At 34.4% G+C, this 72089-nt stretch overlaps 5 protein-coding genes and 1 long non-coding RNA gene across 11 annotated transcripts; 1 reads left to right on the plus strand and 5 right to left on the minus strand.

Annotated features, from left to right (window-relative positions):
* Positions 1–6692: 6692 nt before the first annotated feature.
* LOC105788450 (hypothetical protein) lies at positions 6693–10505 on the minus strand. The gene is made up of 3 exons (XM_012615360.2): positions 10265–10505; positions 8778–8925; positions 6693–8317 (listed from the first exon to the last, which is right to left on the minus strand). Exons 2-3 carry the CDS (start codon positions 8917–8919, stop codon positions 7014–7016), a joined length of 1446 nt encoding a protein of 481 aa, XP_012470814.1. The 5' UTR covers positions 8920–8925; positions 10265–10505; the 3' UTR covers positions 6693–7013.
* A 682-nt stretch (positions 10506–11187) lies between these two features.
* LOC105788451 (40S ribosomal protein S19-3) lies at positions 11188–13154 on the minus strand. The gene is made up of 4 exons (XM_052627312.1): positions 13032–13154; positions 12533–12623; positions 12236–12419; positions 11188–11514 (listed from the first exon to the last, which is right to left on the minus strand). Exons 1-4 carry the CDS (start codon positions 13053–13055, stop codon positions 11442–11444), a joined length of 372 nt encoding a protein of 123 aa, XP_052483272.1. The 5' UTR covers positions 13056–13154; the 3' UTR covers positions 11188–11441.
* A 2505-nt stretch (positions 13155–15659) lies between these two features.
* On the minus strand, positions 15660–16765 carry LOC128034875 (uncharacterized). Its single transcript, XR_008190951.1, has 2 exons — positions 16677–16765; positions 15660–15883 (listed from the first exon to the last, which is right to left on the minus strand). It is a non-coding gene; the product is annotated as an uncharacterized LOC128034875 (long non-coding RNA).
* A 4078-nt stretch (positions 16766–20843) lies between these two features.
* LOC105788452 (hypothetical protein) lies at positions 20844–31583 on the minus strand. Of its 4 annotated transcripts, none has more exons than XR_001132036.2 (11): positions 31415–31579; positions 28780–28838; positions 28423–28672; positions 25823–28284; positions 25552–25664; positions 23335–25224; positions 23098–23146; positions 22760–23007; positions 22535–22633; positions 21193–21715; positions 20844–21114 (listed from the first exon to the last, which is right to left on the minus strand). XR_001132036.2 is itself a non-coding variant. In XM_012615362.2 (10 exons), exons 3-10 carry the CDS (start codon positions 28613–28615, stop codon positions 21484–21486), a joined length of 5286 nt encoding a protein of 1761 aa, XP_012470816.1. In that variant the 5' UTR covers positions 28616–28672; positions 28780–28838; positions 31415–31579; the 3' UTR covers positions 20844–21483. The 4 variants fall into 4 exon arrangements, 2 of the variants coding, with proteins under 2 accessions (XP_012470816.1, XP_052483274.1); XR_001132034.2 differs by having other exon boundaries at positions 20844–21118; XM_012615362.2 differs by having other exon boundaries at positions 20844–21715.
* A 10560-nt stretch (positions 31584–42143) lies between these two features.
* LOC105788454 (hypothetical protein) lies at positions 42144–45341 on the minus strand. Its single transcript, XM_012615363.2, has 3 exons — positions 45053–45341; positions 43998–44332; positions 42144–42602 (listed from the first exon to the last, which is right to left on the minus strand). Exons 1-3 carry the CDS (start codon positions 45239–45241, stop codon positions 42440–42442), a joined length of 687 nt encoding a protein of 228 aa, XP_012470817.1. The 5' UTR covers positions 45242–45341; the 3' UTR covers positions 42144–42439.
* Positions 45342–56470: 11129 nt separating this feature from the next.
* Positions 56471–60383, plus strand: LOC105788455 (chaperone protein ClpB1-like). 3 transcript variants are annotated; one of them, XM_052627320.1, is made up of 7 exons: positions 56486–56569; positions 56663–56747; positions 57010–58181; positions 58299–58480; positions 58567–59469; positions 59564–59761; positions 59858–60383. In XM_052627320.1, exons 3-7 carry the CDS (start codon positions 57032–57034, stop codon positions 60152–60154), a joined length of 2730 nt encoding a protein of 909 aa, XP_052483280.1. In that variant the 5' UTR covers positions 56486–56569; positions 56663–56747; positions 57010–57031; the 3' UTR covers positions 60155–60383. The 3 variants fall into 3 exon arrangements, with proteins under 3 accessions (XP_052483278.1, XP_052483280.1, XP_052483282.1); XM_052627322.1 differs by having other exon boundaries at positions 56496–56569; positions 56659–56747; XM_052627318.1 differs by having other exon boundaries at positions 56471–56747.
* Positions 60384–72089: the final 11706 nt, after the last annotated feature.

Here is a 72089-nt window from a genome sequence, read left to right on the forward strand (position 1 = left end):
CGAATTATGATGGACAGTTCAAAAAATCTAAAAAACTCGACGTACCAAACCGATATCACCCTTAAAAGAAAATTATTTGTGAATTAAATCATGTCTACACTCTCAACATCAATGATATTTGTATAGAGAAGAAAGATCAATCAACAATGTAAATTATGTTCTAAAATTTAAAATATTATGGGATAAATCTTAAAATTACACATTAACTTTGGTTTAATGTATAATTTTGATTTGAGCCAAAGCTCACAAACTATTAACACAATTCTTGATATAACATCATTTTATATTTATATATTGCATAAACAAACAATTATATTTATCCAATATAAAAATAAATTGATGTAGTTATTTGTTTAAATGTGTACAATTGAATTAAAATTAAATTTTATATATACATTTGAGCCACAATCAAAGTTTCATATTACACGAATCAAAATTCATGTATGATTTTGAGATTTGTCCCCAAATATTATTACAAGCCATTATATATATACTTCTCAAAATTAGAGTAAAATTTTGAATATGCATGATATATATTAGTTAAATGTTAGATAATTTTGTAAAACTGCAAAGGACAATATATGAAGATATTAATAATATTGATTAAATCAATTTGTTCGAAAAATTATGAGTAGATACGACAAAATCACTATGCTAAGGAGACTCTCATGCCTTTAGATGTTATATTTTGGCATATGTTTGGGAACTTTATTGATCTTCTGAGTAACTTGTATTGGACTTTGATGATGGATTCTTTATGGTTTATGGATGGAACACTTGTTACATCCTACTTAACTAGTGAAATCATGAAGTGATGTTGTATGCCATGTTTATAAGAGTTCTAGACTTGTTTCTACGTGCCAATTGCGTTTGAAATGGTTTGGTGTTATGTGACGCATGTTTGGTTGCATGTAAGGGATCCATTGCATGCTTGAAAATGTATTTTATTTTGCATTTTTGTACTTGTGCATGTCTAAGACCATACAAATATTTTTGAGCATTTCATGTATTTTTGGGTAGAAGTCTTGAAACATTACTAGCTTATCTTAAATACAGAGTGTCAAGTCTCGAGATATAAAGTATCGAAGTTGAATTAGTGATTTTGCAACCTATGGTCTCGAGACATGGTCCTATTGTCTTGAGACATTAAATTTGGAAGCAAAAATTGAAATTCGGAGAGGCATGTCTTGAGACATTGCCCTACATTTTTATTGTGTTGACTCAAGATTCGTAACTTGATCTCATTTTTTTACTGTAGTTGACCCTAGTTCTTGTTATAAGGGCATGTTTAAGTTTGATTTTCATGCATTACATGTCTTTAGTTGCCACGCTTTTGCATTGTAATTTTGATTGTTACTCTAATTATTTATTTGAGCTGTTTCGATAACGAATGTGACATCTTATATATGAATCTCTCTATCGGGTAGGGTATAAGGTGTTACATATAAAAGAATTAAAATCACCAATTCAACTACATGCCCATGCAATCATACAAAATTTTGAGAAATTTTTTTTAAAAAAAAATCTAAAAATAAAGAAAAACATACAAACATGCAAAATATGCAAAAATTCCTAAATTACCCCTTCCCTACTTAATTGAACATAGTCCCCAATATCTCAATAAAAGATATAAAAAGAAAAGAAAGAAAACTCCATCATTTAAGCTCTCAAGAAATTGATTGAAGTCTCCTCTTAAAAAAACACTTCCTCCTCAAGTAAATGCAGAGCCAAAAATCTATTAACTTTTTGTTAGTGTCAATTTTATCTTCTAGGTACAATGCTAGTAGGCATAGATGGAAAATTGGATAAAATTTGCTTCCTAGCACATATTTTATCCAACATTATGACCATTTGTGAAACTAAGACACTGGAATCAAATTAATCAAGCATCAAATCAAAGTCTTTCAATGCAACTCAAGTTTTCTTGTTTAAAAAATCTAATCATGATGTGTTGAATATTGAGGAGATCTCGGCCATTTTGAAAATAATTTTAGACCTTTCTATGTGGGTAGAAAAGTGGTCGTAACCTAACAAATCATATTTCATGTATATATGCACTTTATTTGTTCAAATAAGAACGGTCATTGTGAGTGTAATATTGTAAGTAAATTAAAGAGAGTCGCTTAGTTTACATCTAAGCTTTCGAGGACAAAGTCTTAAAGGGATAGTGATCTTGTTTAGAGTATAGGTGTGATGTTACTACTTGATGAGTGAATGAGACTTAAATCACAGCTTATACTTGTTGAGATATAGTGGATTAACTCTTTAAGTAAAACATCGTAAACATAAAAAGATCTCGAACTGCTTCTGTAATAGTTACTTGATCCAATTTTTGGATTATAAAATTTTACTTTCCTCAAAACAGAGAAAAGATATATCATCTACTTGAGATTTTTCATGATTACCCAAAGGAAAAACTTAGCATTGATGACATTGGGCTACCATTTTAAACTTTGGGAGGAAACAAGTTAATGTAGTTGATGATTCTTGTTTACCTCTCTAACCACTATTGATTCTAATTACAATTCCACACTTTTAAATTGCTTCATCCGGAACCAAATTGGAAAGCTTTTTCATTCTTCAAAATTATTCATATTTTTATAATCAAATAAAAAATAAACAGTAATCTCAGTTAGTTTGAGTTTTTATCTTAAATGTTTAAATATAGATATAATAGTTTTTAATATTTTAAACTTTTAAGATTCAGTCCCTCTACTGAAAAAATGGGTAAATTAGCTATTATACATTTGAAACATGCAAAATAGTCCCTTCATTAAAGTTTTTAGCGTGGAACGTTAATTTAAATGCTTAATTACTATTTTGGTCCCTAAACTATAGCTAAAATACCATTTTGATTTTTAAAAAATTCTTAACAATAATTCTAAAAATTAAAAATCTTTAAAATATTATTAAATTTATTTAAAATATATTAAAATTATGTTAAAATTTTCAACAAATTTAGCCTTCAATATTTACAAAATTTGTCATTGTAGTTCTAATTCTAAAAATTCAATACATTTGGCCCTCGATACTTACAAAATATATTAATTTAGTCCTAACTCTAAAAATTAAAAATAAAATAAAAATCATTTGTTACGCTTTATAACTCATCAATTAACCCATGTGAAATATTAAAATAAAAAAGAGTACACACTTTCAAGTCACTTGAAATGAACTCTAAAAAGTTGGGATAAAATACAAAACTTTAGGGTAAATTACACCAATTGCCCTAAACTTTATTTAAAATTACAAATCAATCACCAACTTTCAAAAGTTACATAATAGTTACTAACATAATCAATTGTTATATTTTGGTCACTAATCCATTAACTACCATTAAAAGGATGACATGACACGTTAATTTAAATAGTTAGTTACTAATTTAGCTCTTGAACTATAACTAAAAATTATTTTGATACTTTTAAAAAAATAAAAAATCTTAAAATTACAGTAAAAATATTTTTATTGATTTTTTTATCTTTTGTTATCTTTTTCTCTTAAGAAAACAAAATCAAACCAAGTTTTATTAAAGTTAAAACTTACACTCAAAGAAACTATTTTTCGTGAATCATGATGTTTTTTATTAAATTGAGCTCTCTTTCAATGGTGGAGAAATGTTTCCATTTTCAATAAAATTTTCAATTTTATGGAACTTTCTAAAGCAATGAGTCACTAACCTTACATGTTGAATACACTATTCAGTGCAATTTTAAAAACATTCATTTCAATAAAATCACGGTTTTATTATTGTTGAAATACAATCAAACTAAAGAAACAACATGTTTACCGTAAACAAAATCTTTAAATTTTGTTTCTCTTTGGCAACGAAGAAGAAGATGAAGACAAGGAGCTCATTTCACTGCTTTTCCACCTCGGAGACATGTTGACGGTTTTGGGGTTTTATTTTAAAATAAAATCCAAATTTTTATCTTTTATTTCTTCTCATAAACTTAAAAATATTATTTTCTAAAATTTCAAAACCCATCCTTGTTCAAAACTCAAAAATTGTTAAACCTAGTAACTTAAATATTAAAGCTTCTTATGATATTAAACAATAAGATCTTCAAATGGGAAAATTTATAATAGCTAAGGGGATGCAAAAGTGAGTGGTCGAATTTTTATAACGGTGGTTACACACCATCAGGAGATATAAAAGTACAGGAGAAGCAAAAAAATGAGCATTCACTAAAGTAGAATAAAATAAACATTAAATAAATTTTTATGTACCTTTCAACTGAAGCATAGGCGATGAAGATGAAACTAAACATTAATGAAAACATGAGAAATTTGGAAGCGAGTGTCAATTTTGTTTTTTGCTTCAATCAAGTTTTTTTTTTCTTCAATCAAGCATGAGAAACTTTTGTTTATTTTTTGGGTTTTGTAAAATAGGGAAGAAAATCTTGTAAAAAGATGATGATTTCTGGTTTCGTCTCGAAAGTTTGAACTTTTAGAAATTTTGTACCTATAACTTTTATTTTTAAAACATGTTAATATAATTTTAATATTTTTAAGAATTTATATTTATTTTAAAGATTTTTAATTTTTAGAATTACTGTTAAGAAATTTTTAAAAATTAAAATGATATTTTAGCTATAATTTAGGTATCAAATTAGTAATTAACCATTTAAATTAACATTCCACATCATCATTTAACAGAAAAAATTTAACGGGTTATTTTATCCATTTTTCTAATAGAGAAACCAAAATGCAATTTGCTCCTAAATACAGAGACTTCCCCAATACTTTTGCCAAACTCTACGAGTTGGATTTTGGAAAGGGTTTTTTTCTCGTGTAGTATGTATTCATTGTTATTCTAATTCTTTTTCTGCTTGTATAGCTACTCTATAGGGGTGTTCAAACTTCGGTTAAAACCGAATTAAACGACCGAGTCTATCTAATTCAGTTAATCAGTCGGTTAACTGATCTAGTTCATTCGGAGGTCGGTTAAAGGTTTTTTGAATTTCGGTTAACGATTAATTCAGTTCGAAATCGGGTAATTAATCGAACTTAATAAATAATAATATATATAATATATTATATATTATATGTACTAGGCTATTACTAATTTGGTTAATTTGGTCAAATGAACTTTATCAATTTATTTGTTTTATATGTTTTATACTTGTTTTAACAAAATTAAATAAAATATATAAATTCGGTTCGATTAAATTTTTTTTAAATTTCGATTTGATTAACGGTTAAAAATTAAAAATTCGATTAACCGTTTGAACACTCCCACCACCCTATATTATTTGGTCTATATACAAAATCATTAACCATTCATTCAATTTGTATATAAACAAATGTGTTAAAAATTAAATGTAATAGTTAAACCATTAAACACCCGTTTATTTACAAGTGTCAAACTAGAGAGAAAGAAGGGAAAACTATAAAGTTGTAGAAGATTATAGAAAGTTAGGTGAATGAAAGTATAGATATATGTGATTTATTAAGATGTTACATTAAAATGGCATATTGAAAATATTTCTTGCAAAATAAGATGATAGCTTAATTGCTTTTAAAACTATCAAATTATTTGGAAGTCAAAATCCCATAGTTGATATTGAAAGCAAAGTAAGAAACCTCACTTTGAAAAAGAAAGTTGGGTTTGGAATAGTCAACTTCTTTCATCATATCAACTACTATACCTTCAATTTAATCAAACAACTCAACCAACATTTTACTTTTGCATAACAAAGTTTACTTTTAAATAACATGCCTCTTATATGTACACACATTAAAGTGTAATGGAGTAACAACTTTAGTTACAAGTAAGAAAATAAGAAAGATTTAGATGAAGTGTGGAAAACTTTTTTTTAAGTTTGTTTCTAGAATACAATAAATTATAAACAACAAATGCATTGTTAAAAACTGATATTGTTTGGAAGCGCTCATCATGATACAACAGTGGTATTAGGCATGCAGTAGGATGGCTAATTGCTTAGCAAAAGCTACAGAAGGAATGATTATTGATTTTTACTCTTGGTCTCAACCTCTTGATTTTGCTTTGAATGTGTTGTATGAAAATATTACTAATTTATCTTTTTCTAGATTGATTGCTATGTAATAACTTTTACCCTCCTTAATCATAAAAAGAAAAGTAACGAAAATTGCATTATGTAGATATTCATCAAATTATGTGTCTCTTAGTCCATATCTTATGTTACAAATTATTTTTTTTCATAACAACTTTCTATTTCGAAATCGTTATGCAAATAAATAAATAAATTACTTTTATAATAATAATAATAATAAAAGAATTCCAAAGAATTGGTTATTTAAATTATTTATACTAGCAACCATTAATATGATATCTAAGATATTATATTATTGTGGGTGCAAAATATGTTGTAGTTTAAGAATAAAAGAAAAGATTATGAGGTTTAAATTGATATAGAAATAGATTATTCTGTTTAAAGGTAATTAAAAAAATGAAACAGTAAAGATAAAATAAGAGAATTGGTTTTCCAAATTTTGAATTCATTGATAGCTAATAACATTTTGACAAATTCTTCCACTACGTCTTGTGGTATTAGTACAACTACTACTATTAATCATCTTGTATTAAACTTAAGCAGTGGAGCAACATGTCACTCACTCAACCATCAATTTGTTTAATCTTTAAATTTTCGTTGTTTACCAAATCACATGTCAATATCATGTCAATATATAAGAGTTATTTTAAAATTATTAAAAATATAAAAATATTTTTATTATTTTTAAATTTTAAAAAAATTAATTAAATTAGCAGCCACCACATCTATATTTTCCCAAGTATAATGGGATAAAAATCAGTGGAAGTCTCATAAAAGATAATAGATAGCTTTACCTTAAAAGTACCCCCCCAAACCAAAAAGAATGAAACCCAACCACCTACAATTCTCTATGTTACAATGAAGGCATGTTTGTATTATATGTGAATGATTGATTGATGAGAATTCAATCAGCCAAGGGAAAAACTCCTATGATTTAATCCAAAATTGCTCTTTTATTTATTTTTCTCATCTCTAATATCATGAATCATCTCTGAAATTCGTTTGGCAAGTTGGATATCTGGTATCCCATCCTTTGGGATAACATGGTTCCAAGACATATCCACGGTTACCACCATTGAAGTTGTCAGCAGGGACATGGGTTTCTTGTGAAGCACCCCCTGTATCAGATGATGTGCATGAGTCATCTTGGACTTCTCTTTCTCCTTGGGCGACATCGTTCAAGGTGTTCCCATGCACCTGATCCATGAGATCAGAACCACAGTTTCTAAACAACTTTCCACCATATGTTTCTGAATCTTTGATAGCAAAATCTGAACTTTGGTTATCACAAATTTCGTCTGCAATATCCTCATCAAGAACACACAAGCCATTTTCCTTGCTATGATGATGAGCAAAATCCTCGTCACATACAGGTGATTCAACAACAGAGTCCTCATCTTCATCTGAGAACTCAGCTTCATTGTTGCCAGAATCATCGGTCCCTTGCCACTCATCGTTATCACTATCGATACTCATTGATTCACATCTATTCTGCTCAGATCTCTTCCGCAGCATAAACACATTGAAATAATAGCTGACAATATCTGCTTTGGTTCGATGAGGAAAGACAGAAGCAAGGCTGCCCCAGAAATTCCTCCCCAAGGATGCTGGATTATAGAATACAACTTTATGGAATAGCTGTTCCTCATGCTCACTCCATTTCTCTGCCACTACCTCACCCATGTCATAAAAACCAAGCTCCATAAATCTCTCGTGCCCAAGGGATTTTCGTAGTTCCTCTCTTGCTTCCAAAATGTGCTGTCTGACACACCTAACAGAATCCTTGTCCTCACAACTACAATTAGTTCTTCCATGTCCAACTTTTTCATCATAAGCAGAAGACTCTAAGGCAGGAATTGGTATTATGCAAGTTCCAACCATTTCTCTCTCATATCTGCTAGCGGTTTCAGATACCTCCTCACAATTAGAAGCATTCCTAGTGACCTGCGAGTCCCATTCAGGAATATCTGCTTGGTAATTAGGACCAACAAGAACTGGTTTCCTTGGAGGGTATTGCAAAAGTATAGAATAGATGTCTTCCAAACGAGCTACTGTCCTTACTGGACGTTCAGGGTTAAAACATTCTGCAAATGAAGGCATGTGAAGTGGTTCATCCGGCCACAAGTCTTCTTCATGAGTGCTAGAGGTGCCCAGGAAAGATATGGCAATGCAGCCAGGAATATTGGCTTCTAAATCCTCAGGATTTCCTTGGTGTTCAGTATCAATGGCATTTGCAAGCTTTTCATCGCACTTGGTGTTAACATTTGTGAATCTGCCCTCACCTTTACCCATTAGACATTATAATGCAGTAAGAAATAATTGAGAAGAGGGGGACAACAAATCGACATATTCGCTACTGAATCATCTGATAGTTTGTTGCTATTCAAAAAATCAGTGTTCTCAAATGGTAAAAACACAGAACACATGAAAATGGACTCAAGAGTGACTCAGACAGTGAACTTTGATCCAGGCACAAGAAATAAGCACCTGAAAATAACTAAAATACAAAGGGCTATGACTAAAGATTGAATAATCACCTGATTTTAGGTGCTAAAAAGGATTCATTCAAGAAGGTGGATCAGGATTCATAACATAGATACATGTTTAATATTGGTCCCAATTACTATTTACATCATCAGTTACAATATAGATACAATGCCAAAAATAAATGTCACATTAACATGCCCACATAGCAGCCTACATGAACCATGTGTAGTTTATTACACGCTAGAAATTCTGTACCTGAAGCATTAGAAAACGGGGCAGCGTCTTCAGGAAAAAGGGGTTCAGAAGATAAAACCCATTGATTACTATGTTCTGCTTGTCTTGGTTGCTTGCATGAAACCTCAAATACATCCTCGATAAAAGGCCGCTTATGTACCATGTTGAACTGCACCACAAAGTCGAATCGATCAAATAAAGCAAAAGAGTTTACTCAACTGTAACTCGAACCAGGAAGTAACAACATCAAAGACATATTGAACGATGACAAAAATGACAACAGCCACAAGAACAAGTCAACAAAATAAGCTATATAATAAAGGGAACTGAGCAATAAATGCAAATATCAGATTATGCTCATTAAAATAAGCTATTCTACAATGACAACAAAATGCACTAGGATAAATCCCTGCATCCTCGAAGTCAAATCCCAATAACTTACTTAAGACATAAATAAATGAGGACTCAAACCACATTAGAATTGGATACAGTAAACGAATGTCATGATTAACTATCAAATGATATATAGCAGGCATCCAACGATGACATTTCACACATGGAAAAACAAACACTAAGCTAAAATGGCCATAATTTATTTACTGTTGTATTGTAGATGACAGAACACTAAAGATTACGAAGTTCATTAAAAAGCTCACATGTTCATGTATCAATTCATGGAAAAAGTGAAGAAAAAAAGGTCGTTATTGTTATAATTCATTTATTAATATTATTATTTACTATCATGTGAGAGGTGTGTCAATCAGGGTATCATGTCCTGGTACTGACTTGGCTTATTAAAAGAATTACCATTTTCTAAAAAATTTTAAATTTACAAATAATATTTTTTATTTGGAAATTAGACGAAAAAGTTTTATTTTAATACCTCAGAAATATGTCCTTCCTCCAAATGATCGGTCGGGTAACAATTTGGAAATTATGTGTTAATTAGCGAACAATAAAGGGATTAAGATCATGATATCAGATGCGAATTAACTTTCCCTCAGTCAATTAAACGAAAAACAACAAAAGCCCCAATTCCCAATAGAACCTAACCCTAGATCTAGAAATTGTTAAGGAAATCTATAAATTTGAGGCTGATTCACAGACGAAACATCAATTCCCAACAAATTCAACCCAAAAGGTTAACAGATCTATAGATCAAACAACCTTTTAATGAACCGAAACCTAGAAATCGATTAACCTCAAAATTTTGTTTTTGAAAACTAATTTTAATCAAACCGGAATCCAGATCCAGAAAGCTCCAACCCCAGAAAAGACATAATCGAAATATACAGATCGATAAGGAAAAATTAACCTTATTAACGGATCTTAGAAACGAGAAGAAAAATAAAATAAAATCGGATAGGTCGGCAGAGAATGAAGAAAATTAATGGAAATCCTAAGTTGATTTTATAATTAAAAAGAGATATCAAATCAATTGAGAAACGATGGAGATCGAAATTGGGGATTTTGTTAATGACAAAAAAAGGGTAAAAAGATAGTGTTACCTTGTTTTTCCGTAACAGATCAGATATGTCGGAAAATTGAAATAGCCAAAAAAAGGACACGTATCTGGTGATAATTACGGGGAGGGCCACTCGAGCTAATGGAATAGAAAAAGGGCGTATATGTAGGATCCCCCTTTGTCTATTATGGGGTTCATATTTTATAAGCGTTTGGCGAATCGCAATTTGATCGGTTAGCTTATGCAAAACTAACACGTGGCATTTTATGGTGGGTGAGGTGGAAAATTTTATTTTCTCTTCTTATTTTTTGGTTTTTATTATGAGGATAGTTCTAGAATTTATGGAAATAAATAATATTAAGAATTGATTAAATTCTAATTAGATTATTTTAAGCATCTTAGAATTTTAAAATTTTAGTAAATAGTATTTATTAAATTCATTAAGTTCTCTTGCTTTTAAAATTTGACGTAAAAACATATGATGATAATGTAATGTCATATCGGTTTATTATCTTCACCTATTATTCTAAAAAATCAATTAATAGATTTAACTATTGTCAAAATTAAAATTTTGAAATTTGGAGAATATAGATTAAATCTACAACTTTATGCATAATATAATACTAATAGCAAAATAAAACTCCAAAAGGATTTAACTACTATCATTTGGCGAGACTAAAGTTCCAAATTTTGAAAATTACTAGAGCTAAATTTGCCCAATTCAAAGAATATATAAACTAAAACTGATCAAATTAAGTACAAAACTACTGGAAAAATATTTATAAAATTAAAAATATGTTATAAAAGCTTATCAAATTAAAATTATTGTTTAAAAATATGATTATAAATTTAAAAGAAATATTTTAGTAAACAATTTAACAAGGGAGAGAAATTTTACCTAAACTTTCCCAAATCCAACCTTAAAATTTTCAATGAAAAAATCAACCCAACCCATCCCTGAATTCGATTTTTTTTTAATCCTATAAAGTCAAAGCAAGCTTGAAATTAGTCAATTTCGAATACACCTATTTTAAGTCATAAGTCAAGAAACAAGCAGCACAATGGAGGTTAAGAGAAATAAAATAAAATAAAATAGAGAGAAGAGAATGAAAACATGACATACAGACCAACGAGATAACTGATTTAACACTACCTCCTGAAACCTTTTTCTTTCAAACAAAAACTAATTTCTAGCCATAGAAAATTATTTACTTAATTTTTCAAGGGGCAACCGCAATCCTTCCAACAACCTGATCAAGATCCCGTTGGCCGTTTGATGTGATTTTCCGACCACTGATACACAGGGATATGATTTTAGTTTATATGACATTTGAAAGAATGTTGATTATATGCAAATATAAACAAAACAGGATGACACATGATATAAATAAGCTTTTCCTACGTTACTCAGACCCGGGTGTGGCAGTCGAATGTGGAATGTCTCATAGATGAGTACATCAAATTATTTGGAGAGATTTGAAAAGGCTATATCCAATGTCCATGTCCATGTCCAAATATGTGTTGGATACAGGTTGTTGAAGAAAAATGGAAAATGGAAGCAACATAGAGGTGTTCTCCATACTAGTATCTGCTATACAGTAACTAAATCTTTTGAAAATATACATTTTATGATCTGAAGAGATTAATGAAAGGAAAATCTTGCCTGGTTAAATAAAATATCAATACTCAAATTTTTAAGAGCTAGTTCTGCTATAATCCTAAAGGTCATAAATTCGATTTTCAAAGATTTTCTAGCAACAGTCCTGAGAACATCACAAGTCACAAGCCATTTTCATGCACACATGCTTCGATGCAATAATGTCTCTTACACTAAAGTAGACAAGATAATTGCAGCATCCCAGCCTAGTAAACAGATTACAGTCAAAAGGATGTCTTTACCAATCCTTGCACTATTAATAGCATGAAGAATCAATCAGCTTGATACATTCAGAGGACTTGAGCTAATAGCAATGACAAACCCTAAACCCAAGAATCATACACTAAAAATACTCACCCCTTGGTATCAAGATCAATGATGTTCACGTTTTGCAATTGCTGGAGAATATGACGAGCAATAGAGCCACTGCTCTTGCAGAAATGACGTGGACGGCTGCCATTTCTCTTGGCACCTCCATATATCCTCCTGAAGGCACCAACACCAAGACCTCCTCTCAAGTAGATTTTCCTCGCCATCGAAGCTACAAAGTCATGGACAACAATGACATATGAGAATATAGTTGCACTGTATCCTTTAGTGCTTTTAACAGTATATCACACGGTAAAGGGATTATGGAGCGAGATATCTACATACCAGCTCTAATATAGTACCAATCAGGGTCGTATGGAGGAAGCTCCTTTAGTTTACCACCCTTGACAATATCAGTCCATGGAGGAAGCTCAATCTATCAAAAAACAAAGCAGAAAGGGAATATGAGGAATGAACTGCTATCAATGAAGTAAATCCTTATTCCTTCATGTTCTTTAAATTTCTCGAAAAATTACGTAAATGCTAAAAAGGAACACATTACAAATTATATATATATATGAGAGAGCAAGCTGTTCAAGCTTTACTTCAAATTTACTTGCTTTAGGCTCCTTTCTTGAAAATTTTATACAATGATCATCTTTTTAATAATACAAATTTCCCATAATCAGAAGACTCTTCCAATTAAATAAAAAAAAAAGAGGGAAATTTGAATTAAAGAAGAAAACACTAAAACAAGAAAGAAAGCAGCGAAATCTACAAACTCAAAGTAAAGATTAAAGAAAGAAAGGGATGAATTTGTAAAAAAAAAAAAAAAAACCCTTGCCGGAGCGCTTGAGATGGGCTGCATAGGCCTTCACGAACTCATGGGGAGAAACGTCCTTAACAGTTCTCGCTGCCTCCATTTTTATTTTTTTTTCTGGCTAAGGTTTTGCGCTTCAAACGTTACTCTATTATTTTAAACTCAGTCGGAACAACTCAATTAAAAACTCACTTCACAAAAATAATGGCTTTTTCTAAAATAATCCAAATTAATTCATTAATTACAAAAATAACCTAAGAAAAAAAAATTACATATGTAAGTGACCTAAAGTCCACAATGACCATCGGTGCCGCCTGACACACCAACAGCACCGCCCCTAATGATGGCTCAATCATCGACTTTTAAAAAATAATATTTTTTTTGAGTGTCACCATTGTGTCAGACAACATTAGTATGTATTTTTTGAAATACACGTGAAAAATATTGATATTCACAGTGAATAAAAAAAGAGGAAAAAAATATTTTTTTTAATAAGTATCGCAGGTGTGTCAGGCAACAACGATAATTTTTAAAATATATATATGATTTTTGGGTGCCTCCGATGAAACAGAAAAAAAAACTAAAAGAAACTATTGAAATAGAAAAAATGATACATGAGAGAAAAATAAAACATGGGAAAGGAAAAGAGATATGAAAGACAACTTAATATTTTAAAGGGTAAATTGTTAAAATAGTCACTTTTATTTCCATCAGGTTACATTTTAGTCACTTATGTTTGAAATGTTACGTTTTAGTCACTTACATTGACTTGTTGTAATATTTTAGTCACTGAGCCGTTAATTGTCATTAACAGTGTAATGGTAAGTTGATGTGGCACGTTCAATCATCATTTCAAACAAATATTTTAGGTTAAATTATATAATCGGCCCCCATTTTTTTTCGTTTTGAGTAATTTTTTTTCTTTTATGTTCTTTTAAATTTTTCTTTTTTTTCTTTGTTTTTTTTCCATTCTCTTCTACTTCTCCCTCTATTTTCCTCCCTTTGTAATACCCCAAAATTTTGAATGTTTAATTGCCGTATTATATTGTAATTAAATTTTTGTATTTGTGGCTATGTGCTGTGTATGTGTTTGAGGTTAGGGGTTCAAGCCAAGTTTTTAGGAAGTTTTGCTCTTTTGTTTAAAATTAACCTCTACTCTTGAGCCTTTGATTTAAGTTTATTTCCTTACTAATTTGTGTCAAGAATGAGCCTATTAGTTCACTAGTTAAGAACTTGTCTACTCTCTGGTGTTGTGTTTAAGTCTTGGCGTTGGTATTACAAAAATTTAGCTAAATGTTAGAAATCTGTTGGAAGTTAAATTAGATTCTAAAACGTTTTTTCTTTTTCTTTTTCCTCTCTTTTCTTTTCTTTTACATTTTTCTTCTTTCTTTTGATTTTTTCTTTTTGACTGTGTTTGGCGAGTGGTTGTCGGAAATAATTGAGGGCCCTAAGTTGTTCAATGCGTTGTTAGAAGATCTCTGTGTAAGTTCTATCGTTAAGTCTTGTGTTTCTGCGAAGTTCTGTTGGTTTCCGTTTGTGTATTTAAATTGAGATTTCTCTAACTGTTTCACTCGAATTCTCTGTTAACCTGTCGTTGATCTCTTCCCTTTAGGCATGAATATTGAAGAAAGTGGTCCTTCGCGTGTTGTTTCGTATTAGTTCTGTCAATTTTTTGGTAAGTGTTCGTTTGTTGGAAGTTTCGCGTCGAGGTTCTTGACATAATTGTTTGAGTATTAATGTTTGTGATTTTCATCAATTTAGTTGCTTGATTGGTTGTTGGATGGAAATTAGGTTTCGGGATTTCTCTACGCTGTTCCCATGTCAACACGTTATTAGGTGCATACTGAAAACCCGATTTTAGCGAATTTTGGACGCTAAAAAAACATGATTGTCGACGTCATACGGCCGTGTGCCAGGACGTGTATGTAACACCCCTTACCCGATACCGTTGTCGGAGTCGAGCACGAGGCATTATTTTGCTTATCTTACTAATTCGGAGCATAAAAACTTGTTTTGAAAATTAATTTCACTATTTACAACAAATCTGTTCAACCGCGTAGCAGTTACTAAATTGATTATAACTCGAGCTACGGGACTCGAAATTTAATTCCGTAAATTTTTCCTGAAACTATACTCATATATCTTCCTACCATAAAATTTTTAGAATTTTTGGTTCAGCCAATTAGTACATTTTATTAGTTAAAGTCTCCCCTGTTTCACCACTTAACTGTCCTGACCTCTTGCCACTAAAAATAAGTTTTCTCACTGTAGGATTTTCATATGAAGTTCTTACTTGTTTATAAAGAAAATAGACTCAATAAGGAATCTAGAAATATAAACTACAACTAATAACCATTTTTGTACATTTTTTAATGATTTTCTAAACTCAGAATAGGGGACTCCAAAAACAGATCTGACCCTGTCTCACTAAAATTCACATATCTCAAAATATAAAATTCCTTTTATTAAATCGTTAATTTTCCATGAAAATAGACTCAATAAGATTTCAATATATATATCATTCACCTTCTAAGTCATTATATACTATCCTAGGTGATTTTTCAAAGTCACGTCATTGTGCTGCCTAGTTCTGTTTCTTTGCAAAATTTTACCCCTTTCATGATTTCCATGCATAATTTATCACCTAGACTCTTATAACAACAAACACCTTCATACTTAACCATTTTAATAATCATTCATCATCAAATACTTACACACCATTCTTTAGCAAAATCATAATTACAAACATGCAAAATAACTAAATCCCTATACATGCCATAACTCAAACGTGTTTCATCATAAAATACCGAGCAGTTGTGGTTGATAGTGTGGACGATCTCCGACTTCTTTAGGATCCTTGAAGTAGCTTTGCAATACTATAAGAGAAAGAGAAATAAAATAAGTAAGCATAAAGCTTAGTAAGTTTACTAGCAAATAAATAACAACATTAAACACAAATAATTAAACTCAAGTGTCTATATCTCTAGTTTACTCTTTAGTTAATCTCATTCTAGTTCTCTTGCTTGTTTACTTAGTATACTTGTGTGAATTACTTACTCTTCTCTTGTTGCATCGTTGAATATCAATTATTAATTTAATAAATTCTTAACTCTTATAACTCATCTAAGCTTGTCATTTTTGCTTTTAACTGAACTTTCATGTATATGATTCGTTTACTAGCCCGTTGAGCCACATTGGAATAATAAGGATACTTGGGTCTCTTCTGATCATAACATGCCAAAGTCATGTCCCAAACATGGTCTTACATGGGATGTTCTCATATCGGTGCTCATGCCATGTCCCAGACATGGTCTTACGAGGGACCTCTCATCTCGGTGCCAACGCCATGTCCCAGACATGATCTTACATGGGACCTCTCATCTCGGTGCCAACGCCATGTCCCAAACATGGTCTTACATGGGACCTCTCATCTCGGTGCCAACATCATGTCCCAGACATGGTCTTACATGGGATCTCTCTACCCAAATGTCATGACATTTGTATCTGATACATTCCTCATGTTTCAACGAGACTTTTTAACACCGATTCTCCATCATCTCATACTTGAGTCAACATTAAATAAATTCATAAAATAAATGCATAATTGCTGGAAAATAAAAATATTAATAATAATTATTGAAATATTGTATTTATTTACCGTAAACTTACCTCGGTATCAAATATAGTCCAATTCACCAACTTAGTCTTCAACTTTATTCTTCCCTTTGTCTAACCTCGAGTTTCGTTCTTCTTGATCTAAAATATCAAATTTAACTTATTTAATACACACATTCATCAAAACAGCCCTCGACTCTAACTTTGTCAAAATTACGATTTTGCCCCTAAACCTTTACATAATTACATTTTTGCCCCAAGGCTTAGAAATTAAACTTCATCTCTTATTATTATGTTTTATAACATGATGAACATTTTTCCCTTCTATAGAAACATCAAATTCCCACTCTAACATGTATTTATGAACATTAGGTATTTTACCGATTTTGGGGTTTTACTCGTTTTCGCTTAAAATCGACTAGCAAAAGTTATTTAACATAATTTCTAGCTTCATATTCTATAATAAAACATCAAAATAAACACTTTTCACCTATGGATATTTTTCCAAATATAAACCCTAGGTTAAATTATTGCTAGAATAAGCTAAATTAAGCTACCGGGATCTCAAAAACGTAAAGAACATTAAAAACGGGGCTTAGAATCACTTACTATGAAGATTGGAACCTTTAAAAACCCTAAATATGGCTTCCCCCTTTCTGATTTCGTTCACTATGAAGAAGATGATATTTTTGGCCATCTTTTTCCCTTTACTAGATTACCAAATTGCCCCTAACTTAAAAATTTCCTATTTCACTTATCTTATGTTCATTTTTCTCTACCAAATTAACCAATGGTCTAATTACCATATAAGGACCTCCAATTTAAAGTTTAATAACAATTGGACACCTCTAACATGTAGAACTCAACTTTTGCACTTTTTACAATTTAGTCCTTTTGACTAAATTGAGTGCCCAAACGTCGAAATTTTCGAACGAAATTTTCACGAAATCATTTTGTAAAATCATAGACCATAAAAATATAAAAAAATAAAATTTTCCTCATCAGATTTGTGGTCCCGAAACAACTGTTCCGATAACCTTGAATTTAGGTCATTACAGTATAACTCACTGATTCACAATTTAGAGACACACGGGCATGTGCCTAGGTCGTGTAACTCACTGATTCACAACTTAGAGACATACGGTCCAGGGACACAAGCTTGTTCCCAAGCCATGTGACTCACTAAGTGCGCAAAAAGGACCACACGGCCAGAGGACACGAGCATGTACTAGGCCGTGTGAAACACACGGGCATGTTCTAGGGCGTGTGGATCCGTACAGGCCTTGTATAGTTTTCGTATGATCTGAATTGAACCGTATAAGTTGCTATCTAATGATCCAAGACTAAATAGTTGAGTATCTAAATGTATATTGAATGTTATAATTGTAATAGTATTGACCTGTACTATCTAAATATGAACTGTACCCGAGCACCATGTGTACATTCTTAATGTCTGACATCTGTAATTTACATCTGCATGGTATAGGAAATGTGTAAAGGAGGAAGTGATCTATTCTGGTTCAGTGGCCAAGCCACAGACTATATCTGAATCTAGTGTTTTATAACAACCTGACCTAGCAACTAGTCTGCAATCATGTCGAACATGTCGTACCGACACTACGTGGTGTGTAGAGCTGGATGAGTATTAAAACCCTTTAATGGTGTGTTGGATTGGTCGGAAATGGTGTGTAGCGGATGGGGTAGGAAAACTACATATGTATCTATTCTGTACTGATTCTAATCCTGAATTGTTTTGTCTTCATTTGATTTGCTAATACCATACTGAATATCCTTTGGTTCGGATTTTGAAAACAAGTTTGGGAAATCACTGTTATATTGATAATTCTATTTGACTTCATGTTTGTTTTGCACATGAAGTTATCAACTCATCCTTGTCTGTTGTCTGAATTTCAAGTAACTCACAATCTTGATCAAGTCGGCGTAACGAAAGCTCGGTCATTCAGCTATATCACCCTTTTTATATTATCAGTAATTTTAGTATTTTCTTCGTATTATGACATTCTAAGATTGTTGAATTATCGACTAGGTTTTTATGAATGCTTATAATATGTTAGATGGTCTTTAACTATGTTCATAAAAGTTGGTATTCCTAATAACGTTAATGTAACCCTTCAGACTCGATCTTAACGTCTAGGCCGAGTTTGAGGTGTTACACCCTTCTCTATCTCTTTTAACGTAAAAGAAAAAAAAATTAAATTGCTCAAAATGAAAAAAAAAATATAAGTACCAATTGTATAATTTAACCTAAATTTTCATTTGAAATGATGATTTAACGTGCCACGTCAGCTTACCGTTACGCCGTTAACGAAAATTAACACTCAGTAACTAAAATATTACAACACGATAACGTAAATGAATAAAACGTAACATTTCAAACATAAGTGGCTAAAATGTAATCCGAGGGAAACAAAAGTGACTATTTTAGTAATTTAACTTATTTTAAATTAAAATTTGAGAGATTCATATAATAATATTGTTTTTCTTTAAATACTTTTTTTAAAAATTCTCACCAACTTTAAAATAAATATAGTGAAAATTAACTGTCAACATTTAATTTCCATTAAATACTTTTTTCCTTTAAATATTCTTTTTAAAAGTTGTCATCAGCTTTAAAATTCCATTTTATTTTACCATTAAATATTCTCATTAAATATATATATATTTTAAATTATCACCAACTTTAAATTTTGCATTTAATTTCCCATTAAGTATTTTCTTAAAAGTTGTCACTAACATTAAAATTTTCATTTAATTCTCATTAAATATCTTTTCCTTTAAATTTACGTCTCAAAATTAATGCTTCTATGTTTTTTTCAAATTATCATTTAATTCTCATTAAGTTTACATAACTTTCCTTTTTATTATGCTTTTTCTTTCTTTCTTTGTTTCTTGTCATTTTGTTTATTTTATTTTATTTTATTTCTTTTCCTTTTCTCAATGAAAACGGTACTCAATAACCATCAATGTCACCATTTACAATGACCTTTCATGCCGATTTCGATACTAAAGAAGAGATTTCCTTCTCGTTGACTTCTTCAAAATATATACCAATACCACCTAACATATCGACGGCACATAAAAAAAATCATTTTTTTTACTCTCCAATACTACCTGACCCACTAGCGACACCCTTTAAAATTTTTTTTCCTCGACACCGATGTTGTCTAACATGCCGATAGCACAAAAAAAATTAATACTTTTTAATTTTTTTTCCAATATTGCCTGATACACCGACATCTATTAATAAATTAATTTTTTTTATTTTTCCATGGGTATTTCTAAAAATACATGCTTGTGCAGCTTGAAACAATGATAGCACCCAAAAATTATTTTTTTTAAAAACCAATAATTAGATATCATTGGAAAGTGGTGTCACTAGTGTGTCAAGCAGCACATGCGATAACTGTAGACTTTAAATCATTTACATATATAATATTTTCCCTTAAATCATTTTCGTAATTAATGAATTAATTTAAATTACTTCAAAAATAGCCCAAAATAAGTTGTATTATTATTAGTTTATTTTTATTTTTAAACTATTTTATATAAAATTAATATAACGTGATTTTAGATGAATTAAACTTGCGAAAATTCTTGGACAAGTTTCTTAAACATTTAACTGATTATTCTCAAACTTTAAAATTTCTAACCAAATACTAGAACTTCTATAAATAGATGTTATAAATTAATTTTGTTATTCCTATAAAATGCTATATATGTTTTTGAATAATCTCATTATAAATTTTGATCATATCTGTTCTTTTTGACACAATACTTCGAATTATCTAGTCTCCCCCAACCTATAAATAGAAGGATAATACACTTCAAATTATTCAAACTCAAATCCTCTTATATTGGCAACCATGCCCGTGCCAATTGAGTAAATGTTATTATATAATATAGATTGACAGTTGTTATAAAAATTGTTATATAAATAACTAAATATATCATATAAATAAAATTTAAAACTAATAACATGACACGTTCACCAGAAATTGACTGATAGGTGTGGTGGTTAGGGAGGGGAGAGACAATAGAGAAAGGATATATTTTTATTTAATTATATTAACACCACAAAATTGAATGACTAATATGTTATTATATAAAAAATTATTTATATATATATTTTTATTTTAAGACTGGCATGTTAGAGTGACATCATATTAAGAAGAAATGTCAGATTCTAGACTACTCAAATTGAAAAAGGAATTCCCAGATATTAGAGAGCCTTAAAATTCATTGATTTATGCTATCCGAACTTTTAAACTATTTTTAAAAAAATATTCACGTTATAACCTTAAATATATATATATATATATATCAAAAAATATAGTGGTAATAACATATACCAACATCTTACACTCACCTTTGAATCCCGATATAAAAGGATAATAGCTGATTGAAGGCTTTGGAACATTTTATACTGTAAACATCGCCAACCAATTCCCTAAGCCCCAACCCCTTCCACTGCCTGTCTGAAAGAGAACAAAAGATGAGACAGCTATTATGGGAAGGCCAAAAGGCTTTTAATAAATTACACTTTAATTACCTGAATATTCAGCTTTCTATATGTTGAATTATCAGAAACAAAGCTCTTCTATTCTCCCCCAATTCACCCAAAAATCAAGAGGCACCAATGGCCTACACTCACTGACCAACTTATATATTAATTTCTCAAAAATCATGCACCAGTGAAGAGATTCTATGAGCCTTCCTTGGTTTAAAACCACACATTCTTCTCCTACGTTTCCATTTGTGTGGTGAAATATTTAAGTTTGATGAAGGTGGTGCGGCAAGAACCGGTTGGCCGAAAACGAGGGGAAAATCAATTAGCTACTGATCAAAGTGAATGACATTGTACCCTATCGGGGAGATTCCTGGGCATTGGTAGTGCAGTAACATATCTCTGGGGGAAGAATTTGTGAGAACTAGCAATTGCATAAGATGACGAGGTTTCAGCCCCGTCACCTTGCCCCCGGCTATGGAACTTGGCAAAACGATTGATGACAGAAACCTTCTCTAGATCCTGACATTCTATTCTTAAGTCCAAGATTGAGGCTCTCTTGTCCAGACTGCATGACAAAGACGAAACATTAGAAAACCATATGTTAGATGTTACCGAACTTCTTAGTTTTCGACAAATAGCTTTGCCCACAATTTGAAAATGGAAAATGGGGGTACAATCATTCAAATATATGAAAAAACGTGAGGTAAAAAACAAACACACTACTATTAGACACAGACCGTGACACCCGAGTCAGGATAAAACAAGAGCTTAGGGTAAAACAAATAATGGGGCCAATATCGGTCAACCAAACGAACTAAAAATCTAAAACAAATGAATAGAGGTTCAGTCTAGACCCAACTAAGATCTTCCAACAAAATGCAAATCAAAGAAAAATAAGAATAAAAGCCTCTGTATAGTATATGAAATGATGCATCCCTCCTACAAAGTCAAATAAAATACTCAATGGCAAAGTAATAGCAGTTTGCATCCTCTGCCTCCACTACAAAATCAGCTCCTGTGGTTTTAATAGAAATGGGAACATATAATCATATGATAAATTAGAAATCCGTATCAGCCCAGACTTTTCAAAAGGCAGAATGCTTCTTAATCTAAAATCCAACGGACAATTGAGCCTGTGCTGGAGAAACTACGAGTATAAGAAAAAAGGGACAACTAATGCCATCCATGGATGTGACAAGTAAACCCTTCCGCGTGAGACAACAATATAATTAAATTTAATGGGTGGTCTGAGAAGTTCTGACCACAACATTTAACGTCAAGCTTAGTAAACAACATGAAGGGTTCATATTAATATCAGTGTTGCAAAAGATTAACAGAAGAGATATTATGCATATAAGATTGGTAAAAACTAGATGCGACTTACCTCTGCAAATAATTCTCCAGCTTCTTTGTCCTGACAATAATCTCTTCTGCAGCCTTTAAGATGGACTCATTTTTCTCCTCCTTAAGCTTTTCAGAGAGGCTAACAGCAAATTAACAACAAAAGAATCATTACAAAGATAGTTGATATGACAAACAATAATGCCCTCAAATGAGAGCTGGTAAAAACAGTATTCAAATATTTCAAATAAAATTAACATGTTCTTACATGCATCCACCGTCAGGAGGATCAGCTGTATCACTTTCAGGGACATATGATGTGCAACATGCATCCCCTAAAACTGATCTGGCAACAAAATAGGCCACAGTCTCTTGGTTTTCGCTAGCATCTGTAGAAAAAACTACTCTTGGAGGAGCACGAAGTAGTTGTTGCATAAGCTGTGTTGTCAATATAAGCCTTCTTCTCGTTCTAAGCACTGGTGACCATTCTTCAATTGTTTCAGGTTCATCTTCAACCTGCAATTTAGATCAATGTCCTTGAGATGAGAACGGCCAGAGACTCCAAGGAATAACACAAAATAAAAGACAGTTGAACACCAAAGACACCTTCTCGATCAAGCGATTCGCTGCATGCGCCCATTCTGCTTCTGCCACACTGTGGTCAACAAAAAAATTTCAACATAATTCCAAAAGTGGAAAAGAAAAACACAATGACAGCGAGAAAAAGAGAGAAACTAATTTTTTCATATTAGCAATTTATAATTGGAAATGTTTTAGTGCTTGTGGTCATTCACATAGATACTGTTAAAAGTAATTACATCAAATTGAACACATCTCAAATACCTGATGTTCTGAGGCTTTTGAGAACCTTGTGTCACTTCTCTATGCCATGATAGAAGCTCAAATGTCATACTTTTACGCTTCTTTGCTCTCACAACAACCAAACTCTGATTTGTGACACCAGGACACTGAGAGTGGGGGGAGAAATGATCACTTGCTACGGGCAACAGGTTTGAGCTTTGCTGGGCATTATCCAACTGACTAGCAGCAGCAGCAGCATTAACCTGCTCACTTGAATGAAGAGGATGCAAGCTGTCAGGAGGTCTACCAACAGTAAATATTTTTTCTGTAGCCTTCATCATGGCAATTTTCCGAGCATCGTATACAGGCATCATTTGCCCATTTTTGAACATCCCATACCGATCAAACCAAGACGGAGCCATCTGGGGACTGATCTGAGAGTGTTCACCCTTGAGAACAGCAGCTGGATTATTAGCATTGGGGAAATCCTGGGAATCATTCTGATAAGATGCCAGCATATCACTAGAAGATAACTGTCTTTCATTGTCATCTCCAGTGTTCGATGAAAAGCTTGGCATCTTAGAATTTCCAGAAGGATCTGATGAAAAATTAACTGCAGCATCTCTCATCACAGTACCGGATCCATAAGATCGTTCCTCCTGACCATGGGAACCAACCAGCTGAGCATCCAAACCAGAGTCTGGACCTTTAAATCTTTTGACACTCCTATAACTCGGATCAATCTCTACGTTTTCCAAGGCCTGCACCTGATGCAACAATAAATTATTCTGGTTTGCAGCATTATTCGGTCTTAAAGAACGGCCAAAAGCTTCAATATCTCTTTGCATGGCTGCAAGATTTTGGCTGGCATCGTTCTCTCGCAATACCTGCTGGTCGTTTGCAGGTTGCTTTTCTCCAACAAAGCTTTGTGGTTTAGCACAGTCTGCAGGGAACTCAGATCGACCACTACCTACTACCTGGGCAATTTGATCATCTAGCTTTTTTGATCCAGGATGAGATGCTTCGGACTTAATATTTGACTGATGATTAGGCTTAAACAAATTTTGTGAGGCCAGAGCACTCTGAGCTCCTAATAGATGTTGTGGGGCTGAGACACTTGCATGTAAATTAGGCATATTTTTTGTAAAAGCACCTTGTGAAGATTCAGATGTAGTAGAAGGTAAAGAAGCCTCCAAGACTGGAAAATGCTGGCCTGGATCCCTTGCATTGTTTTTGTTGCTACTACTAGGCCAAGAAGCCTCTGAAGAAGCAAGATTCTCACCGGGAGCAGTTTTGGGCATGCAAGGTGCTGATTTCCTTCCTTGACTAGCTTGAACTATCACAGAAGAATCATCAGTCCGCTTCATCTGAGATGCCAAAACACCAAAAGGTGCATTGACATATTCCTTTGGTGTTCCTTGACTGCCAACACTACTGACGTGCTGGCTTTGGAGATGACTTTTTGAATGAGGATTGTAAGAGGTAAAACCTGCAGAAACACTGGCCTCCATAGTATTTTGTGAGGCTTTGTTGCTGGTTTGACCAGAGACACTTGAAACATTACTCCTATCTCCATGGGATGCTCCATGAGTTGAGGACTGAACAGAAGCAATAGTATCCAACCATGTATGACCTTTCCTTCCTATCTCAGAAGAGCCGTGAACTAAATTTAGAGAATTAACTCCTTGAGGGAAACTCTGCAATGAAATTGCACGATCTGGAATAGTAAACTTTTGGGATGGGGGCCCTAGTTGTAAACCAAAACCTTGAGAAGCAATAGGCCTATTATGCTGAAACTGATCCACTGATCCATTAGAAGTTTCTGCATCAGGCATTTCAGATGATTGATTGTGTTCAGAAGAGCTTAAGCGTGTTGCAGTACCATGCTCCTTTGGCGGATCAGCCTTTTGAAAAAGCTCCAGTATATTTTGACTGCAAACATTGAGAAGATTCACAGCTCAATAGAATGTAAACAAGTAAACCAGCACAAAAATAATACAAGGAAAGCAGATGTTCAAGGTTACCAAATCAAAATTAGATTTCAAATATTAATACAATGACGCTAAGTTTTTATTCAATACTTTTAACAACCCAAAAGCCTTTTTCTTTTCTTTTTTTTTATCAGCAAAAGGAATTTTTAATAGCCAAGTTTACATCAACAAAAAAAAGCGCCAGGAATTCCTTTCTTTGTTTTGGTCGGAAGAAAAGCTATGAATTCAGGTCAAGCTAAAAAATTGAGAAGTGCAACAGTTGAACTACCTTGTTGGAGATGTCTTGTTTGGCACAAAACCACCAAAAGATCTGTCAGGTGCAGAACCAGGATTTGAACTTTTTGAGGGTATCTTGTCTACTTTAAGGCCAGGAAAACAACCCTAACATACAGAAAAAGAAAGTTAATATACAACTATTTAGTCTTCCAAAGGCTAAGTTATTCCAAAAAGATAAAGGAAAGTTCATCACGGGTAAAGACAGAGAAAAGAGTAGGCAAATTGCACACTATTTACTTATATGACCAAACAAATAAAATAACCTTCTCAACTTCTGTAGCCTCTCCACCAGCATGACCAGTTAATTGTGACTGCCCAGAGTATCCCTTGTCATGACCCTTCAATCCTTGAGAAACATGTTGGGATGTTGCTCGTGAATGTGCAACACTTTTAGTTCCATAAGAAGGTTCGATCTCAACATCTAAATCCCCCATAGGATGATACTGAAACTTACGGGTCACAGAAGGTTTATGACTAATATGAGCAGATGACTTCTGTTTTCCTCCTCGTAAATCATTTACATCCAGCCAAACATTGTCTCTCATACCACCAGTGGTAGTATATTGTGGTAAGTTGGAGCAAAAACTGTCATTAGAAGTTTCTTTGACATTGAGATCCCCTGAAACATTTACTCCAGATGCTCCCTTGTCCAAGCAATGATTTCCAGATGAATCCAAATTTTCAGGGCTCCTTTCCTGAATTTGCTGATATTCTACTGGAACCCTGCTTAGTCCACGGTTAACTTGAGAATCAACACTTTTCCAGAGATGAAGATTACGACTGTTTGGAAGTTGGCTGCTTTCCTTGGTGACCCTTGTGGTTCTTTTATCTGTAATTTCAGCAAAATTATCCAGATCAGAGGCTTCCCCATTCACCTGTAGGCTTCCCAAGCCAGAATTCACATTCCCTGATTTAATATTTGTAAGATCAAAACCAGAACTATGACCTCTCTCCTTATACATAGCACCTCTCTGATCACTACTCTGAGAAGGTTGCAAGGACCTTTGAATATCCTGACTTTTTGATGTGGTACCAACACTATGTGATGCAGAATCAATGGAGTTCCAACCATTTGGTTCATTCTGTGGCTGACAATGAGGACTATGTATGGCCAATCCTTGTTGGTGACCTGAAATACTGTTTGCAGTAACTTGCATACCGGGAGAGTGAGAAGCATTTCCTAAGAATTCAGCACTTTCAGCTACGTGCTTTCGTAAAGAACTGCAATCTAGCCGTTTGCTACTGTCTTCTGTTAACTCTTTAACAAATCTCTGAGACATGGGAGAAGGTTTAGAGTTCAGTGTTGAGGCAGGCGGAAACTTGTTATCAGCCCAAGCAGATTCCTGTTTGCTGCCATAGTTGACAATTGATGAAGGCATGTTACCACTTGGAGGTTCGTTATGCTGCATGCCTAAACCACTCCACTCTTCCTGTATCCCAATATCGTTACTAGAGGTTTCTGCCACAGCAGACTGCATAAGAGCACTCCAACTTCCACTTTGCAGTGAAGGAAATGCCCCAGAAGAGTCCATACCATCCAAAACTGAGCCCATATTGGCACTCTTTCCAAACATATCCCACACACTGTCATCTGAACCAAACAATATCTTTTCTTCAGTCGGATCTAGGGTAGCCACAGCCTGAGGGGGGTCAGCCTGAATCGATGACTTCCTGAGGGATGTTTCTGAGGGACCAGGTTGTCCTTGCTTCCCACTAGATTCCTGCATCACTGCATTTTTGGGTAGGATAGTCGTTTGCTGCAAATTTTCTGAAAGAAATCCATTATTTAAACCTTGACCAGCTGCAGCACCAAAGACATTTTTACCCTGGTCGCCCTGTCCAGAAACCAAAGACCCATCTTGCAAGCTAACTTGATCTTGGAACATAGCATACTGATTACCTGGAAAGGAATTACTTCTGGCTTGCACCTGCTGCATTAAAGGCTCATCCATTTGGACAGAAGAATATTGATATTGATCTACTATTGGACCACTAGTAGAGATCCCATAAAATGACTGATCAACCTGTCGAGGAACCAAACCCATCAAATGCACCTGGCCTTGCTCAGGGGAAAACAAAAATCCACTAGAGGATCCTTGCATGGCTGGAGTGGCACCATCCTGCAGCCAATTTGCATTTACATTTACGTTCACGTTCTCTGTCTGCCACGAATAATTCGAAGCATTATGGACAGGAACACCATTTATTGGAGCAAGAAAAACACTATCTGATCCCTGTTTTACAACAGAGGAAACCTGATTCACAGAACTCAACTGCCTTGCTTCTGGTTGCTGAAACTGTGAGTTTGGAAGTTGCTGCCTCTGTAATTCTTGCATTTTCTTAAGCATGGCATGTTGCTGTAACAGCTGCATGTCAGTCCTCTCTGCTTGTTGCCTCGGCAAAGGCTGGATCATGCCATGATGCTGTCCATTAATTTGCTGTTGCCCGCCCAAAAAATCATAATTTACTGGCGATTCAGCAGCGTCCAATCTCATTGGATTTTTCTTATGAAGATCAGGGCCCCGAGATGCTGTATCCACTCCCAAAAAGTTGGTTTCATTCTGCCTTGTCTGGAAAGCCTGATGCCCTTGCATATAGCCATTTACATTTGATGATTGATTTTGAGATTGACTTCTGACACCTTCAGGCCTCAGACCTGACTGTGTAAAGTTCAGGCCATGCTGCAGGCTTGAAGACTGACCACTTTGTCCTCTGTCAGCATCAGCTAATGTCAAAAAATATAGTCACGTCAGCTAAACAGTGGTATAGAAGCATGTAATAACAATGCACTGTAATCACATCATGGAAACTGTTGCAACAAAAGCAAGCAGAAACTAAACGATCAAGATATCTTGATTATTACCTAATTGATGTAAACTGAAATTCTTCAAACCGGAAACAAGAGGTCCGCCAACTTGTCTCTGGCTTCCAACCCACTGATTGTTATTTAAGCCAGACCAGGTACCATCAAAGACGTGTGAGTGATGCTGGCCCTGAGACAAACTCTCTCCTCCAAGGAAATTATGGATCCTATCTCCAACTTCGTTGCCAGGCATAGATAATCCAAAGCCAAAAACACAACGGCTAAAGCTTTGTGAGAAGAAAATTAGTGCCTACAAGGAATAAGAATCAAGTTAAAGATTTGCATGCCTGCAACTCCATACCAAGCACACAATCATATGAATCCTTCTCTAAATCCAATTTGTAACTAGAAACAAACCTCTTCTTTAACATTTAAACATTGACCCCAATAGCCATGTTTCAAAACTCAACCTTATCCTGCATGCATAAAATCAAATATATGATCTCATGGAAACAGAAATTAAATCATCTATCCCATAATGAGAATTGTCCCACCATTCTTTCTTCGTCTGTAGGGAAAGTGTGGTAACAAGTAAAAAAAAACAGCATCAAGAAACAAATAAAATAACAGCATAGCCCAAAAAACTAATATGCTTCAATACATCTTCTAGGGTACAACATATCATGATACTTGTAACAAAGTAAAAAACCTTTCACCTAATGCAACCAATTTTACTCCACAAAAGGAATGGACAAGGACTTTCTATCATTTCTACAAATTTACATCTATTGGTTCTTGAGCAATGAAATTATAGTTTAAGAAGGACTTTCTATTACTCCACAAAAGGAATGGACAAGGAATGAACAGTGCATCCAGATAATGTAGTTTAAGAAGGTTCTTTCTTTGGGTAGTTATCTTTTGAAATTACATTCCATGGATCATCCCCAAACCCTCTAAAAATTTTGACTTAACTGCCTTACCATTCCCAAAGGCAACGGTGCATTTCGATCCCCCATGCAATGTCTGTCACCACTCATATTTAGATACAGAATAGACAGGTAGGAAAAAATCACCAACAACTTTCAATCACCAAGCTTTCATTATTGAAGCCTATCTACACGTTTAGAAAATTTTCTTCAAGGACTTAACTTTACGCCCCAGCTAACTCTTTAAGGTTTCTAATATCTAGCCTCCATAGGTAGCTCATGTTTGAGCATGATGAAACACGCCATGTCGACCTGTTGCTAATAAATTTTCCATTTCATATAAGAATGGAAAAAAGGAACATTTTATGCATTGGTGGATGAAGAACCATAAACATAATAATTTCTAGTTAACTATGTTCCCCCAGGAAAAAAATAAAAATAAAAACTTCCAATGAACAACGAACAATGTGCACAACTGAAGTGGTTATATACATAACTTTTGATGGATTTATGGCCTCAGAACAAAGTTCACAGCTTGACAGGAAAAGGATAGACATTAAGCTTCAGCTTTTGAGCTCAAAGGCAGCGCTGCCCCGGCAGACTACGCAACTCTTGGAGGTTACGAGGTGACGGCATAGATTCACAATGGCTTTCACCTTAGCAATTACAAAAGAGAATCCAGTTCTTGAAAAAAATAAAGGGACAAAAGCTAAAACATTTACTAGCTATTAAAGAGTAGTTTCTTGATGGTGAGATGAACTTTCAACTCCTTGACTCAAGCTAAGAACCTAAATACCTAGAACAGCTATGCTTCAACCTAAGTATGAAGAGCTAGCATGAAACTATCATAAGTTCCTATCAAAACAAAACATTTTGGCAACCGAATAAAGACTACAAGGCAAGCAAGAAGAACCAAAGTAAAGAAACCTCACCCACAAAAGTGAATAACCATGCATTATCCACAAAGAAGGCACCCATGTGAATAACCACATAACCTTTTTGTATAAAAACTCAGTCTTTCTGCAATCAAGCATAAAATTCTAATACAAAACCCTAAACCCTCTAATGAAGCTTGACATCCTCCTCTACTAAACTACTACAAGTGTTTGTACTGCCATTGACATCCTCCAAAAAACTTCACAAATATTTTCACTGCCATTCATATTTTCATTCAGTCATGGTCCCTTGCATTCTCAATGCAAATTACAATATATTAACCCAACCAAGAAAAATGGGAAGAAATTGTGGCTATAAATTGTTCTTATACACACTCCCGAATGCCCTATAAGAAATTCCACGCTCCATAGCATATTGATGGTAAATCTATCTACAGGAGTTTACTATGAATTCATCATATGTGGCAAGCTGTTGAACTGGAACCTAATATTTAAAGTGTCTTATTATCTAACTAGAGAAATCTAATGATTGTTTTTCTTAGTTTTCTTGTCAATTATGTAGAGTCCTCATTTACATGAAACACGAACTTCCTATTGGTGAAACTTAATTAAGGCAATTTACCGTATGAGACGTTGCCAACAAACCAGATAAATAGATAAGGACAGCAAAAACCTAGTAATTTAAAACCAAGTGAAAAATAAAATAAAATAGGCGACCTCCCATTTGCAAAAATGGGAATAACAAAAAGAAAAGAGTTAAAGAAACCAAAGCACCAACCACAAGTGAAGTGAAAACGCTAATCCATAAGTAATTAGAAATGTAGGAACGAAATTAAAGAAGAAAACCAAAACTTAGCATGAAAGCTTATAACCTTCCAAAGAGCAGGAATAAAAGAACTACTATAGCTTTTGCTTAATTGAAGTTTGCAATTCCTCAGGATAAAGGTCCCGGTATCCTCCATTTTCTCGGCAACCAAACAGGTGTAAAACTAACAAATTACACATAAATCTCACATTTTTAATCAATACCATAAATATCAAGACGACATCAAGCAATTTCCAACCTAAATAAAATGGCACTACAAATAACATTACCGCTCCCAACCCTAGAACATCAGAGCCCAGGCATAAATTAAGCGTCTCAAAACTTAAACAAAAAAAAAATTGTAGGAGAAACAAAAAAAAAGACATTAGGGTTCGTAGAGAAAGAAAGATGAGATGTGAACTTACAGTGACATAGAGAAGCCTTTGAAATGGAGCTTGAAAAAACGATCCATGAAGAGTGTCAAATTTTTTGGGGAAAAAAGAGTTAGGGTTCGAATCCGAAATGCGATTTTAGAGAGAGAAATTAAATTAGCTCGGAGAGAGAGAGAAATAGTGAAAAAATTTCAACGAAGAGAAGAGCAAAAATGAGGCTCGGATCCGAAGGTAAGGTTTGGAAAAACGAATCTGAGGGTTCGGACACGTGGAGAACAATCAGTGCCGCCCACGCTTGAAGATGTTTATGTTTTGGCCGTCTGATTTTCATAAAAGCTTTAATACTTTTTTTCGTTAAGGTTAATTCCATCAAAAGTCCTCAAAATTTTATTCAGACTCTAAATTGATTCATAAACTTGGTCTAACCGCAAATTGTATCCCTCTACTTTAATTTGTCGAAATTTATTTCTCACTTTCTTGTACTTTACAAAACTGAGCAGTTAATCCAACTCGATAACACCCTTTAACTTTGTTGCTAAATCATTAACTTAAAAATAAGTATTAATTCAATAATTTATATGTAATAATTTATTAAAAATCTGCAATTTGAGTTCATGATTTTACCAATAGCTAGTCTAACTTCTCTATTTTCTTTTAGGATTAAATTCTAACAAATTAAAATAATGAGACTAACACCTTCTTTTTTTTGTAAAGGAGAGGGAAGAAATTCATAATAAAACTCGTAAAATGTATGTAGGGATCTAGTGTCCTTAGTGTAGTTAAATCATCAAATACACTTGTAACTTTTTGAAAATTTTGATTTAATAAAAATTCTATCATTCACATTAATATCTTGTGTATTATATCCTCAACGGGTTTTGCACGCGAAGCAAAATATAAAGAAAATATTAGCTCACTGACTATCTAACGTTTAACTAATATTAAGTTGCGTTATGTGGCTGGATCATAATGACAATACATCGAACAAGAACCAAGTAGAATAAATCCCAGATTCATTTATAGATTTATTCACTTGTGCGTTCTTAGCGTGGCTTATCTCAATCTTGAGTAAGTAATGGACTATGTGTGTGCGACTCATATAATTTGATATATTGAAAACCCAAGTTCAATTGGTAATAGAGTCAAAAGCTAGTACTTTGGGTATACGACTTCTACATGACATAATTTCACCTACAATAGCAAAATTAATAGCCCAATAAAGGGTAAATGATATCCTCTCATTGACATTACATGATCGATGGAAAAGTAACGTGGTCATGTGTCATTTGTTTAGGACGAATGATTTAATTACTATGTATTAGTAATCAACTTTTTCATGAAGGAAGATGTAATGGTTACCATGAGATAAACTAGAATCATATTGGGTGAACGAATTTAAAGAGATTAAAGATATACTATGAAAGTAACACATATATGATAAGGTCATTGGATGAGCACTTGATTAAGTAGTTTTTGTAATGGTATATAGTAAGGGAGAGCTTAATCATGGTACTATAATGAAATGACCCAATGACTAAATAATATTGTATTTAATAGATGAAAAAGTCAAAACTTAATTACAAATTATTTAAGCCCTAATTATATATGTGGCAACCCAAACTCGACCGGGATAGTCCGACGCGAATTTCAAACGTCACATTAGTCACCGAAGTGACTCTCCAATCAATGATCACCAATCACACCTCACAAATAATTAATCATTGTATAAAAAATCCTAAAATCGTACTTCTCTAATTAAAATTATCACATATTTAATGGACATTCTTTAGACATACAATACTTTCACAAACATACTTCGCATGCATCAATCGAGTTCACTTGACTCTTCGTAGAGTTAACCAACACATAAGGCAACAGACAATGTGAAATACACATAATGTAAAACAATTTAGTTCATGCGAGCTCCTAATGTCTAACGTTTTCAGGCTCGTAGGTTGGCAAGGTTCGCACCTTGTGAACTCTAACCTTTCACATGCCACTTTGCAGATGGCATTTGGCGAACCCTACTGAAGTCCGTTTTGCGAACACCAATTAGGAAGAAAACATGCGAAGCTTTTTTAATAAAACAATCCATTGAACATATAATTGGCAGCTTGTCTCGTGTACAGTCTATCCACGAACCTCATTTTCTCACGCTAACCCTATACTGGCAAACTTTATCCCTCGCATATTCATTTTTACTTTACAACTTATTTAATGTTTCTACATGACAACCCTTTATCATTTTACAAAACCTTTACTCTTACAACCCCTAACATGTTTTGCCTACTCATTCATTCATCAATTAGACAATTCGCATGCATCAATAATTTCACGCAACAAGTCAAAATTTATCTCTCATGCATACCAAGCATTAGATTGTTTCAAACATACTTAAACAATTTGGGACTTACCTCAATGTTCGACGAGCTCTTCCAACTGCATTTATGATATATGCACGGATGGGGTGAAATTTATTAAATTTTATTCACCGAATATGTCAATTTTCAAGTTTGAGAAATCAGCATACTTGCGACGACTTTTTGGATGGGATCCAGGCATTTCTGCGTTGAGATGTCTTCATGGCTTTCGATGATCTATCTTTTAGCTTCAAAACACACTTTGAATCACTCGATTTTGGGTTTGGAGCTCAAGTTATGACTGTTTTAGTGAAGACTACGTGAGTAGAATTTCTAGACGGGATTATGATGAGAATTACGAGTTTCAGGATTTTAATTCGATTTTAAATCATATTGGGTTCAGATTATAGGCTTAAAATTTATTATATATGAGCCCAATATTGTATTTATCAGCTCTTATTATTTTATTATTCCGAATTTTAACAATTATTAAGTAGTTTAAGTTATTTAGAGTTTTATGTCAACAAGAAAATTTAGTTTAAAACTACTTCTTGTTTAGATTAATTAGAGTTCTAGTATACTTAAGAGTTTTATTTAGATTTATTTAGCTAGCTTATATATAGGCATTTTCATTGTACACAACTCATTCAATTCATTATTATTCAACTTCTCTTTTGAGTTAATAAATTCTCTTTGAGTTTTTCTTTCAAGAATTTCTCTTAAGTTTTCTTTTAGAATAAATTTAACAATCTTTTAAGACTGTAAGGATCATTTTAAAACTTTTTCTTTCCAAGTTTTCTTTTTTAGAGAGAAAATTAGAGTCGCTTGAAGGGAGTTGTGGATTCTTTTTGTTTCCAAGGCTTCTTAAGACTTCTACACGCCACGTTTCATCTTTTCCATCTATTGAGTTTATTTTCTTCTTTATTATTATAATATCTTATTTCATTTTTCTATTTTATTCATCTTATTTATTTATTTTTAATTGTTCTCTTTATTTCTTATCTGAATTGGTTTCGTTTACATTTCAAGTTGTGTCAGAATCCAAGTTTCTTTTTGAATGTCTAGAGCCTTAAGTCAAATCCGCGACTTGAACGAACTTTACGATCCTTTTCCGCATTCATCTACATCATTCCGTATCAATTTACGTGTTAGTCAAACAATGAAACGTACAAGCTATCACGCCTTCACAATTTAAGCAGTCAAACATCCATCCAACAATTTATAAAAGTTCAAAAAAAATTTAAACAATCTGTAATGTCCATTTACAACCTATCAAATTTATTTAAAATCTAAATCTAAATCTAATCTAATCCATTGGAATAGTCCCACATTGCTTTCGTTATTTGGGTTGAAAAACACGTCAACATACTAAAAAAATTGCCTTGCAGTGGGTCACTTGGAATGTTCACTTTGCCACTTTTCCCGTGAGCTATTTTTTACAAAGTACATATAAGGAGCGTGAGCTTATTGAAGCTCAGTGAGTGCTCACAATAAACCACAATTGAACACATGATATTAAATAGTTCGCATACATTCTCATATGGTCATAACATGTAAATAAGCGGTTTGCATAACCTTTAGGAAACCTAATAGCAAATTGTAACTTAGAAGCATGTATTTAGTATAATATATATAATACTCATAACGCATTATACTGATATACTGGCAATTTGTGACAGTGAAATATAATTATAAATCATATGCATTGAATAAACAAATCTCCAAACACATTAAATAACCAAAAAAGTCCTGCGCTATCTCCAATAAGTGTAGTACGAGTGCTAACACTCTTCAAACACACCACGCTATCTTCAGTGAATGGAGCTAAGCTCTACATTCCCTTGTCTCTCCAACACTATCTTCGAGCCACAATGCCCTATCACAGCAATAAAGGTGAGTACTCACAATCCTATGGCATGCCAATGATATCCAACTGTTTTAACGGTTCACAACACCAACATATCACGTTTAACACATTCATAGTTCGCAATTAATATAGCTCGCAGTTTAGTAGAACTCGCAAAAGAACACAGTTTACAGTGTATAACTCGCATTACACATAGTTCGTATACACATAGCTCGTATGCAACATGATTCACATATAGCATAGCTCGCATATAATGGTTCACATATAGCATAAATTGCACAATAACATAGCTCGCATAAATAAAACACAGTTCACATAATCATAACAAAGCTCACATGGTATAGTTCGCATGTTATCATAGCTTACATAAACAGAAACACTTACTATAGGAACTTAGGAGAAGTGTTTAGATTACCTAAGCTCCCCTTATCACGCGAATTGGTGCTTAATTGCAGCACTCATGAACCACTCACCTCCACTATTTCACTGCTTGTTGTCGAACCTAGGTAAGCTTTTGCTTGCCTCTATCTTTACTCAATGAGGCTTATCCTTGATTTGTTACTTCGCACACATCAAATACAATACACATGTATTATAATATCATTAAGGACCTTCTGTTTTCTATTTCTCACATAATTTCATCACAACTTTCACATTTATTCAAACTGGTCTCTAATATAACAAAGTTAACTAATAAGACAAATATAACTTTACAATCTAGTCCTTTTCTAATTCAAGCTTAGAATCTATCAATTTCAAGCCTAATTCTTTAATAAGTTAACAATGCCAACTTTCTAAAACTTTGACCGTTTTAAAAATTGATAAATGGGCTAGCTAAATCAAGCTTTCGTGACCTCAAATTTATAAAAATTATAAGAAAATAACTTGAATTACATACCCAATTTGTACCTAAATGTTTTTCAAAGGTTGAAGGGTTTTTCTTTGGCTTTAGCAATGGTGGATGGTTGAAAGATGAAGAAAGATGGTGAATGCTCCATTATTTTTAACTTTTATACTTTAATTAACTTAGATTAATTAGTTTGATCATGTTTTCATTAGTTTAATTATCATTTAATCACATATAATGAAGGGTGGGTTTGGATGGGCGATTGAGTGCGGTGCAGTGCGTTTAGCCTACTTTTTGTCTCATGCTACAGTGTTGCTACAGTATCTAATCTCACCGCCACCGCTGTTTTTACACTAACCGTAGGTAAACGCACCGCCCATCCAAACTCACCCGAAATATGCCATCATCATCCACCAATACTTATTCATAAATGTTTTTATTACCATTTTGGACATTTGGCTAATCAATATTGACTATTAAAAACCTATAGTGATTGGACTTGTACAATTTAGTCCCTAAGCCTAAATTGACTATTTAATTGAAAAAATTGCTTGACCAATCTTCAATACATTCTTATATTATCTTCATACATATCTATATTTAATATTTACGAACTCGATTAACGAAAATGGAATTTTGAAACTGTATTTTTGATACCACACAATTCAAATATCATAATCTCATTTAATAATCAATTCATTTATGTCCAATATCACATAGCATGGTTCATACCATATTCATATCACATATTATATATCAATTATATCATACTCTTTTCTATCATATTCAATTCAGTCCAATTTCTCGACATTCTATATCATTAAGTATTAACCAAATCACGTGACAGTAATACACTTACCTCAACAAATAGATTGGCAACATTCACACATACGTATATAAGCATATATGTAATAATAACATATTGAACTCAAATCATAAAAGTATAAACCGAATCGTAGTTACTCATCAGTGACTCTCGCATTTCCTTTCCCTTTCGTCGGCCCGACATCGTCTCTAGCTATGTACGATAATACAACAAATAAAATATATCAATTTTCCTCCAATTCACATTAAAATATAAAGGCAAGCATATTTTACATTTTTTCAATTTAGTCCCTCTACTCGGGATATGCATATCTTTCAATATTTAGCATCAGATCAAAATTTGATTTCACATTCTTTCATTAGGGACCCTATACTTTCTATTCCTAGCATAAATTTCATAAATGTTTTTAGTTTATTCAATTTGGTCCCTAACGTTACAAAGTTAACTATCAAGCTTATTAAGTTTTACAATTTAATCCTTATCATAACCTAAGCTTAATATCTATCAAATTCAAGCCTAATTCATCAATTTCTTAGCAATGACCACTTGCTAAAAGCTTAACAATTGAATAAATTGACTCATGATCCTCCCATAATCATAAATCTATAAAAAATACATGAATTTAGCTTAGTTACCTTATGAATTTGCTTGACCGAATGCTTGGATAGCGTAAGGTTTTCTTCTTTTATTTTTCTTTTAACTTGGACGACTTGGGAAAGAAGATGATGAGTTTTCTATCTCTCTTTCTGCTTATTTTTCCATTTATACCTCAATTAAATTTAGATTAATTTTAGTTAATTATAATTATATTAAACTTGTTTGTACCTTAATTTAAATGGCCATCATCATCACAGTCCACTAACTATAACAAAAAATGATTTAATTACTATTTTAGTCCTTTGAATAATTACTATCTAGGTTCCTAAGTCTTTTCTCAATTAAAACTCAATAGTAATTGTATTTTTACAATTTAGTCCCTGAGCTTTAATTAACAAACTTCTCAGTTAAATTACTTAATCGAACTTCATTATATTTTTATATTAACTTTGTAAATATTCCTATTTTATATTTACGGATTCGATTTACGTAAATGGGGTCCTAAAACTGCGTTTTTTAATACCACTAAAAATTGAATCGTTACACTAGCCGTCAATTTACCGTTGAATGTTTGTTCATATTTGATATGAGCATTTAAAAAAAAATGTTAATAGGATTGTAAACATGTGTGTACCTACTCAATGGACTAGTTTGGATCTAATATGTTTTAAAAACCAATGTTGTAATAACCAGATTAGTGGTCGAATCAGTCATAGAGCTGAGCAAAACTCAATTTGACTTGAGAATTTTTTAAAATTTCGAGTTTTTCAATTTTTATAATGAACTTGAATAAGTAAAATAGTTTTTCGAGTTCGAGTCAAGTTGAATATTTACAGCTCGAAAACCTAAATAAATTGAAAAACAAATGAGTGTAAATACCTATTAGGTTCTAGTCAAATTAAAAAATTGAACAAACTAATCTCTCTAAAAGCTACAAAAATCAAAATAATATTTAAGAAATTCAAAAAACTCCAAAAATTTATAAAAAATATAAAAATATTAAATTACAAAATTTTAAATAAATCCAAAACAATAAATTTAAAGCCTTAAACAAGTAAATTACAAAATCAAGTATATTCTTTTCTATTATTTTGACTTGAAATGGTTTTTAAGTATATATTTATGTGTTCAAACACGGACTTTAGTAATATTGCCAACAAGATTTTAATATGACTTTTTTTTTTTCAATTTGAGTTATGATTCCATTATTGTGAGTGGACTCATGTCATGCATAAGTAATGTACCCTACTAGACTTGATTATGGGTTAGGCCACCCGCCTAGGCCCGAAGGCTCGTCCGAAAAGTATGAGAGCTTGAGCAAAAATATAGACTCGAAAAATGAGGTTGGACAAAAAAACAAGACCCTTTTCTAAACGGGTTGAGCCTTGAGTAAGATTTTTGGCCCAAGCCCGACCTGAATTTACCTAGTTTTTTTTCACTATTTTGTGCTACTATTTTGATGTTGTTTTGTTGTCATTCTGTTATTATATTGCTACTATTTTGTTGTTATTGTTTGGATATTGTAGAAATTTTTTTTCTATTATTAATTTTGCTACTATTTTAGAAACATTTGCTTGCTAAGTTGCAACTATCGTAGTGTTATTTAAGTATAATGATTTTTTTAATATATTTTCAAAGTGTTGGAAAACATTTATTTTAATGTTTTTAGCTAGGGGTGAGCATTCGATCGAATCGAATCGAATCGAAAATGTTCGAGTTAATCGAGTTTTCGAATCTCATTTTATCATCCTAACTTTATTTGAAGTTTTCTCGAATCAAGTCGAGTGAGATGGAATTCGAATCGAATCGAATCGAATATATTTGTTCAAGTTAAATTTTAAAAAATAATTTTGGGTCCTTGTAACCACTGTCACCCATCGTAATAAAATTTGTCCACCTTAATCAAAAATTTTATTAACTTTCGTCACCTCATAATTTATTTATTAATTTTTTTATATTAGTTAGCTTCTTTGCTTGCTTAGTTGTTTCAATTATCTTCAGATTATTGTCACTATGTATTTTGGAATTAAAAATATATTAAATGTAAAAATATGATTTTTTAATAAAAATTATTTTAAAAATAAAATGTGAAATTGATACCAATATAAAATTTTAACACGAATATTTATGGCATAATTAATAATTCAATTTTAATATAAATATTCAATATGACTAAACAATTCAATAATATAAATAATATAAAATGTGAAATTTAATTTAATAATATAAATAGTAGATATAAATAAAATTATTACTATTTATGTTTAGTGAATTTTTGGATAATTTTGATTTTTATTTGAGGGTAAAGGTGAGAAGTAAAAGTTTAGGGAAAAATAAAAGTTTTGGAGAATAAAAGTTTGAGGAAAGTAAATAGATAGAGGAAAATATTAAAAAAATTGGAGGGGAGGGTTTGGGGTAGATGGGAGGTGGGATGGGAAGGAATAAAAGTTTTAGGGAAAAGTGGGAGGAGTAAAATTTTGGGAGAAAATAAAAGGTTTTGAGGATTTTTGGGAGTAAAATTTTGAGAAAAAATAAATGGGAGAGTAAAATTTTGGTGGGAAATGGATTTTGGGTAGATTGGGGGGTTGGAAGGGGAAGGGAGTAAAAGTTTTGGGGGGAAAGTGGGAAGGAGTAAAAGTTTTGAGGGAAAAGTAAAAAAGTTTGAGAGTTTGGGGTAAAAATGTAAAATATTATAATTTGATATTCAAATTATTCGAGTTATTCGAATTTGAAAACTCAACTCGATTCGAACTCGAAATTCGAAAAAAAAAATTCAAGTTGATTCAAATAACTCGATTAACTCGATTCGTTTAACTCGAAATTCGAATTTTTTTTCGATTTTTTCGAATCGAATCGAATTTTGCTCACCCCTATTTTTAGCGTATTTGATGTACCATCTTTTTTAAATTTGTTTTTATATAAAAAATAATATAAAAAAAATTTTAATATAAGTGAGTTGGGTTCAGGTTCAGTATTTTTTTTATCTAGGTTGGGCTTGGACAAAATTTTAAGTCTATTTTTTACGTAGAGTTGCAACTAAACATATGTATTAGTCTGACCCGACCCATAATCAGGTCTATACCCAACACACACATAAGAGCACAGCTTTTCAATATATCTGTGTCTCTAATTATTGAAGACAAACATACAAATATTAATTAAATCAACATGTGATAATTTTATTTATTCAAATCACCGCACTAAGGACACAAACCCCTTGTTGAACCAGGAATCTGATATTTTTTCTGTATATAGAAGGACCGTTTTCGTAATGAATCAAAACAGAATACACTTAATTGATTTTACCAAGCAGAGTTCTCATAGCAGGTCATGTACGATAAACTTATTTCCAGAGCAAGCATCCATTGCTATTATCAAGTATCTCCCATAGTTCAACCTATGTCAATCTCTATTACATTACCAATGCACATCCGTTTGCAATGTCTTACTTATTCCATGAGTTGCATCTTATTGCTAAGAAAACCGAAAAATCTTCACAAGTATGCAATTTTACTTTATTAACTAATATATCCCAAGTGCAATCTAATTGCTACTTCTACCATCTACCATTGATATGAACTATTAATGAATATTTTGTCCCTTCTTGAAAATTGGAGAATAGTTATTAATTTTTAAATAATATTTTGAATTTTTAAAATTTTCTTTTTTATGTTCGATCATCTTCTTCTCCCAAACACCTTGCAACCCCATTAGAACCCCAGCCGAAATTTCAAACAGAACTAAATATTAATCTCCCCCAAACAAATTCTTTTACCCAAAAAGAGAAAATTGACATGCGCATTAATGAATGGATTACTGAAAAAGTGCAGAAAAACTGAAAGTAGCTTTAATTCTTTTCGCTAATGCAACATCTGCCAGTTTTAAGCAGTGAGTTTCAGACATTACAGATGATGCTATCGAGTATTGAAATAACTTGAATGAAACAAGGAACAATTGTAGAACTGCTCAAACTTTACAATGCAACAGAGAGAACAAACTGAAAAGTGGCTTAATTAATGAATGATTTAAAACAACAACAGGTAACTATGAATGTAAAAAGTTTGGACCAATGAGGAAAGTAAAGAATCTTAACTATACCCAAAGGAGAAGTGGTTTTGAAGCAGGCATAGTTTCTGCTTCGACAAAGTAATGAAACAGAGATCTCTACCCACACAAGTGCTGAAGAGTGTCTAAACTTATCCATTTCCCAAATTTCATGTTTTATAGACAATGCATTCGTATAAATAAAATGAACAACGAAAACGAGCCAAAAAGAGCACTTAAAAGCATTAGAATAAATTAAATGAGAAGTTTTACTTATATTGAACACAAAAACAGGCCATACTTCCAATATGAAACATAAAAGAGACAGCCTGAAGGAGTCTTAATGCTAAATTCCATTTGCTAAGGAAGGAATCTTATATGTAAACTAAAACATCATCTAAACCAGCAGGAATGATGCATTGATCCTCAAAGATTTTATCTACCATTTTGAAAAGTAGAAAGATGACTCTATTTCATAAAATCACTTGATCAATGCTTTGCATCATCAACTCCAAATTTATTTTTCAGTAATGAATGTGCCTACCGATTTGAACCAACGCAACAAATTCCGGTGATCCTTTACATACAGCCATGCTTGTAGAAATGGAAAGAGACTTTCATTCACCCCTCGTTCCTCTATGAAACTATGAAATGCATCCCTCATCTTTTCATCAAGATCTCTGCCCAAATGCATAGAGATGGCTTAGTAATAAGCAAACATAAGAAATGAGCAGCGGGTTATATAATGATGACTAAAAGAAAATTAAGATGAATTGAGGGCTTAACACAATTAGTTCATTTAGTCACCCGAATGAGAGGTGACATTCAACAAATCTAGAATTCAAATCATAAAATCTGCGACCTCTTCCCCTATCTCTAGGATACATCCTGCTTTGTACCAAAAGAAAAATAATAAGAAGCAAATAAACTTTATTTATCATTGCATAGTGGCTACAAAGCATCTATAATGAAAGTAGAGTGTATCTACCTAAATTATTTTCACGGCTGAAAAAAATCAGTTTTAAGCAAATCAAAGTTTATAAAAAAGACTAATGAAGCGTTTATGAAGTAATGTAACTAATAACCTGAGAAACACGTTATCTTTACTTGTTCAAGTAAAAATTTGAAGATCTAATTCAGAACAAGAGCCTATCCGGCCTGGCTAGAGGTTTAAAGCACAGTTGAAGAAGTTTCTTAGAAGCCTTTAGAGAATAAGAATACTTTGTCCATTCCACTCATGGAAATCTTCTACTTGGAGTTTCAGCTTTTATCCTATCAAATATTTATACAACCAAATGCATCTCTGGTGGGATGCTGGAGGTAAATCTAAATATATAATCAACTGTACAACCAATCATGCATATGCTAACCAAACGCTTCATTTTTCCTTAAGTACCCATGTTCAGCACTTGTGTCCAACACATATTAAGACATGGATATGAGTATCCTCCAAATACATGAAAAAACTTAGAAAAACTTGAAGCATATCCATGTCGGAGTCATACCTGTATCCAATGCTCAAATCTAAGTCCAGGCAACATGCTCTAATCACATGAAAACCCAAGACTAACTCTCATTCTACAGCTCTAATTCTTATCATCCAAGAACAGCTTAAATGTACCTCCCTTTTGTCTCTTACCTCAGGTTTATACACATTATATTACATTACCTAAAACAAATGCCCCCAAAACCAAAGCCATCATTGCACATTCTTTTGCAGCATCACTGCTCTTTGGTTACAGATATGCTAAAACTTAAACTGCTTTGAGGAACCCAAGTTTTACAAATTTATTTTCAAGCTAAAACTTGAAATTTTTTTCAGCAAGTAGTTTGATGATAAACTGACAATGGATACTGGGGTTACCTAATTGTAATATATGCTCCCACTTTCAAGATAATGGGGGAAGATTATAGGTTCAAGGAGGAAAACACCCATGATTTCAACTCCTCTCTTGACGATTTAGTCATTTACACACCAATCATCACAGCAATTTATGAGGAAAGCTCAATCAAGACGCATCAAATAATCAAATTTAATACTTAAGCATATTGAATATGATGTGTTGATGACTCACTGAAAAACAGGGCCGTTATACTTAGATGGAGCCACAACTTCCACTGAAGACTCATCTTTTGGCCTCATTGAAACGGAGTGGATTCCAAGAGCATCAGGATACAATCCGCATAGAAACTGTAAGGAGTCTTCCTGTCCGGGTTTTGATACATCTACATGAAGGAATAACTGATTAATTCCATTGTCCTCAGGATCATCACCTTCACCACGAATAATATTAGCTAACCGCATCACAAAGATGCTAATTTCCTCCTTGCCATAGGTCCGCTTGAGAACAGGGCCATTAGAATCAAGTGCACCTTTGATAATCGTAAATGGTGAAGGAGGGTTGACTTTCTGTCAACATTATACATTTACACTATTAGACAAGCCGATTAAAACATCATGTGTACACAGAATAGAATCAACGAGAGCTTGAACATGCACACTAGCAGAAAGTCCCTTCAATGTACCACATTAGATTTACCATAAAATCAACCCAACAAATAGATTTCCCACAGCAAGAGAAACTTTGATTGATGACTTTTACCATATTGGTTTTATCCCCGAAAGAAACAGAAGTCGAAGTAAGCTAACTTTAAGATCTAAATGAAAGTAATTACCAGAAAAAGTGCTGAACGATATTATTTCTCTATCATAAAACATATGGAGTATATACGACATTTGGTAGTTAAATTTGTTTCCAATGGGCAATTGAAACAAAATAGAACAATATTAAGATTAAACATTTGGTTTTCATGGACACCAAAATGCATTACTTCACTTCTCATATCTATTTCAATTTTCAACCATTCACTCGTACAAATTCTAAACTGAACCTATATCTGTATCTATAAAACTCTCGCAGAACCTCCTAAATCTCATACAAATAATAAACCCTCCCCCCAAAAAAAAAAAACTTTTGTGTACATATATATTCATCAACATCTGAACACCTATCCAAAACCCTAACTTCCTACCATATAGGGTTTTACAGAGGTTTAACAAGAATATTTTTTTTGAAGAACAAAAAAGATAAAAAAAATTACTGTTAGAGAGATGAAGAATAAAACATACAGGAGGGGGATTCATTTTGGAGACTTCAAGATAGTGTTCTTTGAGGGAACGGAGCAATAGTGAATTAACGGCCGCCGCCGCTGACGGCGACGTAGAGGCGTGCTTTCCATTTCCGGCAGCCGCGCCTCTTGTTGTTATCAGGCGCCATGATTGGCAAGCTTTGCTATCCATCACGGCTCTTCTCCACATGATCGCTGTCTTTTCGCTTTCGTTTTACTTCGGCTTCGGAGATTGTAAAGAGGCGGGTCGATAAAACCTATAACCGGATTTTATAATTTCGTTATGTAAATTGCTCTAAGTTAAAACTTTAAAATTATATTTAGTTAACTGTATTTTCATATTAGTAGCCATATTTGCCTTGTATTTTTTATTTTTTAAATTTTTTTTAGTTCACCGGTGTCCCAATATGTAAAGACGACACGCTTAATAAAATTTAAAATAAATAAAATGTTAAGTGTCGTGATTTAATTGGTTAGTAAAACAAATAAACCAAAAGTGAAAATGAACCAAAGTTTAGGTATATAAGTGGTAAAAAGCTATAATTTGGGGGCAAGTTAATTATATAAATAGTTTTATAGTTTAATTTATAAATTGACCTTTGAAATATACCTATTTCCTCGTTTGGGTAATTTACCAATAAAACCCTTTTTTCAAAAATTACGAAATGGGCACATTATTTAATTATTTACCGAAATTGTCCTTTTTTCTCAAAATCGCGTCCACTTCAACATGCGAGTTCTTCGACGTGGCAACAAATCGCGCCCTCAAGGACGCGATTTGCTTTCAATCAACAACTCATACCGACGTGACGCGATTTTACCCACAGCGTGAAAAGTACCCAACGGTTAAAATTTGACCGTTGCCCCTAACAGTAAAAAAAAACTATAAATACCCCACCCCTTTTATTTTTTCACAAACAAATCCTCTCTCATATTTCCTCTCAATTTCCTTCCAAAATTCTCTCAATTTACTTACAAAATTCTCTCAAATTCATATTTAATTTCAATTTCCTCTCAATTTCCTTTTTAAAATAATTTTAAATTTTTTTATATTTTTATAAATCGTAAAAATTTGTACGATTTCATCAATGGCCGGATAATTGACTCGTCTTGATAGGCATCACATATCGGTGGAACAAATGAAAATGGCAAGTGTTAAATTTAATTTTTAAATATTATTTACGAATTTTTTATTTATGCATTTTTAGATAATTATTAATTTATTATTTGTTATAAAAGTCTGTAGATCGGGTATTGGAATGCAATATCCGGAATATGCATGCTCCTCTATCACCGTTGGTAGAGAACTACTTGCGGGAAACGGGTTTTTGGCACGTAGCGACGGTAGGCTGGGGATGCAAGTTGGACCCGAAACTGATCAGTGCGTTGATCGAGAGGTGGAGACTCGAGACGCACACATTCCATCTTCCATGTGGAGAGTGCACTATCACTCTAGAAGATGTTAGTCTGCATTGGGATTGCTTGGTGGGCGGGCACCCATCACGGGTCCGCCTAATCTAGCAATTGGGAGGCGGTGTGCTACGAGCTTTTGGGCGCTATTCCGGAGAAAATTGAGGGAGGTAAGGTCGAGATGGGCTGGTTACATGACACATTCCCTGATCCGGATGAAGATTCAACCGAAATTGAAAGAATCCGATATGCTCGGGCATACATTCTTCAATTAATTGGAGGTTATCTGATGCCCGACACGTCACGAAGCCGCGTACATCTAAGATGGCTACTAAAACTCATTGATTTTAGAGCAGCCGGTGAATTGAGTTGGGGGTCTGCCGTCTTGGCAACATTATATCGGGAGATGTGCGGGGTGACGCAACCGAGGAGAGCAAACATCGGAGGTTGCCTGTCACTACTGCAGTCATGGGCACGGTTTCTCTTTCTATTTCTACGTCCTCGAGTGAACCACCCATATACATTCCCACTCATAACGAGGTAAATTTTATATTACATTTTACAATTATTATGTAGATTTTTAAAAATAAAAGTATGCTAAAAATTTATTTAATAAGGTGGAACCATCCGCAAGTTATGCTCGACATCGTCCTCTTGAAGATATACGGCTTCTATTGGACCAACTATTGAGAGGAAGTAAGTATTATTGCAAATAGATATTTCCATACATTCGCTAGTCGATTGATATTTAGTATTTAGTATTTAGTATTATGTATATAACTAATATTTCTATCATGTTCATATAGTTTCAATGGACACCATACGAGGATCCGCAATTGGGCAATAATCCGGAAGAGTTTTACAAAATCCACAAGCTTGGCACGTGAAAGTCGTGTTGGTCAACTACGCAACCGTGGAGCCGCACTGCATGCAGATGAGTGCTACGACGTTTGGATGTAGACAACCGATTCGGTGGATCCTGAGGTGTTTGACGATCAACACAAAGTCGACCTTCGGCAATTGAATATGGATTGGACGAGATACTGGTCTGAGTACATGGAAATGTGGGAAGATCGGTATGAATATCTACCTACTCGGGAACCAATCATCGTTCAGGAGTTATCATGCGTTTCAGAATACATGCCATGGTTTAGAATCCATGGCAAGCCGTATTTACTGACGCCATAGGAGAGGCAGCGGCAAATACGTGTCGAAAGGGAAAGGCGCGGGCCTCTAAATCCAAAACGACAAGACGATGAAGGTAGCCCCTTAACGAGACCCAAACATTCACCTGGTTCATCATTAGTGGCCATGCAATCACCAGGCCCAATGAGAGCACCGACGCAGTCACCCGACGCAGCAGTTCAACCGATGATACCCACGCAACCGCCTTTTCAGATGATGCCAGGTGCGTTTCTTAACCCTTATATGTACCCTAACCCTTATATGTATCATTTCCCGAGTCCTATGGCAGGATGGAGCCAAATGCCCGGTTCAGCTCCATTTCCTGTTAAGCCGAGCGGACCGCCGATGTATAGGTCAGCGACGCATGAGGGATCGCAAGGGGGGCCGTCGGGGAGCTCTCATTTTTATCAATCCCCACCAACGTATGGGTTTCAAACACCGTCGCCGTTCCTGATGCAAACACCTCCACATACACTATGCTCTGAAGGTGGATCATCGTCCCAAGTCCGACAACCAGATGCCGAACCGGAAGAACCAGAATCCCCACCGGAGGAACAAGAACCGCCGCCGGAAGCTAGAGAAAGGAGGAATCCGGTACAGAATCACGACGGCCGCCATGTGGCAACCTGAATCCCGGGCATAGACATTGATTGTCAGTATTTAAATTTATTTGTACAAATATTTTGAATATTTTGATATTATTTTATGTAAAAAATAGAAATATTTGAGTTATTTTGATATTATTTGATGTAAAAATAGAAGTTTATTTGATGTAATAAAATAGAAGTTTATTTGATGTAATAAAATAAAAAATTTCGAGTTATTTTGATATTATTTGATGTAATAAAATAGAAGTTTATTTGATGTAATAAAACCCTAACCTAATTTAACCCTAAACCCTAACCTAAATTAATTAAAACCCTAACCTAATTTAATTAAAAACCCTAACCAGTAACCTAATTTACTTAAAACCCTAAACCTTAACTTTAAAAACCCTAACCTAATTTAATACAAAACCCTAACCTAAACCCTAATTAAAAACCCTAACCTAATTTAATTAAAACCCTAACCCTAACCTAAATTAATTAAAACCCTAACCCTAACATAAATTAATTAAAAACCCTACCCCTAACCTAATTTAATTACAAACCCTAACCCTAACCTAATTTAATTTAAAACCCTAACCCTAACCTAAATTAATTAAAAACCCTACCCCTAACCTAATTTAATTACAAACCCTAACCCTAACCTAATTTAATTAAAAATCCTAACCCTAACCTAATTTATTTAAAAATCCTAAACCTTAACTTTAAAAACCCTAACCTAATTTAATTAAAGACCCTAACCCTAACCTAAATTAATTAAAACCCTAACCCTAACCTAATTTAATTAAAACCCTAAACCCTTAACTTAAAAACCCTAACCTTAACCTAATTTAATTAAAAACCCTAACCTAATTTAATTAAACACCCTAACCTAATCTAAATTAATTAAAACCCTAACCCTAACCTAATTTAATTAAAACCCTAAACCCTTAACTTAAAACCCTAACCTTAACCTAATTTAATTAAAAACCCTAACCTAATTTAATTAAAAACCCTAAACTAAGTTAACAATGTTACATTCACGTAATGTTAGATTTGGAAAAATGTTTTGACTGGTACTAACAATTAATAATTTTACATAATTTGATAATTTTACTAACCATTAATACAATTTTTTGACTTAATAATTTTACATTCACATAATGTTAGATTTGGAAAAATGTTTTGACTGGTACTAACAATTAATAATTTTATATAATTTGATAATTTTACTAACTATTAATACAATTTTTTGACTTAATACAATTTATCAATTAATAATTTCACAAACTTAATTTTTTTACAATTACATTCAACTATTGCGATTAAGGCATGATCGACTTGTATGGCCTGGATTCCTACACTATCCGCACAACTTCGTTTGACTGGCTGTTTCTCGGATATCCATATTGTTACGTATTCTACTCGAGCAAGGTCGACCCTTTGGTTTGCGACGTAATTCTCTATCCGGTAACAACTTAAAAGGAGCAAGAGATACGTGTGGCCACTTACGTTCATCTGAGACCGATAGGAAAACGTGTCTCCATACGTTGTACATATTTTCTAATTTGTACACTTCGTCCACATAACTCATCGGATCTAGACGGAGTTTTTGACAAGCTGCAATAACATGAGCGCATGGATAACGAAGTGCATCAAACATCCCACAGTCACAAGTCCTATTTCATAAGTGTACACGATATTACCCGCCAACAACACCTTGGTGCGGTCTGTCAAACTGTGTCATGCGAAGCCAAAAATTGTCTCGATCATGACACACTGTGTGCATGGTGTTTGCCCTCGCCTTGGCCTTGTTAATTTCTTGAACTACCTTACTGCACCATACATGGCCTCCCTACATCTGGCCTGCATAACTTGCTGCTCGCTTTGGAAATAGCGCCGCCAAATGAAAATATGTCTCTCGCACAACTGATGTTATCGGTAGATGACGCTTTTCTTTAAGAACAGAATTTATGCATTCTGCCAATTTCGACTTCATATGGCCATATCGTAGGCCACTGTCGTATGCTTGTGCCCACTGTTCGAAACGTATGTTACAAAGGTAGTTCGCACCTTTTCTGTTTTGGGATCGTAAAATTGCCAACATCTCATGAAAACGATCTTTATTTATTTCATACCCTGCCAATATAAGATCATAGCGAATAATTTATACCACTTCTACCAATAAAACTAATTCAAATTGACAAACAAAATAACACAGATATAGACTAAATACCCATGTTGGTCACTTGTCGTCGTTCGCTCTTAGATGGATATTGCCTGTAGTAGTTCGAAGCAACGTGTCTTAGGCAATATCTATGGTGTGTGAGCTGCCATAAGCTTCCCTCTCAATCAAATGTAGCTAGTATACCGGCGCCCCGATCTAAAATAACACAGATATCAGGTTGGGGGCACACATGCCTCCTTAACCTAGAGAGAAAGAAATCCCAGTCATCATACGACTCCCCTGGTGTTATTGCAAATGCAATTGGAAGAATTCTCCCACCGCTATTCTGTGCCACTGCAAGCAATAGCCGATGAGTATACCTACCGAACATGAAGGTACCGTCAATTTGTACCAACGGCTTGCAGTATGGAAATGCATCTCGGTATTGCTTAAAGGTCCAAAATAGGCATTTGAACACTTGGCATCTACGTAGTAATCGGCCGTTGTAGTACGCATGTTTCGTTTCAAGGTCTGTGATGGCACCAGGGACGTATCTCTCTAGCACCTGACACCACTGCCATATTTCATTATATGAGGTGTCCCACCCACTATGCATATTCTCCAACGCCTTTTGCTTAGCTATCCAAGCCTTGCGGCAAGAGGGCGTGTACCCTATTTGGCTACGGATATTGGCAATTAACACCGGCACTGAAGTTCTAGGATCTGTTTTTATCGTGGGCAGTATCAAGCTAGCTAACATAGTTGAATCCATTTTGGGATGATCTTGTGAAACACCTACAAATGGAGTACATTAAATAATGCAACATTGCATAATAAAAGTATTATTCAGATACAGTCAATACTGCACCTGCAGCACATGTATGTGGACCTTTGTACTTTTTTATCTCCCACAACCCTGTCATTTTCCTTAACGAGGCGTAGATTTTCTATGAACATGTGCCGTCTTGCACCGCACACTTCGCCTCAAACTTATCAGATTTTGATTTAACGACGTGGTAGTTAACGCCGTTTTTTATGCTATGTTGTTTCAAAGCACCAATAAAACTATCCTTGTTGGTAAACTGATTACCAACTTTAAGTTCACCGAAATCTACCCCCGAACTTGTACGATCACACAACCGGTGTGGTAAATCTAAAAACTCTAACTCATCATCTGCAGACAGATCGACATTGTGCATAAGGGCTGGAGGTGAGTATGCTCTAAATCGTGGATTTTCTTCCTCATCTGAACTCCTTTCAGCATCTTCAGCTTCTGTTAGAATAGGCTTCGGTTCAGAAAATAAGCCAACTTCTGCACCATCCGGCCCGGGCTCTCGAGGTGGATCCACATCGAAGTCATCTTCTAACCCACAATCATCTGCAGCGTACGAGGGCCCCTCACTGGTTGACGTCGTAGGGAGTACGTCATCCCTTCTTCTGGGCATTTGATAATGTCCCTAATTGGATGTAGATTGCCACCCATTAGAACTTGATGCCGTTCTCCAGTACGTATTTCCAGCATCAAACGTCGAGCCACCGACGTACATGTCCCATCCACCGACAGAGTGTCTTGCCGGGGATATGCATTTGACACCACTACCGAACATGGGTTGTTCCGTATTTGACACCACTAACCGGTCGCAAGTACATCAGTTGGCAATGTAAATTGTACATATAACTCAATATAAGGTACTCCACTAGCAAGATGAGTCTGCACCATTGCCGCCAAGCTACAAGTACCTTTTATGTCGAACGAGTCATATGTCCCCGGATCAACAGAAGAACAAAACCGATACGTGATAGACAGAACTTTTATTGGTGTCGTTCCAAAAATTTTACGCCTAATTCTTTTACGAAGTTCTGTCAAATCTATGTTCTGGTTAAAAACCAGTCGTACCGTATTCTCCGACAAAAAAACAACACCATTCTCGGTGTGGCAAATCTCACAATCGTAGTAAATAACAACACTAATACGTTCACTTATATTCGAAACTCTAACCTTCTTAGCCTCTCTAAATTGTTTCTGCTGTGACTTATGCATTCTGAGAACATTTTCTACCTAATTTATAGCCTCAGCCCAAACATGCTACTGTAGCAAAAGCGTGTCCATGAGGGCGCGATTTCACAAATTCTTCTCAAATAGCATCCTGCTAGAAGTGATTTTATACTATTTGCTCAGAAACGTCAAAAAAAATTATTTCTTACATGACCTACTGTAGCAAAAGCGCGTCCACGGGGCCGCGATTTCACAAATTCTTCTCAAATAGCATCATGCTAGAAACGATTTTATACTATTTGCTCAGAAACGTCAAAAAAATAATTATTTCTTCCGTGACCTACTGTAGCAAAAGCGCGTCCACGAGGACGCGATTTCACAAATTCTTCTCAAATAGCATCCCGCTAGAAGTGATTTTATACTATTTTATCAGAAACATCAACTCGAAATTATTTCTTCCAGGACCTAAAAACCTAAAAAATCTTGAACCCTAAACCCTAAAAGCCCAAAAAACCTAACGTGGAAAAACGGCAAAATCGCGTCCCCCGGGATCTGTCCCTTGCACGGGAGCAGACGCTATACTCTCAACATCATCAGCTATACTCTCAACATCATCAGCTACGGCTCGATCGGGATCCATTACTATACGAAAACATATTTTTAGATGTCAGAAGTCATCACACTATCTCAGTATAAATTATGGCATGTATAGCTAGATTCATACACGCTACGTTAGTCCTAGAATCGACTAAACCGTAGCTCTGATACCAATAAAATATAACACTCCTAACCCGTATACATCGATAAATTAGGGTTACGAAGCGTTACCAGATAAAACGCAACTTAACACAGACATTCAGTAGAATTCAAGAATTTTACATTTATGTTAAATTAGTCAAATATGTATAATTATAAATTTTATTTTAACCTTTTATAACAAAACATAACATTTCAGTTCAATTAAACCGTAAGAAAAATAAGCTAGTTTCATATGGCTATTAATTATATATATACAGTACATTAAAGTATGACTCCCAAAATATTATTTAGCCTATACATGCCATAAGTTAAAATTTAAACGTTTTAATACCGAGATAGTAGATAGAGTGATGATCTTCGCTAACGATCCCCAAGTCTGCAGCTTGGTTTTTATCTATAAAACAACTGGACAAAAACAATCAAAGTAAGCTTTTATAGCTTAGTAAGTTTATAGCATATCTAAAATACATATAAACGAACATATGTATAAACATTATATGCTTATAATCAAATTCTGAGACATAATCATTAATTGCATATACTAATTTCTAATATACTTATCATTTGCATTTCATCGAATGCATATCTATGATCTTTCAAATTCATATGTCAAAAGCTTATATTTTTACTTATCAACTACATGAACCAAATGCACATTTATACTTCTAATCCACATGTGCGGATGCATACATGTATATTCAACAATTTTCATAACAACCAATATATGTGCTTATTCACTAAACACATAGATCCAAACATTTATATGCTCATCAAATACATATAAATAAATGTTCATATACTTATCCATTTTATATAACCCAAAATCATTTATATATTTATATATATCAGATGCATATAATCACTTAATTTAACATATTCATCGGCACTTAGCCTGCTAGGCTTATAGCCTGATTCAGATCACCGGCACTTAGCCTGCTAGGTTTATAACCTGATTCAGATCACCGGCACTTAGCCTGCTAGACTTAAAGTCCGAATTATTTCACCGGCCTTAAGCCTGCTAGACTTAAAGTCCGAATTATTTCACCGGCCTTAAGCCAGCTAGGTTTTAAACCTGAAAATTTCAATTTCACATATACGAAATACTCCTCAAGTAATTCTTTAAAGTAATCACATAATTGTAAAAGATCATATTCAAACATAAGAGAATTTATAAAATCCTATCTTCAATTCAATTCAAATATCTATAAATTGTATGCGCACACATATATTCATATACATTACTACTTAACTAAATTTAATACAAAACTTTACATACCTAAATACACTTATTGAACCTAACCTAAATACACTTATTCGAACCTAACTAAATATATATATATATATATTTGTAAGTATACATTTGATGCTATCTCTATATGCATATATATTTAAATATATACTTAACACTTAGCGTTGAATTTTAATAAATACTTATTCAAATATAAACATATATGCATCAATTCATATAGAAACACCCATTCGAAATTTCTTATGCATATACAATATACATACCTTTTATCAAACTTAAAATTATACATAATTGTACATATACTTATTTTTGAAACTGATCTTGCATTTATAATCCCCATATCACCAACTATTTTCAAATAAGTCATAAACATATATATATATATATATATATATATATTTAAATATTTAAACAATGTATATACATATATCTATGTAATATTCTTCATTATATTTATTATCAAAACTTATATAAACATATATCCTTATAGCCGAACATAGCTTATACACAATTACTATCCATATTTCAAGTCTATTCAACCAAAATATACTTGATTATAGATCAACAATAATTCAATATAGATTCATACACACATATATATACTAATTTAGTCGCTAGTAGACTTACCTCGGATATCAGTAGACACGATCGACTATTCAATTACTTTCGTTTTCCCCTGATCCAAATCCGTTTTCTTCGTTTCTTGATCTTAATCAAGCTTTGTAAGTGCCAAATATTCCAAAACTTTAAACCCTTATATTTCTCTCTTAGTTTCGGTAAAAAAAAAAGATGAAGAACATGGTTTTAAATTTGTTATATTTAACATATATTAACCATAATAATTAATTTACTTAATTAACCTTTGTTAAAATATAATATATAACACATATTATAAAGTCATTCTTGACCATTGCCGTCCACTCATCTAATGGTGGACTAATTGCTTCTTAAATCCTCCAAATTATAAAGACAACAACAAATAGATACTTTCATATTTAACCATTAAATTTTTTATTTTACGCGATTTAATCCTTTTATTTAATCGGACACTCAAACGACGAAATTAAAACACGAAAATTTCACACAATTAAATTCACACATAATAAACACACAAAATAATATTAAAATATTTTTTTGACTCGAACTTGTGGTCCCGAAACCACTATGTCCGATTAGAGTCGAAATCGAGCTGTTACAGTTGTGGTGGAAAGTGAAGATGGAAAAGATAGGAGAGAAAATGGGTGATGCAAAAGATTTGTACCGTAAACACTCTTAGATAGATGTTCTATTGATATTCATGGGATGAGTCATATAACTTTACTAGCAGGTGTACTCATATATATCCCTTGAGTCACATGTCACCTTGTCGAGCTTTTAGAGTTTATATAGTAGTAAGTTGATGTAGGAAGTATAGCACGATGTTGTTGCTCTATCACAAGATAATTTATAATATATCATCTTTTTTAGTTTTTGCAAATACTTTAATAATGATTTTGTTATATATATTTGAATTACTAAATAAGTTAATATTTTTTATTCAATAGTTTTAATAAGGAATATTATTTTGCACTAATATCCAATATTAAAAATACTGTGTTTTTACTATTTTTATAAAATAAATAAGTTTTTGATAATATTTCAGAACTTAACCAACATTTTAAATAATCACATGTTATTTTAAGGGTTATCTTTATTTTTTAAGGTTAAAATATGTTATAAGACCCTATACTTTTATTTTTATAAATTTAGTTTCTCTACTTTTAATATTTTAAAATTGATTAATTACAACATCAAATTTTTAGTTACATGGTTATCAAGTGAATTTTAATTTCAATATTTTACACCAAAAAATTAACAATGTTACCAATTAGACCTGAATTTTGAAATCTGAAAAATAGAGACTAAAATCATGAAAATAAAAGTGCCTGGACTAAATTAAAAATTTATGAGTAATACAAGGACCTATGGCATATTTTAACCATTAATAATTAAAAAAAAGCACGTGGGGGACGAATCTGTCAAACTCGGACGTTAAAAAAGAAAAAAGAAAGAAGTGTAGAAATTTCTGTTTCTAATGAAAAACTTCTACAACTTTCGTGAATTTTCGCTTTCCTCAACAAAAACCCAGTCTTCACCTCCTTCCTCCATCGCAATTTCACCAGCGAAATGTAAGTAATCCTTCACTTTTTTCAATCCACCATTCTCGTATATCAAACAAAGCAAGCTTTTTTTTTTTTTTTCCCTTTTCCGGGACAAGAAAGACTAACAACAAGAAACAGAGCAACGCAGACAACTCTCTGTTTTTCACCTATCGGATAGACGAATTTGTTTATTTCTTATCATCAGGTAAGAAGCAAAAATCTTCCTTTTTTATGTTTCTATATTTGTGTGTTAGAAAGCTTTGAATTGTATGAAATGAGTTCTTTCTTTCTTTTCTATTATTTTTCTTGTTTTTATGATATTTGAAAATGTAAATCAAAGAAGATGCATTTTCTGAAAATTAGATATTCGAAAAAAGAAAAAAAAAAGTTTTTGTTAATTTACATTGATCCAAAGCTTTTGGTTATTTACTGAATGGGTTTAGTTTTTGGATTTTTTTTTTTTGCAGGTTTTTATAGTAAGTAAAGAGAATGAATCCCGATAAATTCACTCACAAGACGAATGAGGCTCTTGCCGGGGCTCATGAGCTAGCAACGAGCAATGGCCATGCCCAATTCACTCCCCTCCATCTTGCGGTTGCTTTAATATCCGACTCCCAAGGCATCTTTTATCAAGCAATCTCCAACTCCGGAGGTGATAGGGTCGCACAATCCGTGGATAGGGTATTCAATCAAGCCTTGAAAAAGCTTCCAACACAGTCACCTCCACCAGATCAAGTCCCTGCTAGTTCTTCTCTTGTTAAGGCAATCCGTCGCGCCCAAGCCGCCCAAAAGTCTCGCGGGGATACCCATTTGGCGGTCGATCAGTTGATTCTAGGCCTCCTTGAGGATTCTCAGATTACGGATTTGTTGAAAGAAGCAGGGGTTACACCAGCAAAAGTGAAATCCGAGCTCGAAAAGCTTCGAGGAAAAGAAGGGAAAAAGGTGGAGAGTGCATCAGGGGACACTACATTTCAAGCTTTAAAATCATATGGGACTGACCTTGTTGAGCAAGCAGGGAAGCTTGATCCTGTAATAGGCCGAGATGAAGAAATTAGAAGGGTCATTAGGATCCTGTCTAGAAGAACTAAAAACAACCCAGTTCTAATTGGAGAACCTGGTGTTGGTAAAACTGCTGTGGTAGAGGGTTTGGCTCAAAGAATTGTGAGGGGAGATGTGCCTAGTAATCTTGCCGATGTTCGACTCGTTGCGTTGGATATGGGTGCACTGATTGCAGGAGCGAAATATAGAGGAGAGTTTGAAGAAAGATTGAAAGCGGTTTTGAAAGAGGTTGAGGAAGCTGAAGGGAAAGTGATTCTCTTCATTGATGAAATCCACTTAGTACTTGGCGCTGGTCGAACCGAGGGTTCCATGGATGCAGCCAACCTCTTTAAACCTATGCTTGCTAGGGGTCAACTTAGGTGCATTGGTGCTACTACGTTGGAAGAATATAGAAAGTATGTTGAAAAAGATGCTGCATTTGAGAGAAGGTTTCAACAGGTTTATGTTGCTGAGCCTAGTGTACCAGACACCGTTAGCATCCTTCGAGGATTAAAGGAAAAATACGAGGGTCATCACGGTGTTAGGATTCAAGACCGTGCCTTGGTGATTGCAGCCCAACTGTCAAGTCGATATATTACTGGTATGCCATATTTCTTCTTTAGAGATGCTTGATCAAGTGTTAATGATATCTATTTAAAGCATGTATTTGAATTTCTTTGCTGAGTTCTAAATGATATTCATTGGTATTTTGGTTCAGGACGGCATCTTCCCGACAAAGCAATCGATTTGGTTGATGAAGCTTGTGCAAATGTGAGAGTTCAGCTTGATAGTCAGCCTGAAGAAATTGATAATCTTGAAAGGAAAAGAATGCAACTAGAAGTTGAGCTTCATGCATTGGAGAAAGAGAAGGATAAGGCTAGCAAAGCTCGACTGGTTGAAGTAAGTTTTGACTCTCAAAAAGTGATGGATTAAGTTTATGTTCTTACTTTTGTTGGATCTATAACTTTTTGTTTTGTTTTGTTTAGGTCCGGAAAGAACTTGATGATTTAAGGGACAAGCTTCTGCCATTGATGATGAAATATCGAAAGGAGAAAGAAAGGGTTGATGAGATTCGAAGATTGAAGCAGAAGAGAGAAGAACTCATGCTTGCTTTACAGGAGGCTGAAAGGAGATATGATTTGGCAAGAGCTGCTGATTTGAGATATGGGGCAATTCAGGAAGTGGAATCTGCACTAGCCCAGATCGAAGGCACAGCAGATGAGAACATAATGTTAACCGAAACAGTTGGACCGGAGCACATTGCCGAGGCTGTAAGCCGCTGGACTGGCATCCCCGTCACGAGGCTTGGACAGAATGAGAAGGAGAGGTTGATTGTGCTTGCAGAGAGGTTGCATCAAAGAGTGGTGGGACAAAACCAGGCTGTTGATGCTGTTGCAGAAGCTGTTTTGAGGTCGAGAGCTGGATTAGGAAGGCCACAACAGCCAACTGGCTCATTCCTTTTCTTGGGTCCAACCGGTGTTGGCAAGACGGAGCTTGCTAAGTCACTAGCGGAACAACTCTTTGATGATGAGAATCTGCTGATCAGGATTGATATGTCCGAGTACATGGAGCAACACTCAGTGGCTCGACTTATTGGGGCACCACCTGGGTATGTTGGCCACGAGGAAGGAGGGCAGCTTACAGAGGCAGTGAGGAGGAGGCCTTACAGTGTTGTACTCTTTGATGAAGTTGAGAAAGCACACCTCTCTGTTTTCAACACACTACTTCAAGTCTTGGATGATGGTCGGTTAACTGATGGCCAGGGCCGCACTGTGGACTTCAGAAATACTGTGATCATCATGACATCAAACCTTGGAGCAGAACATATTCTTTCAGGACTTAGCAGGAAATGTACAATGCAAGTTGCTCGTGATCGAGTCATGCAAGAGGTAGTTAAATGACCTATTTCTGGCATCATATACCCTTGTCATATAATGTTGTTGAAGCAGTAGTATTAACATAATGATTTTGATTGTTTGACAGGTAAGGCGACATTTTAAACCAGAGTTGCTCAACAGGCTAGATGAGATCGTCGTTTTCGACCCTCTATCACATGACCAATTGAGGAAAGTTGCTAGATTGCAAATGAAGGATGTTGCAAGCCGCCTTGCTGAAAGGGGTATTGCATTGGCTGTAGAAGATTCAGCATTGGACTATATTCTTGCTGAGAGTTATGATCCAGTAAGTATTAACATTTATATCTTATACATATTCAGATATCATTGAGGGTATGGTTGAATAGTTACATTGTCTCTCTTTTTTTAACTTTTGATATAGGTTTATGGTGCAAGACCTATTAGGAGATGGCTTGAGAAGAAAGTTGTGACTGAGCTATCAAGGATGCTTGTGAAGGAAGAAATCGATGAGAACTCGACAGTTTACATCGATGCTCCGAATGGAAGTGAGTTAGTGTATCGGGTTGAGAAGAATGGAGGGTTAGTCAATGCAGAGACTGGGCAAAAAGCGGATGTATTGATCCGAATCCCGAACGGAACAAGAAGAAGTGATGCTGCACAAGCAGTGAAGAAGATGAAGATTGAGGAGATAGATGATGAAGATGAAATGGACTCATGAACCAATTTATTTGCTTTTTAGTACAATAAGTCATGTTGAATATTGAATAGTGGAAGGCTGGAACGAGCCCTATTGTGATTGTAAGTAATTTCATACTGCATTCGTCAAAATGAAAATTGTATATACAATGAATAATCGAGTTGGTTTGTTTTGAAAAATGATTTTGTTGTTATTACAAGTGATAGGGACTATGAGTGTGTTTCTTTGGATTGGGTTGAAAGTAGGTAAATGCTTTTATTGATTCTCTTCAATGAAATAAAGTAAAAGAATTGATTTGAAGTAATAAGAGTTTTTTTTATCTAGTTATTATTTTCTAATTTGTTTTCATTATAAATAATTAGCATTTATCTTTTATTATGAATTATTAAATATGTTTAAAATTAAATAACAAAAATATTAGTTTTAGTTGATTTGATTATTTTAACGAGTTAAAAAACTTAAATTTGATGACTATTTTATTTAATGAAAGGAGTTTATAGCAATATGGAATATGTGGACAAAATAAATACATGTGATACATACAGGTATATATACTAGAATTAGTGAAAATAATAATTTTGATAGAAAAAAAGATTACCTTTAAAAATAACATAAAAATTATTATAGATAAAATTAATGATACAGGTATATATATGCGAATGGGAGAATTCCAATTTTATAGATAAAAGAAAAAATATTTTGTGGATTAGTTTTTTAAAAGAGGGATTGTTTTTAAAATTAAGTGACATTTATTTTTATTTGCTAAATGTGTTATCATCAAAGTTTGATTTTTTTATTATTATAATTTCACCATTAAAGATTATTTAGTTAGATTGTCATACTCACATTTAGTGCGAAGGTCAACTTTATGACTTCATCAAGAGGTTAGTTCCTATTTTGAGAATGCTTTGCCTAAACATCACTGTTATACGAGATGGATTTATACAAAAATATACGAGAAAGAGTTCCTAACACCTAATAGCACTTGTCAATCTATTGCATCTCCAAACTAAGGGTCAATTTAGCATTGCTTCTAAGAAAAAATTTTAAAACAAAAAATACTTTTGAGATAAAAGCATTGCTAAACAAGATTTTTTTTAGAGAAAAAATATACTTTTTAAACCTAAAAAATTGGCCCCAAAGTGTTTTTGATAGAAACATAAAATTTTAACTTCTCCCCAAAAATGCTTTCTAGAAACAATACTAAACTAGCCCTTATTCTCTTTAAATTGACTCAAACTATACTCTCAATTACTGATATTCGTCAATTTACCACTCACACTAATGGAGTGGAAACCTTAATGGCTAAGATTTATGTTAAGCCAACCTCCCTTTATAAATATCTTTTTTCAGCACCAAGGCAAAAAGGCAATAAAGATTTCACATTGCCTATATAGCAAACACTTTATTCAAACACAGCCTCAACACCTCTAAACCAACATTTTTATTGATTCTTTACGTTATCTACGTTGTGAACCACATTTTTTTTAATAGCTCTCCACGTCCCCTATAATCAAAACTGCCACTGTTGTACTATTATACATTTGTTATAACTTGATTGTTATAACAATTGATGTCATCTATAGGAAGCAAACAAAAAATTATTTCTTTACCTTCTAAAGGATAAAGCTATCGTCATTATGAGCAAGAAGAGAAGATGCCTCTCATGACAAGCATCATAATGCTATATCTATATGTTGGGCTCAAAATGATGTGGTAGAGGCTCGCCATTCCTTTTACTTGTAATTTCATAAATGAAGCAACAAACACTTATTTATTTTCTTCTAACCCCCGGTAAACCATTGAGAGGAGAAATATTGTTGACATCTAAGGATAAAAAAGGATTCTCGACCTACTATCCAACAATATTGAAAGACAAGCTCGCAAAGGTTTCTTTGAGCTAAACTCCATAGGTATTTCCAAGAAGAGGCATAAAGGAATTGAGAATGTTGGAACCTTTGGTGTGTTAGAACAAGTTGTGGAACCTGACTATCTATTGATGTCTCATGGATTGTTTGAATCGATATTAGAACAGGTGCATGTTTTAATCAAAGTTCTTTTAGGTTGGCATTATTGACATTAAAGGATCATGTTTTCATGCACAAACCAGTTGAGACATGAAAGTTGCTTGAAGCCCATGTTTGATTAGCTCAAGGTTTCTTGTGATAAAACATTGTTTGTATTGCTTGTCACATTTCATGCTTGAACAACAATTAGAACATTAATATAAAAACATAAAAAATACAAGAAAAATACTTAAATATATACCAAATTGAAGGACCAAAGGTTGAAAAGCATAAATCCTATTCTTTCATCTTAGTTTCGGGTGGAGAAGAGAATAAAAACATGAACATTGTTTTGTTTCTTTTAAATTTGGTCTTATATAGTTGTTTAATGTTAAATAATTAAAATTAACTTAATTAATCTTTGTTTAATTAACAAAATTGCAAGTAACCAATTCGGTGGATTCCAACTAATATCTTTGGCACATTTAGAAAGGTCCAATTGCTTAATTGGTCCTTAAGTAAATAAAAATTTATAGCGATTAACTTTTACTACTTTTACAATTTAGTCATTGTAACTTAATTAACTATCTAATTAACAAAACTAAGAGACCAAAATTTAATTAACCTTAATACTAACTTTCTAATATTTGCGGACTCGAACATCACAATTGAGATTCCAAAACCACTATTTCGACATTATTGAAAAATAAATTATTACAATATTTTTCAAAATTTTTTTAGATTTGAGTTAAAACATTCATATAAAATTATTATAAGTTTTGAGGTCAACTTTATAAAATAAGTTCACTATCCATTTTATATATTCAATTATATAATTTATTAAAAGTTTCTTTAAATATTTTTCATATATTATTCAATTACACAAAACCCTACTCCATTATATAAATTAATATAACTTTTGAATGTTTTGTATAATTATATAAAGTATTAACCAATTATACATAATATTGTGTAAGTATATAAAATGTTATTTAATTAAACAAATTATTATAAATATCATGATATTTTATGTAACACTGCTAGGAAAAAATATTACCTATTATAATTATAATATTTTATCATTTTATCTAACATTAAAGTTCCTGTTTATCAAGGTAGCTTTATTTTAACGTGAAATCCTAAAAACTTTTTTTTCTCCAAACTGTTTGCTTGTTATTTTTTATTTTGCTTAGCAGCAATATTAGCCTTAAAGTTGACTATTGTTTGCCTTTTTCTCCCTTTCACAAACCCTCTCTTTTTTTTTTCTTTTTCTCATTCATTCCATGTAAATTCTTTCTTTTTAGTTTACCAATCTATTTTGTGGGTATCTTTATTGTCTTCATAAGTTGTGATGGACAGATGCCGGCGCTTGTCATCGTTGAAACTCCATCGACCACCAGCAATTTCTCTTGAAAAGTGGGTGGCTCTTCGTTGGCTTCTTATTCCATTTATGTTTTGAGAGTATTTTAAAATAATAATGATTTCACAAGTCGATTTGGACCCGTGTTGTTTTAAATTTTATATTTTTTTTGTTTGTTTTTCCATTGTTTAATAAGTCTTTACTTTTAGAAGTTTTTGCTTGCTCTTGTAGCACGTTATTTAGTCCTGCTTATGCATGTAGTCTTGCTTTTGCAAGGTATTTAAGAGTTGGTTTTGCCGCATTCCTCTTTAGTTTGGTGGATGCTTGATTTTTCTGCCCATTTTGGCTTATCGCTTTAAACCATTCAGGGTTAATTTCCTTGTGGTATTAAATGCTTGCAATCACTCCAGATATGTTGTGCTTGAGTTGTGATAGAGCCAATTGTCAATGTGCTATAATGTTCTATTGATGTTAAGGCTGAAGCCTTTGTTGTGTTGGTTGAACTTGTCATTCACCGCCTACAATGGGTGTTTGTTATCCCCCCAAATTGCATGGTCTCATTCATTGAATGAATTAATAAATTTCCCTTTAAAAAAAGTTAATGAATACCATCATAATCCAAACATGATTAAATTTAGATAATAAAACATGTGAGAACATTTAGGCAAAAGTACCATGGAGGCCTTGTATTACGAGTTAAATTGTATTTTTCTCGTTTTTTCAAAAAAAATGAACAAATTAGTCCTTGTACGTTAGATCAAAAATCAAATTGATCTTTTCTATTAAAAATTTTGTTGAGTAATATTTTCTCGTATCGTATTAAGGGAAACAGATGGGGTATTTATACATGTTCCTACTGCTACTATTATAGCTTACAATAGGGCCCACTATTTTGTCTCGGCCTTTGGACTGATGGTACTGACATTTCCTGTCCCTGGTACTGACATTCTCTAGGCCTCATTTGGCTTATTGGACGCTTACCTGCGAAGCACTTGGTCCTTTCGGATCTTGGGACTGACTCCTCTAGCGAACCTCACACCTACCAGTCATGAGCGGGGATCCCATGTAGGGCTTGCGATCCCTTTTGCTGGCATAGCTCGTGACCTCATCCCTACAAGGCTTATGCTAGCTCTCCTCTCGCGACCTCATTCTTGTAAGGCTTACGCGAGCTACCCTTGCGGGCTTCTTGCGTAAACTATCTTTGCAAACATCTAGTATCTCGTGAGGTCCTCAGCTGACATACCTGCAGGAGAACAGACGAACATTTTTCTTCCGGGTTGGGTTTATCCAGGTTAGAAATCTAGATCATATCGGTCACTTGGGCTGTCGATTACCAAATCCTAACAATTCAATCCCCCCTTAGTGGGCCTAAGGGACGTTATAAAGTGGCAGGTCTTAGGTCCATCTCAGACGCAGCTTGCTAGGCACGACGTTGGGCCATAGTGTATGACAATTGCCTTACCATGCATGAATCCAGACATTGGGCGTGCACATCTGGCCAGATATGAATTATTTTTCTTTGATTGTATCTAGGTCGTTGATCCCTTTTTTTGGTTATCTGAGTGGTTTAAGAAATCTTCCTTTAAAAGGGATAGTTGGGGTTTTAGGTTTCTTTATTGTTTGGCTTTTTTGCAAATCAGAATCGAGGTAAATCTCACAAATTTTTTTTTGCTTTTTAACTCCAATATCTGTTTTCTTTCTTCCTTTATTCGAAATATGGTGAAGATGGAAGGAGCTCACATCCAGATCGTCTCGGCTAGTCTAACTCCAGTCGTTGTGACTGAAAAGCCCTATACTTGTAACTCCATGTCGAATGAGATGAAGTGGACTCTAGCCGTATGGGAAATCCAGCTTCCCACTTTGCTTACGAGTTTTCCATTCTTTCAGGGTCGCACCACGTGTATGAGGCAACGGAGGATAGCTTCCTTCTTCTGTTGCATGTCTTGGAGGCAGGCTTCTACCTCTCTCTGTATCTTTTTTTCTGTAGCCTCTTCAATGACTATCATATTGCTCTCGGCCAACTTTCTGGTTTCTCCTGGTGCCTTGCCATGGTGTACTTTCTTGACAGCGCCAAGGCAGCGAGGTCCCTATGCTTTATGTCTTCTAACATTTTTATCAGCTGAAAAGGACTAACGTAGGGGAATTCGTAGGGTTCTACTATTTTTCCCATTGTCGGAAGGCACAAACAATTATCAGAAATCAGTACAAGAATCTTCGCTTAAAACGAATGAAATATATCCAAGTACACAACATACTCGACGAAGGCTTTGGGTCCCAAATAGGTGGTCCCCCCTAGCGAAGATATGCGTGCCTTTCAAAGAAGTCTTACCATCGATGAGGCTGTCGCACAGTTTTAAAGGTTACGGGTTGGTCACGTATTGGCCCTGGAAGAAGTTCTGGCCGTAATGAATGTCTTCAGATTTTGTTTGAAGGATCTCAGCCCAAATGTTTAGAGGGTTGGCAACAATTAGGAGGTCGCACAGGTAGTTGATGGGCGACCAGTGAGGAGCATTTGACCTCATGACTCATTCAACTAGTTGGGGATGATACTGACGGGGCACTTGGAGGAGCCTACAAACTTCTTCTACTATTACTGCGGGATGACGCTCTGTCCCTTTGCCCTTCCAGAGTTTGAGCGAGAGAAGAGGGTTAGAGGAGGTAATCATTTGTTAATTATTTCTACTGATCCTAGGGTTATTAGTGGTGCAAGGGGCAACCAGGGTAGCGGAGGTAGTTCAAGTGATAGTGACAGCATCTCACCTGAGCTCAACGAAGCCATGAATATCGATACTTTAATAAACAGTGGTCGCAAGAGGCGCAGGACTTCTGTTGGGGTCGTACACATCAACCCTTCTAGTGATGAGGAAAAAAATGGTTCTCAATTGGAGCACCGTCGAAAATGGAGGACTGATTGTAGAGGCCCTGTTGCTGCAGTCACCCCCATCTGTTCTTCCCCTTTTGTGAGCTTACCAACTATTGCCCAGGCAAGCTCACCTATTACGATCAATGAGGACACCCCTTCCCCCTACTTGTGAGAACTCTTCGGTGGCTCTTGTAGTCGAAAGGGTACCTGTTGAGGCTGTGGAGGACTTTTCATCATCTCCACACCACCTATTGTTTGAAGTTGGTGCTCTTAGCCTGAGGTTCGTGGAAGTTCGTGATAAGGAGCTCGCTGATACACGAGCTGAGCTAGAAAGGGTGCGCGAGTTGTACAGCAACGTGAATGAAGAAAGTAAGATGATAAATGAACAACAATGGGTCATCACTGAGCGTCTAGCGATGATAAAGACAAAAGTAGAGGAGTGTGGAGTTGAGCTCGCTAAAAAAAATGAGGCGTATAACCGCGAAGGTTGAGCTAAAAATTGTCACTGCGAGGCACTTCACCAAGCTGGAAAAGATTATTAATAAGTGTAAAGAGCGGGTGGATAGTATCCTTTGGAAGTAGGAGGAGACCCTGAAAACTTTCAAGTAGCAGACATCCCACAACATCTTGGGCTCCCTTCAAAAGTTTAAGAAGAACCTGCTTCTTCATACCTAAGTTGTCTGCAGCCTTTTTGATGTTCACAAGGTGGATTTCCATACGCTCGCAAATGTGGATATGAACAGCTCAGGTTTTGATATCTTCAATCCCTCTAATTCTACTTAGGATTCCTTTGCATCTACTTAGAAATGGGAGCTTTTTCTGGAGGAGGGAGAGGGCTCTAGTACTGTAGACTTGGTTCTATATGCTGTTGGTGATGCTGTGAATTTAGTTTTTCCTTCAGTAACTGGGGATGTTACCATTGCTTCCCTAGCTATTAAGGATGTTGCTCCTGCTGATCAAGATCAGGGTAGAGGTGATGATGCATTTGAATAATGATCTTGTACTCCTATTTTTTCAATAAATAATAGTAGTTTTGATTCTGGTTGGTTTTCTTTATGTTATTTTTTCTTTTGTTCTGTGAGCTATTTCATATTTAGAAATTTTTACCTGTGAATCTTAGTTTTACAGCTAGGAGCTTTGCTCTTGCAATCTCTGTTGAAGGGCGCGGTTCTTCGCCTGCGAACCTTGATTTTACAGCTGAGAGCTTTACTCTCGCTAACTGTATTAGAGGTCACGGCTCTTCACCTGCGAACCTTGATTTTACAACTAGGAGCTTTGCTCTCGTTAACTGTGTTAGAGGTCGTGACTCTTTGCCTGCAAACCTTGATTTTACAACTGGGAGCTATATTCTCGCTAACTGTGTTGGAGGTTGCGACTCTTTGCCTGCGACCTTGATTTTACAGTTGGGAGTTGTGCTTTTGCTAATTGTGTTGGAGGTCATGGCTCTTCGTCTCGAATCTTAATTTTACAACTGAGAGCTTTGCTCTCGCTAATTGTGTTGGAGGTCGCGGCTCTTCACCTGTGAACCTTGATTTTACAACTAGGAGCTTTACTCTTACTAACTGTGTTAGAGGTTGCGACTCTTCCCTTGCGAACCTTGATTTTATAAATGACAATTTTGTTGGGAAGGGATTTTACTCATATGATTGGTATTCATACATAGTACTTTTTGAAGTGTCGGACATTATAGGTCCACAGTATCATCGCGCCTTCCATTCTTGCCAACTTATACGCTCCATAGCTTATCTTTTTTACCACCTTGTATGGTTCTTCCCAGCTCGGGGCCATCTTTCAGCGTCGGTAAGCGGGTAAGCTGGATTCAGTATTTCCCAACATAATGTCCCCTACTTGAAACTACTTTCCTCTAACCTTAGAGTTATAGTAGCGAGCTACCTGTTAGGCACGAATTGTATTTTTTTATCTCAGTCGTTTCTTTGAGTTCATCAATTTAGTCTAGGTTGAGTCACAGGGCATCATGGTTAGCTTATTCATTGAAGTATTGCGTTCTGTGTGATCTTAAACCTATCTTTGTGGGGATGACGCCTTCTGTGCCAGAAACGAGTGAGAAGGTTATTTCATTCGTCGCAGTGTGTGGCATGGTTCGCAATGCCCACAAGATTTCTAGTAGCTCTTCCAACCAAGCTCCTTTCAGTTTTCAAACTTTCTTTTTTAGTACGGTCAGAATTTTCTTATTCATAGCATCAACTTGGCAATTGGTTTACAGGGTTTTCACTGAGTTTTGAGCCAGTGATATTTGGAGGTCTGTGAAAAATTTCATGAACTTCCCTTGAAATTGTGTGTCATTATCTGTGATAACAGTGCGAGATATCCCAAACTCGCAGACAATTGACTTCCATATGAATGACTCTACTTGCTTCTCTATTTTCGTTGCCAGAACTTTTGCCTCGATCCACTTGGTGAAGTAGTCAACAACTACTATAATGAACTTTTTTTGTGTCATGGCTATGGGGAATGGTCCGAAAATGTCGATCCCCACACTGCAAAAGGCCAAGGCCTTGTCATGATATAGAGGGGTTTTGCTGGTTGTCGCTGTATTCTGGCGTTTCTTTGGCAGGGGTCACACTTGCGGGCCATGTGTTGGACATCTTCGTAGATAGTAGGCCAATAATATCACTATCTAAGTATTTTCTATACTTGTAATCTGCCTATCAGATGATCGTCACAAATGCCCTCTTAAATTTCTCTCATAATATATTTAACTTCCAATGGAGAGTGGCACCGTAGTAGTGGGTGTGAAAGCCCTGTTCTATATAGTACACCCTCTAAGAGGGTGTATCGTAATGTCTTACGTTGTTTTGTGAGCTCTTTTCGGTCTTAGTTTTCCTCTTTGCCTTGCAGCATATGGACTATAAGGGTCATCCATGTTTCTTCTTAGGTTGTAAAGAGCACTAGGGGAACGTCGTAGCTCGACACTTCCTTATGTTTGAGTAGGATTTTCCTCTCTACTCAATGGTGATGGAGTATGCTAACTTCGACAGAGCATCTGTGTGCGTGTTGTCGTTCATTGGGAGCTATCTGACCTCAACTTTGTCAAATCTCGCCAGTAATTGAATTGTCGTTGTATGATACCATTTTAGTGTTCATTTTTTAACCTTGTACTCGTCATGTATTAGCTTCGTCACGAGCTGGGAGTCGGTGTGTATGGTCATGTTCCTAGCGCCCAACTGGTGCCCTAATTGTAGTCTAGAGATCAACGCTTTGTATTCAGCGATGTTGTTAAATGTTTGGAATCTAAATGACAGTTCATATTGCCATTCATTGCCCTCTAGGTCTAGCACGAATACGTCTGCCCTAGATCTCTTTCTGGCTGCAAAGCCATTTACGTGAACCATCCAACCTTTCGGTTTATCTATTGTGCGCACAATTTATAGGGATGTGTTTACTATTGGTTGTGTCCAATAATGAAAATGAGTTTTAGTAAAAAATGCAAAGTTAGTATTGTTTCTCTGCAAAGTATGAGAATCGTTAGAGTGGTAATTTTCATCCTATAATGTGACATGGTTAAATTGCTAATTTTCGTTAGTATACTCATATTACATTATATCCATGAGGTATTTCACTATTCAAAGTTTCAAATTACACTCTATGATACCTGTTGTGTCTTCACTTCTTTCGAACGAGTATTCTACCATGAAATCTGCCAACATTTGCCCCTTTATTGTCATTCGCAGGGTAAAATCTATCACGAATTTTGCAAGTTTGATGTTCCATTTTGTTATCCTCCACTGGGCTTTTGCCTTGGCGAACACTTCCTTCATTGGATGGTTAGTGACCACAATGATCGGGTGGGCCTAGAAGTATGGTCGTAGCTTGTGAGCTACAATGATTAGATCATAGATGCATTTTTCTATTTTGTGCACCTCAGCTCGCCATGTTGAAGGACCTTGCTGACATAGTACATTAAAAATTGGACTGTGCCTTCAGATTTGACTAAGATGGCTGCGATTGTTTCCTCTGAGGCTGCTAAGTGCAGGTGCAACGTTACTCCCATTTAAGGTGACTTTTGTAGTAGGGAGGAGGTAAGGTACTCCTTTATTTGTTCGAATGTGGTTCGAAACTTTTTGATCCACGAGAAGGGTTTCCTCAAAGCTTTGAAAAATGATAAGCACTTGTCTGCCATTCTAGAGATAAACCTATTCAACACTACCACCCTGCTCGTGAGGTACTGGATTTCTTTTATAATTCACGGTGGGGGAATCTTCACAATAGCTTGAATTTTTTCTGGGTTTGCCTCTATTCCCCTCTTTAAGATCATAAAACCCAAGAACTTGCCGGCTCGCACACCGAAGGCGTACTTTTTCAAGGTTAAACTTCATGCTGTGGGCCCTTAATGTCGTGAATGCGTCTAATAGGTTCCACACATGTTTCTATATGGACTCACTTTTTACAAGCATATCATCTACGTATACCTCCAGATCGCGGCCTACCTGCTCATTGAATATCTTGTTTACCAACCTTTGGTAAGTCACACCCGTGTTTTTTAGTCCAAATGGCATGACCTGGTAATAGAAGAGACCTTCTTCAGTGATGAAAGTTATCTTTTCCTTGTCACCACTGTCTAATAGGATCCGATTGTAGCCCAAGAATGCATCCATGAAGTTCATGAACTTATGTCTAGTGGAGGCGACTACCAGGCGATCTATAGATGGTAAGGGGAAACTATCCTTGGGGCATACCTTATTCATGTTGGTGAAGTCAATGCACATCATCCACTTACCTGTTGCCTTTTTTACCATAACCACATTCGAGATCCAGTCTAGGTACTCCACTTTCCTAATAAATTCGATTACCAACAACTTGGCAACCACTTGTCTCACTACCTTTATTACGTGTGGTGCGAACTTTCTCTTCTTTTTATTTCATGGGATTTATTTCTGGGAATACATTTAACATGTACACTATTATCCGCGGATCCACGCCTGGCATATCCGTTGTGGACTATGCAAAGATGTCTAATTCCCCCTCAAGCATTTGACTAGTAACATCTTTTATTCCCCCCTCAGCGCCGACAAGATCTTGACTATGTTTTCTTTATTGTCACAGAATAGCTGCAAGGTTTCGATGTGCTCTGTTACCTTGGGTTTTGTATCTTGATGTTATTCCCTTACATCCAAATCGTCCAAGTTGATGGGTTAGCCTGGCGAACTCTACTTCTCAATCAGAGGCTGCTTTGCTTACTTTAGAGACAGTATGTGACACTGCCTCACCATGCGCTAGTCGGATCGTAAGAAGTTGACGTCGGTACTTGTAGGGAACTTTATCTTCATACAATAAGTTGCCATCACCATCTTCATCATTTATATGATTGATCTACCAAATATGACGACTAAATAGAATTGGACACACTTCGTGGTCGTATGCTTGTAGTCACTTAGAGTGACCGACAACGTGATAGTGCCATTTACCTCGACATGATGGTTCGTGAATCCGTATAAAGGGCTGGCAGCGGATAAGGGCTGCTCTTTTAAACTCATTTTTTTATGTACTCCCCAAGATAGGACTTTCACTGCACTGCCACTATCGACGAGTATCTTTTTAACTTCTAAGCCTATTATCTCAGCTGAAACTACCATTGGGTCGTTCCCTTCTTCGTCACGGATTAGCTTATCATCATCACTTTCGAATTCCACACTCCACTTTTCCTGGTGTCGTGGTCTCTTCAAGGCACTAAGTGACATCACACCTCTCATGTGTGTTTGCCTTTTT

The sequence above is a fragment of the Gossypium raimondii genome, chromosome 2 (genome assembly GCF_025698545.1).
Source record: "Gossypium raimondii isolate GPD5lz chromosome 2, ASM2569854v1, whole genome shotgun sequence".
NCBI classification, from domain to species: domain Eukaryota; kingdom Viridiplantae; phylum Streptophyta; class Magnoliopsida; order Malvales; family Malvaceae; genus Gossypium; species Gossypium raimondii.

Excerpts from the sequence above, each read along its gene's own strand:
- LOC105788454 (XM_012615363.2), bottom strand. The coding sequence starts at position 45,241 with ATGTGGAGAAGAGCCGTGATGGATAGCAAAGCTTGCCAATCATGGCGC. Across the intron at positions 44,333-45,052 it reads CCAAAATGAATCCCCCTCCT|AAAGTCAACCCTCCTTCACC; the intron begins GTATGTTTTATT and ends TAATGTTGACAG. Across the intron at positions 42,603-43,997 it reads TATAACGGCCCTGTTTTTCA|AGATCTTGATGAAAAGATGA; the intron begins GTGAGTCATCAA and ends GCATTTGGGCAG.
- LOC105788450 (XM_012615360.2), bottom strand. The coding sequence starts at position 8,919 with ATGGTACATAAGCGGCCTTTTATCGAGGATGTATTTGAGGTTTCATGC. Across the intron at positions 8,318-8,777 it reads CCCGTTTTCTAATGCTTCAG|GTGAGGGCAGATTCACAAAT; the intron begins GTACAGAATTTC and ends TAATGGGTAAAG.
- LOC105788452 (XM_052627314.1), bottom strand. The coding sequence starts at position 28,615 with ATGCCTGGCAACGAAGTTGGAGATAGGATCCATAATTTCCTTGGAGGA. Across the intron at positions 23,008-23,097 it reads CGAATCGCTTGATCGAGAAG|GTTGAAGATGAACCTGAAAC; the intron begins GTGTCTTTGGTG and ends TCTAAATTGCAG. Across the intron at positions 22,634-22,759 it reads CCTCCTGACGGTGGATGCAT|CCTCTCTGAAAAGCTTAAGG; the intron begins GTAAGAACATGT and ends ATTTGCTGTTAG.
- LOC105788451 (XM_052627312.1), bottom strand. The coding sequence starts at position 13,055 with ATGCAGCCCATCTCAAGCGCTCCG. Across the intron at positions 12,624-13,031 it reads AGCCCATCTCAAGCGCTCCG|ATTGAGCTTCCTCCATGGAC; the intron begins GCAAGGGTTTTT and ends GTTTTTTGATAG. Across the intron at positions 11,515-12,235 it reads ATTGATCTTGATACCAAGGG|TGGTCGGAAAATCACATCAA; the intron begins GTGAGTATTTTT and ends CCTGTGTATCAG.
- LOC105788455 (XM_052627318.1), top strand. The coding sequence starts at position 57,032 with ATGAATCCCGATAAATTCACTCACAAGACGAATGAGGCTCTTGCCGGG. Across the intron at positions 58,182-58,298 it reads GTCAAGTCGATATATTACTG|GACGGCATCTTCCCGACAAA; the intron begins GTATGCCATATT and ends ATTTTGGTTCAG. Across the intron at positions 58,481-58,566 it reads GCAAAGCTCGACTGGTTGAA|GTCCGGAAAGAACTTGATGA; the intron begins GTAAGTTTTGAC and ends TGTTTTGTTTAG.